This window comes from Salvelinus sp. IW2-2015, linkage group LG4p (genome assembly GCF_002910315.2).
Source record: "Salvelinus sp. IW2-2015 linkage group LG4p, ASM291031v2, whole genome shotgun sequence".
NCBI lineage: Eukaryota > Metazoa > Chordata > Actinopteri > Salmoniformes > Salmonidae > Salvelinus > Salvelinus sp. IW2-2015.
Genome location: NC_036841.1, coordinates 23,340,317 through 23,412,405, shown reverse-complemented (window position 1 = coordinate 23,412,405; position 72,089 = coordinate 23,340,317). Strand labels below are relative to the sequence as shown.

Sequence of the window (72,089 nt, the reverse complement as noted above, 5' to 3'; positions counted from 1 at the left end):
CTCAGTCAGACTGCTCTATCAAATCTTAGAATTAATTAGAATAACACACAGAAATACGAGCTTAAGGTCATTAATATGGTCAAATCCGGAAACGATCATTTCGAAAACAAAATGTTTATTCTTTCAGTGAAATACGGAGCCGTTACGTATTTTATCTAACAGGAGGCATCCCTAAGTCTAAATATTGCTGTTACATTGTACAACCTTCAATGTTATGTCATAATTATGTAAAATACTGGCAAATTATTTACGGTCTTTGTTAGGAAGAAATGGTCTTCACACAGTTCGCAACAAGCCAGGCGGCCAAAACTGTTGCATATACCCTGGCTCTGCTTGCAATGAATGCAAGAGAAGCGGCACAATTTCCCTAGTTAATATTGCCTGCTAACATTAATTTATTTTAACTAAATATGCAGGTTTTTAAAAATACACTTGTGTATTGATTTTAAGAAAGGCAATGATGTTTATGGTTAGGTACATTTGTGCAACGATTGTGCTGTTTTTTGAAAATGCGCTTTTGTTAAATCATCACCCGTTTGGCGAAGTAGGCTGATGACAAATTAACAGGCATAGCATTGATTATATGAAACGCAGGACAAGCTAGTTAACTAGTAATATCATCAACCATGTGTAGTTAACTAGTGATTATGTTAAGATTGATTGTTTTTTATAAGATACGTTTAATGCTAGCTAGCACCTTACCTTGMCTCCTTGCTGCACTCGCGTAACAGGTAGTCAGCCTGCCACGCAGTCTCCTCGTGGATTGAAATGTAATCGCAGTCCAAAAATGCCGATTACCGATTGTTATGAAAACTTGAAATCGGCCCTAATTAAATCAGCCGTGCCGATTACTCGGTCGACCTCTAGTAGGGTTGATGACGTGCAATGTAGTGATCCCCATTACTCATGCTAAAGTCAAATAAACAGCTAAAAGTGTTAAGTTAAAAGCTCCACTTACCATGTTGTTCACATTTTTTAGTATGTTCGTGAGGCCACTGATGACGAGGGAGAACTTGTTCTTAGAGATGTTGATGAGACATTCCTTGTTGTGCTCTGTGCTGACTTTGGTGTGGTTGTTCTGATGTCCTGTTTTAACGGGAAGCTAAGAGAAGGGGGGAAAAATTGTAAAGTCACAAGAGAATCTAGCCACGGGTGAACGCGTTAGACAGTGGACCACACAGTGCTGTCGGAAAGTATTCAGACCCCTACATTTTCCCACATTTTGTTACGTTAGTCTTATTCTAAGATGGATTAAATTGTTTATTTCTAAATCTACAGGTTCTTAGAAATGTTAGCAATTTTATTTTAAAAATTAAGGAATGGAAATTACATTTACATAAGTATTCAGACCCTTTCCTCAGTACTTTGTTGTAGCACCTTTGGCAGCGATTACAGCCTCGAGTCTTCTTGGGTATGATGCTAAAAGCATGGCACACCTGCATTTGGGGAGTTTCTCCCATTATTCTCTGCAGATCCTCTCAAGCTCTGTCAGGTTGGATGGAGCGCGTCGCTGAACAACTATTTTCAGGTCTCTCTAGAGATGTTTGATTTGGTTCAAGTCCGTGCTTTGGCTGGGCCACTCAAGGACATTCAGAGACTTGTCCCGAAGCCACTCCTGCGTTGTCTTGGCTGTGTGCTTAGGGTTGTTGTCCTGTTGGAAGGTGAACCTTCACCCCAGTCTGAGGTCCTGAGCGCCCTGGAGCAAGTTTTCATCAAGGATCTCTCTGTACTTAGCACCATTCATCTTTCTCTCGATCCTGACTAGTTTCCCAGTCCCTGAAAAATATCCCCACAGCAGGATGCTGCCACCACCATGCTTCACCTTAGGGATGGTGCCAGGTTTCTTCCAGATGTGATGCTTGGCATTCAGGCCAAATAGGTCAATCATGGTTTCATCAAACCAGAGAATCTTGTTTCTCATGGTCTGAGGGTCCTTTAGGTGCCTTTTGGCAAACTCCAAGCGGGCTGTCGTGTGCCTTTTAATGAGGAGTGGCTTCTGTCTGGCCATTACCATAAAGGCCTGATTGGTGGAGTGCTGCAGAGATGGGAGAAACATCCAGAAGGACAACCATCTCCACAGAGGAACTCTGGAGCTCTGTCAGAGTGACTATCGGGTTCTTGGTCACCTACCGGTGAGACAATTTCTCAGTTGGCCGGGCAGCCAGATATAGGAAGAGTCTTGGTGGTTCCAAACTTCTTCCATTTAAGAATGATGGAGGCCACTGTCTTCTTGGGGATCTTCAATGCTGAATACATTTTTTGGTACCCTTCCCCAGATCTGTGCTCTACGGACAATTCCTTCGKCCTCARGGCGTGGTTTTTGCTCTGACATGCACTGTCAACTGTGGGACCTTATATAGACAGATGTGTGCCTTTCCAAATCATGTCCAATCAATTGAATTTACAGAGCTGGACTCCAATCAAGTTGTAGAAACATCTCAAAGATGATCAATGGAAACAGGACGCACCGGAGCTCAATTTCGAGGCTCATAGCAAAGAGTCTGAATACTTATGTAAATAAGGTATTTCTAACGGCCTCCCGAGTAGCGCCTGCGGTCTAAGGCACTGTATCGCAGTGCTAGAGGCGTCACTACAGATCCGGGTTTGGTCCCCGGCTGTGTTGCAGCCGGCAGCGACCGGGAGACCTTTGAGGCGGTGCACAATTGGCCCAAAGTCGTCCGGGTTAGGGGAGGGTTTGGCCGGCTGGGATGTCCTTGTCCCATCGCGCTCTAAGACTCCTTGTGGCGGCCGGTGCATGCACGCTGGCTTCGGTCACCAGTTGTAATATGTTTCCTCCGACATCTTGGTGCGGCTGGCTTCTGGGTTAAGCGAGCAGTGTGTCAAGTAGCAATGCAGCTTGGCGAGGGTCGTGTTTCGGAGGATGCATGGCTCTTGACCTTTGCCTCTGCCGAGTCCGCACGGGAGTTGCAACTACGGGGCAAGACTAACTACCAATTGGATGTCACGAAATTGGGGAGAGAAAAGGGGTTAAAAGTGCGTTGTTTTAATACATTTGCAAAAAATCTAAAAACCTGTTTTCACGTCGTCATTATGGGGTATTGTGTGTAGATTGCTGAAGTCAAGGGATCTGAATACTTTCCAAATGCACTATATGCAGCAGGTTTGAGCAAGCCTAATAGAATTACATGAAGCCATGGTTTCACCTTCTTATCCTGTGTTTACACATGTCTACACATCCACACTAAACCTATCCACACTAGACATATCTACATTAAACATTTCACACAAGAAGTGTTATGCCACACCTCTCGTGCTATGAGGACGCCTACGACACCTGACGAAGGGCAAGGAACAGACGTCCTGCAGTCAGAACAATGAAGCCCTGTGCTATCAAGAACCTCGCCCTGCCACAACTCTGGTGTACACCCACAGCTGTACACATGCAGGCTACATCTGTGTGAACACAGACATCACATCCACAGCTGGGCCAGACCTTGTGGGCAGGAGGAGCCCCTTTAAGCTTGCCTAGAGGTGTGGCTGGCTAGTGCGTATGCAGAGCACATCAGGCCTGGAGTGTTAATGAGCCTTAAGCAACAGACCTATGACTGCTTACTATCGGGATCCACTCTACAACTGGGGCCACTCAGGGAGAAACCTGGGCCTGGAAATTAAAGTCCCAAGACAGGGGGTAAGAAAATAAATCAGGAGTCTGAACTGGAGTGCACACTGTCCACACAGGACCATCCCTGCTTCATATCTTTCACATCCAGTTCAGCTCCGGTCCGTCCGGGACCACAGACAGTAAGCACTTTGTTTCACAGGCCCGGATTGGAATTTCTAAAAGGTCATGGAGCCATCTCTTCCCTTATGTGCACTTTGGCAGAGCTGATTAACATTGTATACGTACACACCAATGCACTGTGTGCGGATTACATGATCGGGGTAAACAGGGGAAAGGAGAGGAACATTGGATGAGAGGACAGGGCCACGAGAAGAAATGTAATTAAAGTGAGGCCTATTTTTCATGAAAAGAGAACGGTTATTGTCCCTCGATGGGAAGTTTAGAACATTCACATTAAGATGAATTATGTATAATTTGTGTAACATAAAACATTTGACTCAATGATCTTCATGCGAATACAAGGGCCTTTCTCTTAGAACACCATACATTCATTCATGGAAGGGACACCATATAATAAGACAATGTTTGTCTGTCTTACCAATTGTTATCCACAACACAAAATGTATGATACCATTACACAACAATATTACAATGTACGTGTGTAGAGTGTGTGCTAGCGTGCGTGTCTGTACCTGTATGTGTCTCTTCACATTCCCCGCTGTTCCATGAGGTGCATTTATAGCTGTATTTCTTTTATTCGATTCTACTGCTTGCATCAGTTAACTGATGTGGATTAGAGTTCCATGTTGCCATGGCTCTATTTAGTAATTCAGGTGCGACAAAACTACAGCCTATATGACATGCCTTGTTAACAGTGTTACTATAAATTGAATTAAAGGCATTACCTAAGTGAGTTTCAGAGATTGTCATCTGTTATTAGCAAATTATTGATTTCATGAACCTTGTTTCTGAAGCTACATATGTTAACGTTGGCTATTTTTTGCACTTTTCTGGGATGCTTGATTGTTTTCATTGCTTTACCGGCTAGCTTTGCAGAAGTAAACATACTCATGTTATTTATATTAGTGCAGGGTGAGCTGCACACAGTGGACTTCCTACTAGGGTACACCGCCTCAGTGCTAACAGTATAACTGGTTCATAGACACATGATTACTGCATACAATAGATGTGGGATCAGCAGAGGCATTCAGGGCAGTAAGAGGGAAATCAATTAGGTTACTTACATTGGGTCTTCCAACACCCCTGGGATAATGTACATTTGCTGAACCATTATGACATCTCAATGTTAGGGATTAACTGAGCTGTGCTTGGGTCAATGATAAGTAATTGTCTCAATGCTGCCTTATAATGCTCTGAAAGGATCCAGGAATCCAAATGATTTGGGTGGATCCCATCCTCCTTATAAAATTAGCTTTGCTTCCAGAAGGTAATCAAAATTGTTCAAAACATTTTACACCCAGAGCTGCAAGTCTCGTAGTCAGTTATGGAGGGCTAAAAGTCTCCTGAAACGTTCAAAGCCACGATTTAGGGAGGGCCAGATATTAAAGGGTGCTTGCTGACCCAATCAGTTCTTTAAAAGCTGTTCTGAGCTGCCCTTTACAATGTCATTGAATCCCACATTAACTATGAGACTCAATTTCCTGATGCTGGTTTAAATTGTTTGGGAGCAGCTTATTGATGTCCAGTACTCATGCTCCTGGATAGCAAAGTTTTTGCTCCAAGGACTGAGACATTTCTCACCATTGAAGTTCCCAATACAACGGCCGGAGAAGGGAATGGAGAAATCCGCCCATTCCTACCCCTTACACAATTCGTTGAACCTTTCAAGGGCCCACGAGAAGCAGGATAACGTATGCCTTTGGTTACCGGAGATGGGGCACTGCCTGCTGTGGGATGTCTGGACCTGTCAGATCAAGGAACCAGTGCAGTAAAGCCATTCCTTATGTCAATCTGCTCAGAACATCTCACAGTCCCTCCCTTGATTTGCTTGCTAAGAATAGCAACTTCATTCCTGTAATCCTCGCTAGCAAACAATTGCCGCAATGGAACTCCAGATTGTCAACATTGTCCCGGACAAGAGCGTAATACACTCAGCTTCTAAAGCACTGGAAATGTTTGTTCGCTATTCCAAGCGAAGCGGGCTACATTGCAACTGAGCTAGCTAGCTAGCAGAAGGTGTTGACACAAACACCTATGAACAAAATACAAATAAAAAAATAAACAGGCCAAAGCAACAGGTCGAGGCGCAGGAGGTATCAGAGGTCGTGACAGGAAATATGGCAATTCTGGGCTGTGAGGACAAATACTACTAGGTTGAGGTACTTCTTTCTCATGAATCTACTAGTACATCACATTGGCATCCACCAACCTCTCTGGGGGAGTTTTTTGACATGTATAACAACCAAGACAACTTAGGAATCTGAAGTTGCATACAACTGTGATTTAGACGTACTGTTCAATGTTCACAACCCTTTCAATGTTTCCGGACAAAATAAGCAAGGTTCACACAGAAAATCTGATTCTGAGCATGAACTTCCCCTCATAAAGCCAACACATACAATCCTATGACTTACAGCCCCCATCATCAACTGGCGGACCGGGTACGGACCCAGAACGGGGTCAAAATATATATAGTGTGTATTCAGACCCCTTGACTTCCTCCACATTTTGTTACATCAATTTTAGAAAAAGGCTGTAATTGTTTTTCCCCCCTCAATCTACACACAATACCACATAATAAAAAAGTTTTACCTTTTGCTAATTTATATATTTATTTTTAAACGGAAATATCACATTGACATAAGTATTCAGACCCTTTCCTCAGTACTTTGTTGAAGCACCTTTGGCAGCAACTACAGCCTCGAGTGTTTTGGGTATGACGCTACAAGCATGGCACACCTGTATTTGGGGAGTTTCTCCCATTCTTCTCTGCAGATCCTCTCAAGCTCTGTCAGGTTGGATGGGGAGCTTTGCTTCACAGCTATTTTCAGGTCACTCCAGAGATGTTTGATTTGGTTCAAGTCCGGGCTCTGGCTGGGCCACTCAAGGACATTCAGAGACTTGTCCCGAAGCCACTCCTGCATTGTCTTGGCTGTGTGCTTAGGGTCATTGTCCTGTTGGAAAGTGAACCGTTGCCCCGGTCGGAGGTCCTGAGCGCTCTGGAGCAGGTTTTCATCAAGGATCTCTCTGTACTTTGCTCCATTCATCTTTCTCTCGATCCTGAGTAGTCTCCCAGTCCCTGCCACTGAAAAACATCCCCACAGAATGATGCTGCCACCACGCTTCACCGTAGGGATGGTGCCAGGTTTCCTCCAGACGTGACTCTTTGCATTCAGGCCAAAGAGTTCAATCTTGGTTTCATCAGACCAGAGTATCTTGTTTCTCACAGTCAGAGTCTTTAGGTGCCTTTTGCAAACTCCAAGCGGGTTGTCATGTACCTTTTACTGAGGAGTGGCTTCCGTCTGGCCACTCCACCATAAAGGCCTGATTGGTGGAGTGCTGCAGAGACGGTTATCCTTCTGGAAAGTTCTCCCATCTCCACAGAGGAACTCTGGAGCTCTGTCAGAGTGACTATCGGGTTCTTGGTCACCTACCGGACCAAGGCCCTTCTCAGACAATTTCTCAGTTGGCCGGGCAGCCAGATATAGGAAGAGTCTTGGTGGTTCCAAACTTCTTCCATTTAAGAATGATGGAGGCCACTGTGTTCTTGGGGACCTTCAATGCTGCAGATATTTTTTGTACCCTTCCCCCAGATCTGTGTCTTGACACAATCCTGTCTCGGAGCTCTACGGACAATTCCTTCAACCTCAAGGCTTGGTTTTTGCTCTGACATGCACTGTCAACTGTGGGAATTTATATACACAGATGTGTGCTTTTCCAAATCATGCTCAATCAATTGAATGTACCACAGATGGACTCCAATCAAGTTGTAGAAACAACAAGGATACTCAATGAAAACAGGATGCACCTGAGCTCAATTTCGAGTCTCATAGCAAAGTGCCTGAATACTTAAGTAAATACGGTATCCGTTTTTTTTATTTTTATAAATTTGCTTTAAAAAAAATGTTTTAACTGTTTTCGCTTTGTCATTATGGAATAGTTTGTGTAGATTGCCAAGGAAAATGTTTTATTTAATCAATTTTATGATAAGGCTGCACTGTATATTTATTGTATTTTTTTACTTGGTCAGGCTTCAACCCCTGGTATCATATAAACACGCAAGACATGGAAGAATGCATAGAATTCCAGGAAATTAGCTTTAAAAACAGGAGCAAAAATCTCTGCCACATGCAAAATGTGTAGAATTGTGGGCAATTGACTTCGAAACTGAAACATTCTCTCAATGCCAACAAGAGGGGTGTGAACAGTTTGGGGTTGCGAGGTGGGGGTTTGTTACTACGCCAATAAATTATATTATCCATCCAGACCTTTGACACCTTGGAAATGTGTGTGACCGGACCTTCTCAAATAGTACTCGAGTACCCCTGACTTAGAGGCCTCTAAATGGTCTTAACACAAGGTGGTTTTAATCCCTTATTATATTTTCATCAAACTGTAATAAGCCGAGCAGAGCCGCTAAGTCTGGGTACAATACCCCTCTGTGCTACAGTCCCTCTGTAGCCTCTGAAACCAGAGGCCCAGAACCTACCCAAACTGAACACAAAGTGCTGATATTCCCTTTCAAAAAGGCAAATAAAGGGAGGTATGAGACAGAGTCTTATACCTGAAGTTGTACTGGAGTTGAGAGCAGTTGACAGTGCGCGATGGGACTTAAAGCAAGTTTAGGCTAAATCCAAACCATTGCATAGTGCAAACTCCGGTAGCCCTAAACTAGGCCTAACCCTTTAAGTTTATTTGTATTAGAGCTTTCACTCAAATGAGTCTTAAGTGAAGAATTTCTGGCAGCATTGCTTGCACTGCAGCATGCTTGCAAGGACCATCCCAACAGAACCATCTCTTTCAGTCCCTTTGGCAGGGGTCTTTGATGACCAAAAGAGACAAAGCCCAGTTTCCAATGGATGAAATTGAAACCCAGAGCTGCTCTACAGACATACCAGCTCTCAAGCAACATAAAATACTCCAGCTGACTTGTTGGAAAGTTTACAACCTTACAATATGATACATGGTGACTGATAATGACTCCTGATGAGAAACAGTTAGGGACAACAGACAGTGTAAAAATGATTGATGGACTGGCTAGACTACCTGACCCAATGATTCACACAGCTTAAATCTCAAGTTCATTAGAGGAATCTTTGGCACCCTTAAAGGGATACTGTAGCAGTTCTGTACATTAGCATATGCTGTATATTGAAAGTTACATACACTACATGACCAAATGTATGTAGACACCTGCTTCCCGTTCTCTGAGCTTGTGTGGCCTACCACTTCGCGGCTGAGCCATTGTTGTTCCTAGACATCTCCACTAAACAATAGCAGCACTTACAGTTGACCGGGGCAGCTTTAGCAGGGCAGAAATTTGACAAACTGACTTGTTGTAAAGATGGCATCCTATGACGGTGCCACGTTGAACGTCACTGAGCTCTTCAGTAAGGACATTCTACTGCCAATGTTTGTCTATGGAGATTGCATGGCTGTGTGCTCGATTCTATACACCTGTCAGCAACGGGTATGGCTAATTTGAAAGGGTTGGCCACATACTTTTGTATATATAGTCTAGCTTGAGAACTTGATTGCTGACAAGCAAAACATTTTGGGACTATGTCAACAATGGACTAATGAAACAAATACCAAAAGGTAGTTTTAGGAATGTTCCTTTATTTGCCAGAATCTAGCAATATCTACTTAAAACAATCACAGTTGCTTGACTTGTCAATGTCACCAACAATCTGTGGTTTTTGGGCGAGCCTTGTAGACTGCTGCTGTGGTGACCACAAGCACATAAGCACACTCAAATCTGTGTTTGATTATGAAACTCGCAGTACTAATATATTACTTTAAGGATGTAGTAATTATAGAAGTAGGTATTATACAAAAARGTATGTCTGCCAATTAGTAGATCCATAACGCTTTTTTATCTTAGTATTGAGGCCTTTACCTCAGAGCAGAAACATGGCCAGGTTGCAAACACACATTCGGTAACATGACTGTTGGCTGACAGCATGCAAGGAGCGTGTGTTCTTCGTTTTTTTTCGCTGCATGTGACATAACAGGGAGGGAGGCATATGTCCATTCAGTTGACTCAAACCAAATAAAACTAGTAAACAAGGTGCCACTGCTAGAGTACTGAATTTTAATAATTTTATTTTAAATCAGTGAATGTCACACCTCATTTGTTTACAGTTAGCTAACTTTATGAGTAGTTAGCTGGTAGTGACATCTTTTCCCCAAATTGTCTGGCAGAATTAGTCAATATTAGCCGTTGTGTGCAACCTCTATTAACAGTCCTAGCTATACCGACACCAAAAATCTATGTAACATGAAAATGCATGTTTAGTTGGCTAGCTAGCTAGTTACATGGGTAGCTAACTAGTTAGCTTGCTAAATAAAAGTAACTTGCACCTTTGTTACACAATCTAAACCACAGATAAAAATGTGTCGTAACGTTTATTAACGTTACTTTGTCTATATACTAGTACCAACCTACCTACTGTACACAACAAGAAAGCAGGATAGCATGCACTTTGCGATTGCAGAAATAAGTTAGCTACAGACACAAGCCATCTACAAAAGATTAACTGGTTGCAGCTATCTAACATTACTCCCACTTCCAACTCATAAACACTTTATTACCTGCTCGTCGAATCTATTTATCACGGCCTGAACCCATTCCACTGGTTTATGTGCCGCCATGGCCGAGCGGATGGAGACCGCTAATGAGTCCTTGCAGTTCCCAATACGAATGTGGACGTTCGTGGCGATGTTAAGCCCAAAATAAATCCCCAAACCGTTGTCTAAAAAAGACAGTACGGGTTGGTTATTTTTCCCTTTGAGCAAGCTTTACCATGCCGCCATGACACACAACCGGAAGTCTTCCCAGTGAAACCGATAGGGACAGGAGATAGCTGAGCAAAGATGCGCGTGCGTCGCTTGTTGATGTGGAAGGTAGGCGAGAATATGATTCACACAAACATTGGCAAGGCAATATAATGTAACGTTGTAACATATAACTAGCAAGCTTGATTTGCTACCATGTGGAACGTGTATGCTACCATATTGTAATGAAACAGCAGGGAGCAGGTCTCGAACCCTCGATCTTCTAGCCCGAAGTCCGGCGAGCTATCGACTGTGCCGCAAAAGCATGCTCGTGCGGCAGAGTCGATTTCCGCGCTTATAAACCCAGGGTCGTTACACTACTCCCTCCTTTCAAAGAGCGCGTCCTCGCGCTAGCTTGCGACTCTATGCAAGGTCCGATCCCACTTCTGACACCAATATAATGAAACAGCAGGGAGCAGGTCTCGAACCTTCGACCTTATAGCACGAAGTTCGGCGCGCTATCGACTGTGCCGCAAAAGCATGCTCCTCCGGCACAGTCGATTTCCGCGCTTATAAACCCAGGCAGGGTCGTTACAATATGTTACTTAAAAGATCTAACAATATTATAAAATTAAATCTCGGAGTTTTTGTTTGAATTCTGGTTCTCTTCTCACGACACGAGTCACTCAGATAAGCCTAGCCAGTAACATGCTGCAGGTGCATTTGGCATTTGAAAAAACTATAGCTGTGCAGTGCTACAGAATGAGGAATGAATCTGTATCATAAAAGTGTAATGCAATATTCAGTGTTTTTTTGCCTCAAATACACACACACATGCTAGGGACAAATGTGAAGGCTACTTGTCCAGAAAGGTTTGTGCTGTAGAAGTGTATCTGCAGCAAAAGTATACCTTTACTACCATCTACAGGTCAAAGGTCACACTAGCATACAGAAAATGTAAATGCAGGGTATCCACAACAAATTGAAATTTGAGTGTTTCTCTTGAGAAGTTTAACCAGTTCATTCCCTTCTCACTGAGTTTCCGGCATCATTTATTATTTTATTTGTTGTAAATTAAGTGTGGTTTATTTTACAGGACATTTATTTTACAGTGAATCATTGATATATGGTTGAATGTTGGTTGTGGGACATATCTGAAGTGATATGTGTTTGTGTTCCATTAATCACACTAATGCCAGGGTGTGTGTGTGTGTATGTGTGTGTGTGTTGGCATGTTCTACACTGTATTCAGGACAACATTACTCTGTTTTGCATACAATGTGATTATTACTGCATAATAGACTACCATGTATTTTCTAATCAAATGTGTTTACTGGGGAACACAAATGAAGACAAAGGCCATCAATTCCTTGCAAATATTACTGTATTAGGGGAAATCGCTGTATTAAGCCTGCTTTGAAGACCGTTTGAATGGCTTGGATAGGCCTATAGACATTGGCGACCCGTCATTCAGGGCAGGTGTTCCTTGGTGTCCACATCACCAACYAACTATCATGGTCCAAACACACCAAGACTGTTGTGAAGAGGGCACAACAACACCTTTTCCCCCTCAGGAGACTGAAAAGATTTGGCATGGGTCCCCAGATCCCCCCCAGAAGTGAACATGGTGATTAGCTCACTAAAGAGCTCTAAAGCCAAATATGTGTTTGGGCTGGACTCTACCTTTTTTTTAAACTGCAAAGAGTCACTCATTGGCCCCATTACTAAGGTCACCAACATATCTATTGGTCAGGGGGTGTTTCCAAGGGTCTGGAAGTCGGCAATAATAACCACATCTTTAAATCGGGTGACCCTGCTGACATGAGTAACTACAGGCCCATTAGTATACTACCTGTGGTATCGAAGGTTGTTGAAAAGTGTGTAACAGAGCAACTGATTGCCCACCTCAACAACAGCCCCTTCACATTACACTCCATGCAGTTTGGCTTCAGAGCAAAACACTCCACAGAAACGGCCAACTGCTTTCTTCTGGAAAATGTGAAATCCAAGATGGACAAAGGGAGCTTTGTTGGAGCTGTGTTTCTGGACCAAAGGAAGGCTTTTGATACTGTTAACCATGAGGTTCTCATCACAAAATTGTCCAAGTTCAACTTTTCCCCCGGTGCCTTGGGATGGATGAAATCATACCTTGAAGGCAGAACTCAGCGTGTCAGAGTGAGCAATGAGTTGTCGCCCACTCTCAGCTATGATGTGGGTGTGCCCCAAGGGTCAGTGCTGGGGCCCCTCCTGTTCAGCCTGTACATTAATGATCTGCCTTCTGTCTGTAGTGGGTCTGAAGTTCAAATGTATGCAGATGATACATTGATATATGTGCATGCAAAGAGCAAACAACAAGCTGCACAAGAACTCACTACTGTATTGGTACAGGTTGCAAAGTGGCTCAGTGACTCATGTTCGCATCTCAATGTGAAAAAAACTGTCTGCATGTTCTTCACAAAGAGGGCAACTGATGCTGCTGAGCCAGATGTCTATGTGTCAGGGGAGAAGCTCCAGGTGGTATCTGATTTTAAGTACCTTGGCATCATTCTTGATTCCAACCTCTCTTTTAAAAAGCAGGTATAAAAGGTAACTCAAATAACCAAATTCAACCTCGCTCATTTCCGATTTATACAAAATTGTTTGAATACAGAGGTAGCAAAACTGTACTTCAAATCTATGATACTCCCCCACTTAACATACTGCTTGACTAGTTGAGCCCAAGCTTGCTGTACAACATTAAAACCCATTCAGTCTGTCTACAAACAGGCTCTCAAAGTGCTTGATAGGAAGCCCAATAGCCATCATCACTGTTACATCCTCAGAAAGCATGAGCCCCTGAGTTGGAAAATTATTGTGCAATACACTGATGCATGTCTTGTATTCAAGATCCTAAATGGCCTGGCTCCCCCTCCACTCAGTACTTTTGTTCAACAGAAAACCCAAACATATGGCAGCAGATCTACAAGGTCTGCCATGATAGGTGACTGTATAGTTCACTTAAAGAAAAGCACCTTTAGTCAATCTGTTTCTCTGTGAGAGCTTCCCATGTTTGGAATATACTGCCATCAGACACACACAACTACACCACCTATCACACTTTCGCACAAAAAACATGGCTAAAGGCCAGTCAGACTTGTGAACATAATCCCTAGTTGTGTATTGCCGCTTTCCATGTTGTCTGTTGTCTGTAGCTTGTGAGGTGTGGAAACACTTTCTTGCTTTTATGGATTTCGTCTTGTTGCTTTTTGTGCTATGTTGTTCTGTGTGCATGCTATGTCTTGCTTGTCCTATGTTGCTATGCGTGTGCTCACTGCTCATTGATTGTCTGTATTGTTATTGTAATTGTTTTTAATAACCTGCCCAGGAACTGCGGTTGAAAATTAGCCGGCTGGCTAAAACCGGCACTTTTACTGAAACGTTGATTAATGTTTACTGTCCCTGTAAAAATAGAAATAAACTCAAACTCAAACTTTTGTTTTTACACTGCTGCTACCTGTTTATTATCTATGCATAGTCACTTTACAAATTACCTCGATTAACCTGTACCCCCGCACATTGACTTGGTACCGGTACCCCCTGTAAATAGCCTCGTTATTGTTATGTACATTTCTTGTGTTACCTTGTGATTGATTCGATTTTTTAAAACTTTAGTTTATTTAGTAAATATTTTATTAACTCTATTTCTTGAACTGCATTGTTGGTTACGGGCTTGTAAGTAAGCATTTCACAGTAAGGTCTACACCTGTTGTATTCAGCGCATGTGACAAATAAAATTTGATTTGATTTGTGGGGCAGAGCCCATCTGTTTTGAGCCCCACATTTTTAACATTTTGGGGGCTTGCTTGTTTTGCCTGTTKTTTTGGCATTAATACGTGTCACATATCCATTTGCAAACAATGTCAAAAAATGTATTTCATTGAGTTAATAAAGCTGCATACAAACATGGTCTCTTTTTTGTTTTCTTGAGTAAAGCATCTCCTAAATGCAGGTGTTTCAGCCTAGCTCAGGGCTTTCTGTGGTGGTGGCGCAGCCAGCAGAAAATATGGAGCGTTGTGCCGTGATTGGCTCAGTGTTCTGTCACTGATGGGGACACTACTTCACCTCCAAGTCTAAGGGTAGAGCTAGAAAATTCTATCCCCTTGGGTGCTGCCATAGAGTTATATTACAAGTGCCCATCCAAGAAGGCTCAAGGTCATTGGCCACAGATAAAATGACGTCAAATCACATTATATGTACAGTAGCTTTGATTGGACTGATCATATCAACATCATATTTTCAAAATCTTAGCTAGCGGTCATCATCATGAATCAAGTCGACAATCTACTGGCAAATCCTTTTTAATCCTTGTCATATGAAGATAAATTAAAGATAAAACATATCGGTGCTCATCGGCCATTGGACATGAACATTACACAACAAGTTGGAAATCGCAAATTCAACAATGAGTGTTTTGGAAGGAATCAGTGACAGTGGCTAACTGTAAGCATTGCAAGGCAATCACTAGCTTTCTATTCAGTGGAGTGGCTGTCTGGTCCCAAATCTGGGATTAAGAGGCCCTTTTCCAAATAAAAAAATTCAACATTGGCCATGCTGTCAATGAAGCATGATTTGTGCCATGCTCAAAACAACTGTGAACTCGGAACTGCGAAAACTTGACTTCAGTGAGTTGAAGACAACTGGGAAGTTGTGAATAAACAAGCTCCGACTGGGAAAATATGTTTTGAACGGTCATCCAACTCGGAATTGTAAATCCGGCCTCTTTCTAGAGCTACGACCTGAAGATCAATGACGTCATCATGATTCAATCGTGTTTTTTTCTGAGTTCCCAGTTGTTTTGAAACTACCATAAATAAATCCAGAGAATGCCAGACTTTGATGACAAAATTTGCTCACGAAGTACCACCCTTTCCTGTTCAAGCTCGCTCATTGTCTTAATCYAAATTACTGATTGCCTCTTATCCGCTTGTCGTCCCCTTTTGCCATAGTTTGTACATCTGAATTTTCATTAGAAACCACATTTAATTAAGCAAGTCAGCCATATCAACTATGTTTTTTTTAAAGGCAGTAAATGAGGCTGAATGATCTGTTTCGCTGCCAGACAAGGCTCCACTGATAGCCAGGTGTAGCAGTGGTAAGATGTTGGGACAGCTTTATGTAGGCCCTAACAGTTTGTGAGCACCGTTTGTCACCATTATAGTGCAATTAATGTATTGTTTAGTGTTGTGTAGTGGCTTTGCTGGCATGCATCCCACTTTTTTTTTTTGCCCAACCAAGATTTACATGCTAAAATCGCCACTGCCTATGGCGATTGCGGAAAACATCCTGATTAGAAGGGGATGTTTGCGAGGCTTCTCCTGTTGAGAGGTGGAGGGAAGATCCTCTGGGAGTCCAGACGTGGTAGCATGTGCCACTATGCTGGGCACTACAGAAGAGAGAGAGTTAACATGCATTTTAATTTGGAAATTATGTTATATTGTATTCTCAGTTTCAACTCAACATAACTTACACAAATAAATGAGAACCAGCATCTTGAGGCTTGGAAACAAATTCATTTTACATAAATCTCTTAATATATATGTATATCTCGATAATATATCATGTATATAGGGTATAATATTTATTACACCAATTTCTCAAACATGGACTTACACATGCTATCTTCAGCAGTAGTCTGGTCTTTGTATTCAGGGTGGTGGGAATTCTTCTTGGAATCCTTCTTGTTCCCCATCTTAAATGTCTAAGAAAGAGTTGAAAGACAAAAACATGTCAAAACAACAGTCACAGCGGAACACCGTCATGGTAATAACAATCACATATTACACACCAGCACAACAATATTTATAAATGGTTTTGGAATTAATGGATGGTTTTACATTTTCTCGAAATAGCATTGTTTACTCACATTGACACAATTGTTCATTTAAATAGTTTGCTGTACCTTTCAGTCGAATTTCAGCCTGGCAAGCCTTTGTAGGAAAGACAGCTTCCCTTTGGTAGCCTTCACATCCATGGGAAAAGCCTCAGGCCGGGTGGCTTCGAAAGATGTTCTTGAGACTGCCCTTGATGCCTCGTCACAACTGTGGAGAATCTCCTAGCTCAATGACTTCACAAGAATCCTATTGAATGTAGTCGTGAGTCGACACGGCCAGTTGGAGGATCTTCTCTGAGCCAAACACCTTCAACAGATGTTTGTAGACTTTATGAATCCTCAGGTTCTCGGGATAAGCTTGGTTCTCAAAGCAGCCTGACCACCAGCCTGAAGGCTATAACTTTTGGAATCAGGTTTTGTGATGTGCATGTGATGTCAACTGGGTACAGATCAGTTTGGTTTGGATTTTTGACAGAAGTCTCACCACTGACATGCTGATGAGGCCAGTGAAGTCATCATCACCGCCTAAGTTATCAGAGGATGGGGCTGAAAGCGAGTGTAACGGGCTTCCTCCTTCTCTTCATCCGAAGAGGAGTAACAAGGATTAGACCAACGTGCAGCGGGTTGTGAATACATAATGATTTATTATAAAGACTAAGACAAACACGAAAAAACACTTGATACTTTTACAAAACAACAAACGAAGTAGACAGACCTGGTGCGACGAACTTACATGTAACACGAAGAACGCAATAACAGGAAAACTGACTACATAAAACGAATGAACAAACAAAACCGAAAACAGTCCCGWGTGGCGTAACATACAGACACTGACACAGGAGACAATCACCCACAAACAAACAGTGAGAACAACCTACCTTAATATGACTCTCAATCAGAGGAAACGTCAAACACCTGCCTCTAATTGAGAGCCATACCAGGCAACCCAAAACCAACATAGAAACAGAAAACATAGACTGCCCACCCAAAACTCACGCCCTGACCATCAAACACATACAAAACAACAGAAAACAGGTCAGGAACGTGACAGCGAGACATCTTTGACAACGTCTGGGCTGGTTGACATCTGATCACAAGCAATGCTCTGAGCTACGCTGGAACAACTGGTGGCATCCCTTTCCTCATCTATGTTGGCGTCATGCAGCATTGGAGGTCTCACTTGTTGCCATGCTGATGGCAGAGAAAGATGGCAGAGGGTAGGGCTTACCACTCAGTAGACTACCTATATCAGTTATCAGTTATATCAGGTCGGAGATGACCCTCTGCTTTGTGCATCAGAAACCACAAGTCCATGACTTGGCTTACCATTACTTTGGTAAACAGACTGACTGTGTCACAAAATGCTGATGTAGAAAAATAGCATGAAATCCTGTCTTCAGATACGCTGGCCGTCACACTGACTCCCTGAGCCCAACTCATTGATGCTAAAGAGGGCACGAGGCTAGGAAGCAGGAGGCGCTTCACATACCCAGCTCGTAAGCTGTGGGCTTCCCCACCTTCTTGTCATTCCTCTTCAGCTTTGTAAGGACTGAATCGGATGCCCTCTTTCCAGCCACCACTGTCAGAACCAAAGGGTTGCTCTCAGAAATTATGTGGTTGACTTGGTGAGTAAGATCACGGGAGAGAGCACCAATCCTACCCTGAGATATGAGCTCCTCCAGTCTTGCTATTGCAGCTGTTTGATCAGGGTGGGATGCAACTTTCCCTTCTTCCTCTGGATATACCTCATTTATGATGGTATTCAATATTGCAGACATGCTTTCCCTGGCATCACACAACAATGTTTTTAGCTCCGTAGATTTGCCCATGTCGATGACTGAGCATCTAAAAATGGGCTGAGTAGTACTTTCTGGAAATTCAGAAGGGCAAATTCCCACTCAAATTCCCACTCTGACTTTTGTGATCTGGCAGATGAGGATAATAACGAGGAGGAAGATCGCTCTGGCGCTTGGTAGACCAGTTCCTCACCACATTCGCTACTTCCTTCTCAACGTCCTCCAACATAATTCCAACCATATTCTCTATTTGTGAAAGCTCTCCTGCAGTCACCGTTTGGTCAGATTGTGACAGCTCATTCTGAATTGAAACCAGAAATGGCTGAGGGTCTTTTTGGCTTGAGTCTTTGTTGCTTTTGCCATGTGAAATAATTCCTCATGTATGTCTTCACATTGTGGTAAATAGTCTTCACAGAAGTCCAGATCTTCTTCTCAGATACTTCCACACAAGACTGGGCGCCTTCAGGTGTGGCCTAGTGTACTCTAAGCTTTTATCATTGCTCTGAAGCATAGAGTCTGCCTCCCATAGAGTAGTAGAAGACTCTGTGGGTGGGAAAAGGCTCTTCGTGTAGTTTGTAATTGATCCAATGATTTCAAAAGCAGTTGAATTTGTATGCCTCGAGGAAATTATATTTATTATATTATTATATTATTATTTGACCATGCTGGTCATTTATGAACATTTGAACATCTTGGCCATGTTCTGTTATAATCTCCACCCGGCACAGCCAGAAGAGGACTGGCCACCCCTCATAGCATGGTTCCTCTCTAGGTTTCTTCCTAGGTTTTGGCCTTTCTAGGGAGTTTTTCCTAGCCACCGTGCTTCTACACCTGCATTGCTTGCTGTTTGGGGTTTTAGGCTGGGTTTCTGTACAGCACTTTGAGATATCAGCTGATGTAAGAAGGGCTATATAAATACATTTGATTTGATTTGATTTGATTTTTGTACAAAGCAATGATGACGGCACGTGTTTCCTTGCAGGTAACCATGTTTGACAGAGGAAGAACAAAAAGTTCTGTACAGCACTTTGAGATATCAGCTGATGTAAGAAGGGCTATATAAATACATTTGATTTGATTTGATTTGATTTTTGTACAAAGCAATGATGACGGCACGTGTTTCCTTGCAGGTAACCATGTTTGACAGAGGAAGAACAATGATTCCAATCACCACCCTCCTTTTGAAGCAGTCTGTCCAGTCTGTTATTCGAACTCAATCAGCATGACTGAGTGATCTCCAGCCTTGTCCTCGTCAAAGAGGGACATTGCAATTAATTGCAATTCATCTGATCACTCTTCATAACATTCTGGAGTATATGCCATTTGACATCATGCAAACTGAGGCAGCAGCCTTTGAAAATTTATATTTGTGTCATTCTCAAAACCTTTGGCCATGACTGTAATATCATGGCTCCCCCTTCTCTCACTCCACAGGTTTTACAATGGTCATAAATTCCTGGTAGAAACTCTCAGTTTTGAGGGAGAGCGTAAGTATTCTTAAAAAATATATATATATATATTACCCCCTGTTCTCCCCAATTTCATGGTATCCAATTGTTAGTAATTACTATCTTGTCTCATCGCTATAACTCCCGTACGGGCTCGGGAGAGACGAAGGTCGAAAGCCATGCGTCCTCCGAAACAGAACCCAACCGCACTGCTTCTTAACACAGCGCGCCTCCAACCAGGAAGCAAGCCGCACCAATGTGTCGGAGGAAACACAGTGCACCTGGCTCCCTTGGTTAGCGCACACTGCGCCCGGTCCACCACAGGAGTCGCTGGTGCGATGAGACAAGGATATCCCTACCGGCCAAACCCTCCCTAACCCGGACGACGCTAGGCCAATTGTGCGTCGCCCCACGGACCTCCTGCGACAGAGCCTGGGCGTGAACCCAGAGTCTCTGATGGAGCAGCTAGCGCTGCTATGCAGTGCCCTAGACCACTGCGCCATCCGGGAGGAGCGTAAGTATTCTTGTTGCAAAAACTCATAATCCCCAAAATTGGAGAATTAAAGAATATTTCTGTTTTTGAGAATGTGGGAATGGTCAAAGACACTTAAGGGGCAGTCATGTCGAGTTTGTTTCATTTGGTGACCTCATGAAGGACAGGAGACACACATTAATGTTTCTTTGTTTGTATACACTTCTCAATTATGGGGTTTGCATCTCAATCTTGGATAAAATAAATGATTGAGTATAGGAATACTTTTGAAAATATAAACTGTGATGTTAGCCCTCGAAATGAGAGTATGGGTTTTCATATAATGTTTTAACTAGTCAGTGACCACACCCCATGAGTACATACATTTACATTGGCGTCATGGAACACCCCCTTTTCTACTGTAATATAAAAGCCACTTCCAACTAAATTTACATAAGACCAGAAAATATGGAGCTGTCGTTACATGTTGAAATGGTTGGCAACTCTACCAAAAGMCAAGATAACACCGGGACAAGGTGACCATGTTGAAATGGCTAAGAAATCAACAAACGAAAGAACAATTATTCAGGCTGCAGCTGTTTAAATACTTTAATCTGGTAAACGCATCCGATCTTAGAACATTTCCGAACGGGACTCTGAAGTATCCATTATAACAACCTACAACTCCGACGGACTCTGATCTCTGGTCACAAACCAGAGGCTTTCTGTTGACTGACTATCCAGCAGACAGACCGGCGATCGCGGAGTGGGACAGCCAAAACATACACTCATAAATATGTAAATTGACATTTATTTTCGAATGAGCGGTTGTTCGTGTGCAAAGTATTAGCAATTTATATGAGTGTAGTTATCCTCTCTGAGTTTCCCGCTCTTGAACTGTCCCCACCCCTTTCCTCTGTCTACCAATCCATCATATCGGCTTAGCCCACCATGGACTTTTCTATCATGTCAGTAACCAATGTCTAACCTATTTGTGTGTGTGTTTATGTAATTCTGTGATTGATGAGTTAGTTAATAAATAATTAAGCCAATTTGTATATCGCTGATTTATGTTAGGGTTTGTGCAGATATCCAAGGATTTGCAACGTTCAGTAATGAGACTGATGAGGTAATAATATATTAATAAGTGACTGCAATCGACAAGATCCGAAAATATCGGAATAGTTAATTCGGGAAATAAATACTCTTTAAACATTTTCCTGTGGTGCCCCAACTTCCTAGTTAGAGTTACATGATTAGTTTAATCAAGTAATTAAATTACACATAGGGTATTGATTTGATAACATACATTCTTCACATTTAATGGTAGTCATTGCTACGACAACGTCCATCAGATAAAGAAGATGAACTGCGTTCTGATATACACTACCGGTCAAAAGTCTTAGAACACCTACTCATTCAAGGGTTTTTCTTTATTTTTACTATTTTCCACAATGTAGAATAATAGTGAAGACATTAAAACTATGAAATAACACATATGGAATCATGTACTAACCAAAAAAGTGTTGAACAAATTAAAATATATTTTATCTTTGAGATTCTTCAAATATCCACCCTTTGCCTTGATGACAGCTTTGCACACTCTTGGCATTCTCTCAACCAGCTTCACCTGGAATGCTTTTCCAACAGTCTTGAAGGAGTTCCTACATATGCTGAGCCCTTGTTGGCTGCTTTTCCTTCACTCTGTGGTCTGACTCATTCAATTTTGTTGAGGTTGGGTGTGTCAGGACACGGTGTGAGAAACAGTCACTAATAGTCGGCAGAACCCAGAAGATGAGGCAGACACAGCAGTACTAGAGACGGTGGTTTAATCAAGGTAAAAGATCTTCAGGCAAAAATATAAATCCACAACTTCAAAAGTAAAGCCAAGAGAAAAAATGGATATCCTCCAAAATACAAAGAAAATCCACAAAGTGGTAAGAACAGCAGGGAAAAAATAAACCTCAAATGACTAATCAAAAATAAACAAGAACAAAACCAGAGTACCTCTGGAAAATCCAACAAGAGAAATATGTTCACAGCATGGCTGGGGCTGGGTGCTAACATACAAACACAGAGCAAAGAACTGAGGGACACTAATGGTTTAAATACCTACAAGGAAATGAGGCACAGGTGAAAACAATAACTAGAAGGGAAAAAAACAAAAGGTTCAAAAAGGCGCAATGGGGACATCTAGTGACCAAAACCTGAATAGTCCTGGCCAAAACGTGACAGGGTGATTGTGGAGGCCAGGTCATCTGATGCAGCACTCCATCACTCTCCATCTTGGTCAAATAGCCCTTACACAGCTTGGAGGTGTGTTCGGCCATTGTGCTGTTGAAAAACAAATGATAGTCCCACTAAGCCCAAACCAGATGAGATGGCGTATTGCTGCAGAATGCTGTGGTAGCCATGCTGGTTATGTGTGCCTTGAATTTTAAATAAATCACAAACAGTGTCACCAGCAAAGCACCCCCACACCATAACACCTCCTCCTCCGCGCTTTACGGTGGGAAATACACATGCGGAGATCATCCTTTCACCCACACATCGTCTCACAAAGACATGTGGTTGGATCCAAAAATCTCCAATTTGGACTCCAGACCAAAGGACAAATTTCTACCATTCTGATGTCCATTGCTTGTGTTTCTTGGTCCAAGCAAGTCTCTTATTGTTATTAGTGTCCTTTAGTAGTGGTTTCTTTCAGCAATTCGATCATGAAGGCCTGATTCACACAGTCTCCTCTGAACAGTTGATGTTGAGATGTGTCTGTTACTTGAACTCTGTGATGCATTTTTTTGGGCTGCAATTTCTGAGGCTGGAAACTCTAATGAATGTATCCTCTGTAGCAGTGGTAACTGTGTCACCCCTGCTCCCGCTCTCCCTCCCTGGTGCACTCCTGCCACCATCATTATGCACACCTGCCTTTCCCCCATCATGCGCATCAACGATTATTGGACTCACTTGGACTCAATCACCACTGTCATTACCTCCCCTATATCTGTCTGGTTCCCCACTCTGTTCCCTGCTTCAGCAATGATTTTCCTATGTCCTTGTATACCCGTGTGCTGACGCTGTGCCTGTCTTGTTTTATGTCTGTTCCTTATTAAATGTTGACTCCCCGTACCTGCTTTTCATCTCCGGCGTCGGTCCTTACACTCTGGGACTTCCATTCCTGTGGCAGTCCTCATAATAGCTAGTTTCATCATAGCGCTTGATGGTTTTTGCGACTGCACTTGAAGAAACTTTCAGAGTTCTTGAAATTTTCCGTATTGACTGACCTTCATGTCTTAAAGTAATGATGAACTGTCTTTTTTCTTTGCTTATTTGAGCTGTACTTGCCATAATATGGACTTGGTCTTTTACCAAATAGGGCTATCTTCTGTATACCCCCCAATCTTGTCAGAACACAACTGATTGGCTCAAATGCATTAAGGAGGAAAGAAATTCAACAAATTAACTTTTAAGAAGGCATACCTGTTAATTGAAATGCATTCCAGGTGACTACCTCATGAAGCTGGTTGAGAGAATTCCAAGAGTGTGCAAAGCTGTCATCAAGGCAAAGGGTGGCTATTTGAATAATTTTAAAGATAAAATATATTTTGATTTGACTTGTTTGGTTGCTACACGATTCCATATGTGTTATTTAAAWGTTTTTATGTCTTCACTATTATTGTACAATGTAGAAAATAGTAAAAATAAAGAATAACCCTTGAATGAGTAGGTGTTCTAAAACTTTTGACCGCTAGTGTAGGTGACTCACTCCTACATGGTGAAGGCAAGCTCAGTTTTGAAACAGGCAGATCACTGGAGTCAGTGTGCTCCACGAACACAGCACTGGAGTCAGCTTTCACCATAAGTTCTTCCCCTTGGACTGGAGCTCCACCCATTCTGAGGAACAATGTCTCCAGCTTTGCCTGAAGCCTGTTGCAGAGTCTACGAGCTGCATGGAAGGGTTTCCCTTTTGTCGTACAGTGTCCCACTTGGGGGATCTCTCTGGGTGCTTGTTGGCTGATGTAATTCAGCATGCTGCACAATGTCATTGACATCTTCAACAAAGTTATCAATTATTTTTGATGCCTCAGAATCTACTTTATTCTGTATAAGCCCAGTGGCTGCAGAATCAAGGATCCTGTCAGATGGGCCAGATGTATTCATCAAGCTTGGAGTGGTACTAAACGAATGAGAAGTTTGAACCATACCAGAGATACCGCTCCTAAACCTTCTCACAAGAATTTCCCTCACAGCCTTTGAGGGTTTGGTCTTTCACTTCGCACTCAATAGAGGGCCAAGATTTTGAGTCATTGCTTTGCAAGATGTTTATATTATGTTCAGCTCCTCTGGAACAGAAGGTGCTCCACTGCAAGGTCACTGCCAGATGCCAACATTTTAACTTTCACAGCCACTGCTTGAAGCAGCTTAGCCGATTCTGGATTTTCTTTTTCCAATTCATCCACCATGTCTGCGATAACAGTCATCCCCTCTTCCATTGCAGGTGGAATGCACGACTCAACATGTAATTCAGAGGTGGAGCTCTGGTCCTCTGGAGTGGCGTGATCATKAAAAAACTTCTGGACCATGTTGACCATCTGTTCAGCGGCCTGGGTACCAGAAGCAATAGGGGAGGACCGCCCTGAAATGGTTCTGCTGATGGTCACAGAGAGGGTTGAGTTAAGCTGTTCGACCACGTCCTTGATAAGACCAATGGTCAGCTCAGGTGGGCAAGAGGACAGGATCTTATGGTCAGACAGTTGCTCCTGGACACTTTTGAAGATTCTGTCCACTGGCATTCCCAGGTGGACTTTCACTGACGRCTGGGAACTTTAAAACGAACAAGCAAAGCATGTGTTTTGTCTCTTAATACTCTGATTTAATTTTATTGGGCTTTTACAATAGGCCTATTTGAATAAAGTTATCTATGTAACCTTTCTTACTGATTACAGTAGACTACAGTTTCATTGAAAATGGATAACACAACCTGCACATCACAGACAGAACAGAGAACCAATGTAATACTACAGAGCTAAATCTCTGACCTGCATCGTTGTCGGTGCCCTGCTTCCCTGACTTCTTGCCACTACTCTTTCTTTTTGCCTAGAATAGAACAGAACAGATTCCAGATCTCTAATGATGGCAGACATGGTACAACAGGGCCTGTATATGATCTAAAATGCTAAACTGATCCAAGATCAGCACGTTTTGAAAACAGTGTGTTATTATCATAGAGATATATACTGTAGATCTCTATGGTAGGCCTGCTATCAGGTGCAGAGAGCAGCCCAGTAGACCTATGTGCTCTGTCACTCCTGCCATCTTCCCTTCCTTCACTTCTTGACCTCCTTCTTGGGCAGGGCTACCAGTTCTTCCTCAATACCCTCCTTTCCTTCCCTCTGAGGATCATCATCCTCCCTCTGTACTACCTGAAGGACAGACATTCCAATAGGTAATAATAGGTCAATGTCAGAGCAGATCCTTGCAGAGGACATCATAAATAGAGCTACAGCCATATCAGTGATTGACTATAGAGAATGGTCCATTTGTTTTGCAATATGTTCTAGCTTTTTACAATAAATACTGTATCAGCTTAGATTACTTTTATTTATTTTTTACTTTCCCCCAATTTATTTAGCATTTAGCCTACCCTTCATCCAGTCAAGCTATTTTATATCTCGAAAAGCATGTCCTTGTTTGTGTTGGTTACATTCAAGTTGAGTTCAAGTCAAAAGTGAGGACAATATTGCAGGCCGGGACTGTAATTTGGGGCTACATGCTACGTCATGGAATGTTATAACTTTATGACATCACAAATCGTATTTTGGGGAGGAGCGCGGGAAAGGTTACTTGTCCACTCAGTAGGAATAATATTGAGAGAAATCTCCCTGTCAAACGTTTTCGATACCCCTACTCCTTCAATCGAACAATTACACTGGACACTGCCAATAATTTCATCACTCTCGGCTGGTCAAAACCAATCATTGGTCAAAACACAGTAACATGTGTTCCTGCCTTTGCTATATTGTCTCTCTTGTGGGTTTATTTAGGTACGACATGTAGACCTTTAATAAGCCAAGTAGCCTTAGGTGGAACCCTAAAGCTCAGACGTTAGTCAAGGTCTTCTGGGAAATGGTCACGACTTCCACCGAAGGTGGCTCCTCTCCCTGTTCGGGCGGCGCTAGCTGCCACCGATCCCTTTTCTTTTTCGTTTGGTTTTGTCTGTCTTGTGTTCACCTGTGTCTAGTTTAGGCTAATCAGTGGGGTATTTAATCTCGCCCTACCCGCTAGGTTTTGTGCGGGATTGTTTGTGTTACTGTCATTGGCTTGGGTTGCGTTTTTCCCTGTTAAAACTTCTCTAGGGTAGGGGGCAGCATTCGGAATTTTGGATGAAAAGCATGCCCAAATTAAACTGCCAGCTACTCATCCCCAGAAGATAAGATATGCATATTATTAGTATATTATTAGATTTGGATAGAAAACACTCTGAAGTTTCTAAAACTGTTTGAATCATGTCTGTGAGTATAACAGAACGTATTTAGCAGGCGAAACCCCGAGGACAAACCATTCAGATTTTTTTCTTTTGAGGTCACTCTCTTTTCAATGGTTTTTCATTGGGAAACCAGATTTCTAAGGGACCTGCTTGCAGTTCCTACCYCTTCCACTGGATGTCAACAGTCTTGAGAAATTTGTTGAGGTTATTTCTTTGTGTAATGAAGAAGTACGGACATCTTGAACGAGAGTCACTCGAGGTGTCCTGTTAGATAGAAGCGCGTGACCAGAAAGTGAGCTATAGTTGGTTTTAATCCTGAATTGAACACAGATCATCCCTTCTTCAATTCCATCGATTATTAACGTTAAAAAATACCTAAAGTTGTATTACAAAAGTAGTTTGACATTTTTTGGCAAAGTTTACAGGTAACCTTTGAGATATTTTGTAGTCACGTTTGAACCGGTGTTTTTCTGGATCAAACGCGCCAAATAAATGGACATTTTGGATATATATCGACGGAATTAATCGAACAAAAGGACCATTTGTGATGTTTATGGGACATATTGGAGTGCCAACAACAGAAGCTCGTCAAAGGTAAGGCATGAATTATATTTTTATTTCTGCGTTTTGTGTCACGCCTGCAGGGTTGAAATATGCTTATCTCTCTTTGTTTACAATGGTGCTATCCTCAGATAATAGCATCGTTTGCTTTCGCCGAAAAGCCTATTTGAATTCTGACATGTTTTGGCTGGATTCAGAATACGTGTGGGATGATGTTGTGTATACTTTGTTGTTTGTGCGGTCGTTGTTTGTAGGGAGAATTACCCGCCTTGATTTCCCTAAAACCTTTGATTAAGAATTGTCCACTTTACCAGTGTAGCTTTAATTTGGTATCTTTCATGTGTGACTTAATGAAAGTTTGATTTTATAGTAATTTTTATAGTAATTAATTTGAATTGGCGCTCTGCATTTCTCTGGCTTTTTGCCAAGTGAGACAGTAGCGTCCGCCTAAACTCAGATTTTTTATATAAATATGAACTTTACCGAACAAAAAATACATGTACTGTGTAATCATTGTAAGTCCTATGAGTGTCATCTGATGAAGATCATCAAAGGTTAGTGATTAATTCTATCTCTATTTCTGCTTTTTTTTACTCCTCTTTGGCTGGAAAAATGGCTGTCTTTTTCTGTAACTTGGCTCATACCTAACATAATCGTTTGGTGTGCTTTCGGCGTAAATCCTTTTTGAAATCAGACACTTTGGCTGGATTTACAACAAGTGTATCTTTAAAATGGTGTAAAATACTTGTATGTTTGAGGAATTTAAATTATGGGATTTCTGTTGTTTTGAATTTGTCGCCCTGCAGTTTCACTGGCTGTTTATGAGGTGGGACGCTACCGTCCCACATACCCTAGAGAAGTTTTAAGCAGGTTTATTTTCACGGGACTGTTTTTCCCGCACGTTAGGTTAGTAGAGGAATGTGTTCCTCCGTTTTCGACTAGACTGCGTTCCTGTTTTCTAGTGGCTGCTTTTGTGGTCCTGTACCTGTTTTGTTAAATAAAACGCCCTTCTTGAAATTCTTGCTCTCCTGCGCCTGACTCCACACCCACCTCTCCTAGGGAGATACTGACAGAAATATTTGTTCATAATATTAATTTCAATATCGTTCTTATTCTTTCATTTAGTCTCAATCCAAACCAACTTTCAATAAAATCCTATTATTGGCCGCCAAACCCCACCAAATAGGTTATTGTAGGCCATACAGTAGCAGGAGAAAATGAGAGCTGCAACGGAGACTCTTCCCTTGGCTCCTTCAGTGCAGAGGCGAGCGCCTGTATTGACCTGTGCCCCTGCCACTAAAGCCCAGGCCAATGGGTGGAGGCAGTAACCTACAAGGCTGACAGGCTACACCGTGTCATTTAATTAACTCACTAGAATTACCTTGTCTTTTTCATCCATTTCGATCACCTGCACATCCTTTTCACGTGAAATTAGTTTTGATTACTTTCAACTTTAATCCACTGATTTTAAGTGTTTCTGTTGCCTACGTCATCATGTGATGCTGTGAGCTAACAACAACAAAAAATATGCAGCAGGCTAGATAGACCTGGGCTGCATAACACAAAGTTATGTATTTGTTTACAGTGTAAAAAATAGCCTTGGCCTACTAGTTTACTAATCAAGTCCACACTAAAGACACACCTCTTCACACAGGCTTACTCAGATTCTCTATTGTCCTAGCTTTAATCTCTGTTTAGTTAATTTTCCTGGTTAGTCTGCAATCATGTTTAGTGTTCTCAATGGTTAGTCTGTCCTTATGTTTACTGTCCATTAATATAGCCTACTTACTTATTTTAATGTTTGATTTTATATATTTTCATCCTGCAGATGAAACGTGTATGTAAAGTGACTTTGGATGTCTTGAAAAACTATTGTTAGATCGCGTGTATTCCAATCTTCACTGTCCATGGTGCTGAATCTGACTGCCGCTAAATTAGTTTGAACACTGAAAACTTGTTTCCCCACCTTTAAAGYKCCAGTGCAGTCAAAATGATTTTATATCATACTGTACAACAGCTGATGAAACTAACACTGTAAAAGTGTTAGCTACTTCCTGATAGTTCTCGTTGAAAATACAGAGCACATTTCTCTGCCCAGAAGTGGCTGACTCATTCCGGATTTTACAACACCTGCATAGGTATTTTGCATGTCAGTTAAAGGTCCAATGCAGCCATTTTTATTTCAATATCAAATAAATTCTGGGTAACAATTAACAATTAAGTACCTTACTGTAATAGATTTCCACAAAAATTGCTTTTAGCAAAAAATATTTCTCAAGCCAAAATTTTGCTAGGACTGTCTGTGAGTGGTCTGAGTGTGGAGAGGAAAACGGAAAACTAGCTGTTATTGGCAGAAAGGTTTGGTACTCTCTTAGAAGGTGCTGTGTAGATATGGGAAACACTCTTTTCACGGCACTTCAATATCTAAGTTACTTTTTCGTAGCAGGTTAGGAGAATTAACGTTACAGGTTAGGAGACTGAGGTTAAGGTTAAGAAAAGGGTTAAAACCTCCACGGGATTGGTGTCCCCCCCGCGGGACGGTTGAGCTAATATAGGCTAATATGATTAGCATGAGGTTGTAAGTAACAAAAAAAATCCCAGGACATAGACGTGTCTTATATGGGAAGAAAGCTTAAATTCTTGTTAATCTAACTGCACTGTCCAATTTACAGTAGCTATTACAGTGAAAGAATACCATGCTATTGTTTGAGGAAAGTGCACATTTATGAACTTGAAAATGTATTAATCAACGAATTAGGCACATTTGGGTCTTGATACAACATTTTGAACATATATGCAATGGTTCATTGGATCAGTCTAAAACTTTGCACATACACTGCTGCAATTTAGTGGCCAAAATCTAAATTGCGCCTGGGCTGGAATAATACATTATGGCCTTTCTCTTGCATTTCAAAGATGATGATAGAACAACAAAAAAACTCATTTTTTTTATTGTATTATCTTTTACCAGATCTAATGTGTTATATTCTCCAACATTAATTTCGCATTTCCACAAACTTCAAAAGTGTTTCCTTTCAAATGGAATCAAGAATATGCATATCCTTGCTTCAGGTCTTGAGCTACAGGCAGTTAGATTTGTCATTTTAGGCGAAAATTTAAAAAAAGGGTCTGATCCTCACAGATATGTGCACTACATACTCAGAAAAACAGATATTTACATTTTAGAATGTATTTTATCAAGAAAGTACATTATACAAGTCTTTTTTAATCTTACTCTTAATTACAAATGATTTATTTGGCTGTGGTTCATTTGATTTTCAGCACAACCCTGTTTGATAACTTAAAGTATTATAGTGACCTCTTGTGGTCAGATTTCAAACTCACAACTAAACTCATTCAAATGCAGGTTTTCCATACACTGTCTTATCAAACAGTGCAACATTTGACTGTTGAAATTACATTCTTCTAAAATTCTTACACTTCTGGATGAGAAATACAAGTTACTGTTCCAATACTGTTTGATTCTGCCGTTTTTGAAATACTATGGGCGCATTTGAGATCGGGACACCAACTATAAACATTTCAGTTAATAAAAACCCTTGGATAATTTCAACATTAATTACTAAAGATCTATACACATACATACCATGCAAATATCAATAAAAAGAGGCACACATGCTACAAATAGTTAGTGACTACCCACCAGTCAATCAGATTAGATTATTCTGAAAAAGAATAATGTTATAAGAGACAAAGTCCCTTTAGACAACATAAATGACTGTCTGCACACAGGTCAAAACTACTCTGCCAGCTATATATTTCAACAATTAAAAGGAATTATTGAAAAGTATCCTTCAAACATTGTTAGAATGTGAAAACGTGTCATGTTTTATGAAACAGGTGTGTTTGTATTGAAGAACCCTGAGATTGTGTACAGTAGGACGTATGTGTGAACAGACTGAAGATAATGACTGTAAACTGAATGAAAACAATTTCCCAGCAAAATGTTTTACTTTTCTCTTTCTTTTGAAACTCAGGAACAGTTTGAATGTTCTTTATGTAATTTTAGGCTATGGTATGGATGATAACGCTGAATCTTTCTTTCTGAATCAGGAGTATACTCTCATTCTCCAAATGCCCAATCTGAGCAACCTATGCTATAAACTCTGTCTTTCCCATTGTTGTTTCAAAAGTGGAAAATGCTACATCTGAGAATCACACAGAATGGGCCTTTCACAGCCAAGACTTCTTAGTCCGTTCCATCTTGGCCATGTTGGCCAGTTTAACCTTAACCCGGTCCCTCTCTTCTGGAGTCCTCTTGGAGGTGCACTCCACAGTAGAATCGGTCTCAAAGGAGATGGCTGGGGCATGAGTGAGCAGGTGGCCCCCAGCCTTCTCCTGGGCCATGGGAGTGGGAGTCTCCAGGACCACCCTGCCCCTCAGAGAGTGTTTGAGCTGCAGCAGCAGAGGGTTGTGGTGGTCGTACAGCCCCACAGGGTTCCTCTCAGGGCGGAAGCAGGTGGAGCAAGCGGAGCACAGTACGCGGAAGATGTAGACCCAGCCCAGAAAGTGCAGCTCTGCGATGTTGAGCACAAAGCAGCCCACGCTAATGCTGAACATGAAGTTGAGAAAGATGGTCTTCTCAGTGGCACGTGACACGAAGCAGTCTGTGCGGGTGGGGCAGGGGTAGGTCTCGCAGCGGTACAGTTGAGGCACCTCGAAGCCAAACAGGTAGTACTGCCCCACCAGGAAGGTGATCTCCATGACGGAGCGRAGCAGCACYTGCAGGATGTAMATMAGCAGCACCTGGCTGGASAGCTGAGTMGGYTCCTCCCCRAKCTCRCCATAGTCCTCCTCRAGCAGGCTCTGCTCCACCCCCTCCSCTTCCTMACCAKCCCACTCCTCRCTGTARCCAGGGCAGTAGGTGGYCATACCAGTCTCCATGTTCTCCAGCCCTTRCCTRKCCAGCTGRCCAAASAKCTTRTTGGAGGTCCGCTCAGCCATCACCTGCCCCTTCTGGARCTCCAGCTTCTRYTCCTTGGCGATCTTGTGCAGGACGTAAACGATGTAGAAGATGGACGGCGTGGAGACCAAGACGATCTGGAAGACCCAGAAGCGCAGGTGTGAGACGGGGGCGAAGGTGTCGTAGCAGACGTTGTTGCAGCCGGGCTGCAGGGTGTTGCAGGTGAACTTGGACTGCTCATCGCTGTACACCGCGTCCCCCACCAGGGTCACCAGCAGGATGCGGAAGATCAGCAGCATGGTCAGCCAGATCTTGCCGATCACTGTGGAGTGGTTCTGCACCTCGGACAGGAAGCGTCCGAGAATGGACCAGTCTCCCATGGTTTAACCTGGGGGAAGGGGTGTGGAGGTTTTTGAAGGGACAAGTGTTTGAATCAGAACCTCTCAGTGCACTGCTACCTAAAACAGTAGAGTCCGAATGATTTTGACACCCACATGCTTTTCTTTCAAAAACAAGGACATTTCTAAGTGACCCCAAACTTTTGAACGGTAGTGTATGCAAAGGAACATTTTCTACTGTTTTGCAAACAGTGAGAGAAAATGACTTCTTATCTGGTCTAAGATGGTTGAATAAATAATTTTACAAAGAATGTCACTCATTATCTCATAACTTCTCAAACAGCTGTTGATACACAATAATGCTAGAGTATGCCCATATCAGTGAGGGGGATACAATGCAAAGGAAATTGTGACAGCAGAAAAGGTTTTTACTCCTTGCCCTTTATCATAACAATTGAAAACACAAACAGAGAAGAACAATCCAAACAAAATAGTTAAAAATCACTCACCTCTGGATAGTTTGTCTCTTTCCAATGCAAATCTGTAAAAAATGCTTTGCCATGCAGTCCGCATTGACTATAATTAATATGAGTTCTGTTTAATGGATGATATGAACGGTGTTGAGCCTGGTATGGGAAAATAGGCTGACCAGACATATTCAGCCACTCTATCTGAAACTCTCATTGTACTGTGGGGATACAAAGGCAGCCAATGTACAGTTTAACAAAGATTTTAAAATACAATGGGAGGCACCTTTTCTGAACAGCCGGGAATAGTCAAACAGTAACAGCAGGGAACAAACTGGAAAAGGAAAACAATGCCAGTTTATGCAAAGGTTCTGCTCTTCGCCAGTTTAAAAAATACAATTTAGAGAAATGGAAGATTGAACATTTCTCACTTTTCCAGATTATGCTCAGTCAATCTTTGAATGAAATGTGATGACAAATTAGAGGAATCATCCAGCAGTTTTAGGCTTATATTCACCAGTTATGACCACAGCATTTCTCTTTCTGTAGACCTCTTGTCTTAGTGCTTTGCCCCATCCACTTATAGACCTAACACAGAGATAAAATCTCACAATACATAATGTTCACCAAAAGTGTCTTCCAGGAACTGTAGGTACCAAACAGGACTGTGGTATCATTTCTAATGGTATACTGAAAACACTATAAGTAGCTTGCATCAATGACGTATGGATCCAATCAAAGTCTACAGACGAAACACACAGAACAGGTTGTATCTCCATTAAAATAAGTATTTTAAGAGTCTATCCATCCACTTGAATGTCCATCATGGGATCCAATGTAAAGACCAAGCCTCAGTATCCTCTGCAGCATCTGTGTCTCTGCTTCATCATGATGTAGTCCATCCACTGTGGCTCTGTAACGGAGGACATGAGGACCATTCCCCTGCAGTTGACGAGGGCAGGAATTCAATTGTTACTTTGTGTAGTTGGGCTGAAAGGCTGGATTAGGTCTTGTCCGTGTGTCATACAGTGCATTCGGAAAGTATTCAGACCCCTTGACTTTTTCCACATTTTGTTACGTTACAGCCTTATTCTAAAATGAATTAAATTATTTATTTTCTCATCAATCTACACACAATACCCATAATGACAAAGCCAGAACAGGTTTTTAGAATTTTTTACAAATGTATTAAAAATTTAAAACAGAAATAGTATTCAGACCCTTTGCTATGAGAATCGAAATTGATCTCAGGTGCATCCTGTTTCCATTGATCATCCTGAGATGTTTCTACAACTTGATTGGAGTCCACCTGTGGTAAATTCAATTGATTGGACATTATTTGGAAAGGCACGCACTTGTCTATATAAGGTCCAACTGTTGACAGTGCATGTCAGAGCAAAAGCCAAGCCATGAGGTCGAAGGAATTGTCCGTAGAGCTCCAAGACAGGATTGTGTTCAGGCACAGACCTGGGGAAGGGTACCAAAACATTTCTGCAGCATTGAAGGTCCCCAAGAACACAGTGGCCATCATTCTCAAATGGAAGAAGTTTGGAACCACCAAGACTCTTCCTAGAGTTGGCCACCCGGCCAAACTGAGCAAATGGGGAAGAAGGGCCTTGGTCAGGGAGGTGACAAAGAACCCGATGGTCACTTCGACAGAGCTCCAGAGTTCCCCTGTGGAGATAGGAGAACCTTCCAGAAGGACAACCATCTCTGCAGCACTCCACCAATCAGGCCTTTATGGTAATGGCCAGACAGAAGCCACTCCTCATTAAAAGGCACATGAAAGCCCGCTTGGAGTTTGCCAAAAGGCACCTAAAGACTCTCAGACCATGGGAAACAAGATTCTCCGGTCTGACGAAACCAAGATTGAACTCTTTGGCCTGAATGCCTAGCGTCACGTCTGGAGGAACCCTGGCACCATCCCCACGGTGAAGCATGGTGGTGGCAGCATCATAGTGTGGAGATGTTTTTATTTATTTTTACCTTTATTTAACCAGTTAAAACCAATTGAGGTTAAAAACCTCTTTTGCGAAGGCGACCTGGCAAGAAGGCAAAACAACAGAGAAATAGCAGTGTGTCCATAAAATATTACAGAAAAATACAAATTACACACAAAAGACAAAGTGTCACAAGTTACAGGTACAATTGAAGATTAGAAACAATTGCGGTTATCACAAACAGTGTTGTCAATCAGAGTCTTAAAAACAGGCAAGGACACTAACTCCCCTAACTTTAAAATCTTTTGAAGCATGTTCGAGGATGAAGGGGCATTATGGGAAAAAGATTGTTTCCCCATCTCAGTTCTATCCTTAGGAACAGACAAGGACATCAGCGACTGTGAACGAAGACTGAATTGACTGACTGATCTGGTCAGTAAAGAACAGAGATACAAAGGGAGGGACTGGGAGACTAGTCAGGATCGAGAGAATGATGATTGGAGAGATCAGAGAGATCCTTGATGAAAACCTGCTCCAGAATGCTCAGGACCTCAGACTGGGGCGAAGGTTCACCTTCCAACAGTACAACCACCCTTAGCACACAGCCAAGACAACGCAGGAGTGACTTTGGGACAAGTCCCTGAATGTCCTTGAATGGGCCAGCCAGAGCCCGGACTTGAATCCGATCGAACATCTCTGGAGAGACCTAAAAACAGCTGTGCAGCAACGCTCCCCTTTCAACCTGACAGAGCTTGAGAGGATCTGCAGAGAAGAATGGGAGAAACTCCCCAAATACAGGTGTACCAAGCTTGTAGCGTCATACCCAAGAAGACTTATTAAGGCTGTAATTGCTGCCAAAGGTGCTTCAACAAAGTACTGAGTAAAAGGTCTGAATACTTATGTAAATGTGATATTTTAAATTTYCTAACATTTCTTAAAACCTGATTTTGCTTTGTCATTTTGGGGTATTGTGTATAGATTGAAAATAACAATTTAATCAATTGTAGAATAAGGCTGTAACGTAACAAAATGTGAAAAAAGTCATTGGGCCTGAATTCTTTCCGAATGCACTGTATGTAAACACACTACAGGGCAGCCAGTGCTAGTGGGCCAAATATGATCAATAATTGTTGATCTAAATGAGAATATTGAGGAAGCATTTGGCTTTCTGAAAAACACCAATCTAAGCATTGTCATGCCTAGAGGTGTAGATCATTGATAATTAATAAACCCTTTATAGGACCTATATACTGTAGATGCTTCAGAAATAATTTATAAGCAAATGTCACGCAAGATAAAGTGTTGCACTATTGACTAGACAGCACATGTGCCGACTGTAATGTTATGATCATGTACCACTTCAGTTTAAGTATGTATAGATCAGTTTAAGTATGTATAGTATACTATGGGTGATGGATTTCTTTGAAGGGCCAATACAGCTGTTTTTATCTCAATATCAAACCCTTTCTGGGTAAGAAATAAGTACCTTACTGTGATTGTTTTAAATGAAAATGGTCAATAAGAAATTAAAATAGCTTCTTAGCAAAAAGCAAATGCTCAAGCAAAGATTTTGCTAGGACTGTCTGGGAGTAGTCTGAGTGGGGAGGGGTAAATTAGCTGTTGTTGGCAGAGGTTTGGAACTATCTTTGTTATTGGTCTATTAACTAATTAAGTGCCGGGTGATGTCACCATGCAGGCCAAAACTCTATCCCAACAAAACAGGCTGAAATTTCAGACGGTCTTTTCAGCCAGCTCTTACACTAAAAGGGCATTATCATAATTTCACAACCACATTTATTTGTACCTTTATTTAACTAGGTAAGTCAGTTTAAGAACAAATTATTATTTTCAATGATGGCCTAGGAACAGTGGATTAACTGTTTTTTTCCTTGACAGCTTGGGGATTTGATGTTGCAACCTTTCGGTTACTAGTCCAATAGTCTAACCACTAGGCTACCTGCCTCCCCAGACATAGTCTGGACATGTATATATAAAACATAGGCAAATCATGTTTTTGACTGCACTGGGCCTTTAATCATTTAAACTTCTCAATTGTATGTGCACAAATTTGATTGTGTCTGACTTGCAATATTTGAGTTGGATGGCCAAGCCCTGGGCTGCATAACCAAATAATTGATTTGAATGGGTGTCAATCACTGTGTGTGGAAATCTGTTTGGGTTTTCTGTGAACTATTGAGTGTGTGCATTGATTTCTAATCGTATATTCAGTGGGAAGTGATACATTTACCTTTTACGACATTCCTGTTTAGGGTTGGAATCTTCCCAATTCTCTTTTTTTCCCGAGAGCAACATATGGCAGTAACCAAATGCAATCTGGGAAAGAAATCTAAGTTTTATTGTTTCACTGATTTAATTTGAAGTGACTGCTGTGGTTAAGTGATTATTATATACGTCTATGTAAGTGATTCATCATTACAATATTACAGTTCATAGAGCAAGGCCATGGTGGTTATCAGATAATGGACGATGAAGGTAGGTTCTGAGCATTAATTAATGTTATGCATATGTTGCATCCTAATTGTGTTATGCAAGCATTTGTGTCTGGAGGTCAATATTTTGCAATCCAAGCAAATCTTGAAAGGATTTCTTAAAATTTTATTTGAAGGGGTTGACAAATAGTAGCTAAACTGTATAGAATCAACATGTTGCTTTTCCCCTAGTGTTTGTGTTGTAACATAATGTAATGATAAATACAGGCACAATCAGTAACCATATTTGACGATGGCATATTGAAAATGTACTTTTATGCCATCTCTGGAAGGCGCTCTAATGGACTAGTTAAGCACGACAAATGGGGGAACACGTTCCATGTCGAACATATTTTATTGTTGATTGACGCGCCACATCATATACCATTCAATCGTTTCCCAATACATACGTATTAGAAACACATTTGACAGCCACAATATTTTTAATACAAGCCAATTTACAATATGTTAATTTCTGAGAAATCTCTAACGTCCCATAAACGTCCACTAGAAATGGTTCAGCCCGGAGGGTTACAGGAAGTTGTAGCAGCTGCCATGTTTAGCTGCTTTGTTGTAGATTCCGTCTAGGTTTCCTGCAGATTTTAAGTGTTGCAATGGAACCGAGCTGGAGTACATTTTTATTCCAGGTAAGTGTCATCAGAGTGGTAAATTTGATTAACTACATCTAAATGTTACTAGATGTCTAATGCACCGTTGCTAATGGTGATTTTAAACGTGGATTTCTAGTAAAACTATTCAAGCAAAACAATGGTAGCGTTAGCTAGTTAGCTAATATTGGCTAGCCTATGAGCAATCCGCTGAAAGAGCTAACGTTAGCTCGCTAGCTCACTACATCAATCCCAGACTTCCAGCTGTGAGGTATATGGATGACGCTCGAGAGAGAGAGAGAGCGAGAGAGAGAGAGAGGGGAGGGGGGCGATCTGGGTGCCCCCCCAGTTTTTGTAGATTGTTGGTGTTAATACATACTTTAATCAAAATCCGCTAATGCATGTTTATTATAAATACCGGATAAATTGGAATGGGCCCCATTTAGCTAAATAGAAAAACTAAGCAAGCTAGCAAGTGATCATGGCCGCGCGTTGGTTAGTTAGGATGCTAGCCAGCTAGTTGTAGTTAGCCTCAAAGAACGAGAACAATCCACCTCCAGCGGCGAGCCAAGCTAGCTAGCGAGTAAATGTGGCATGAAAACATTTTTTTTTTTTTTTTTGCAGTCAGTGATTTTGTTTACACATTTTGATAGGATTTGAATGATGTTCTGCTTTCAGCAAATCGCACTCGTATACATGCTGGGCACGAGGAGGGAATACCCCGCACTTCCGATTCTAAAATTTCCCCCCTTTTCCTCGTCCCAAAATATGTAACCGCGGGTTGGAGAAAGAATTCAAACTATGCAGTAATCTGCAGCCAAGATGCTAGCTAATTCTTGCACTACTGATCATTTGTAACCCCTCTGCCCTATGTCTGAGATTTCTATTAGGCAGCTTGCGGAGGATATTCGTGTCCTTAGTTGTCTGCCTTTGGTGCGATTTAAATTGCAAATCCAGGAATAGGGATGGTATTTGCCATTTACCATTTTATTAAGTACCTATATCCATCCAATCTATACATATTCAGAATTCCTGGACATGGTTACAGCATTTTTAGCAATGCACAACTTGCACCTTAATCAGTTGCAAAAATGCTTTTCCTACCCTCTGGCACTAGGTGAAAAGTTGTCCATGTAAAAACCTATCCTCTTGTTGCACTATGTTCATGCAGAGGAGTTGTAGTATTTACTAATGTGTGCTTGTAACAAGACATTAAACATCTGATTTAAAAACTTGTACACATATTTTGCCGATGTTATTGCAGGTGCAGCGAAATGCTTGTGTTTCTAGCTCCAACAGTACCTAACAATATACACAAATACCCCTGAATTAAGAAATATCAGGAGGAGTTATGTCAGTGTGGAATATATGTATATGATGGACAGTATATGAGTAGAAAATGTGTACAGCAATAGTTATATAGGAGGAGCRCTGACTAGAATACAGTAGATTATTTTTATTTAACTAGGCAAGTCAGTTAAGAACAAATTCTTATTTACAGTGATGGCCTATTCAGGGGCAGAAGGACAGATCGTTACCTTGTAGATTCGATCCAGCAACCTTTTGGTTACTGGCCCAACGCTCTAACCACTAGGCTACCTGCCGCTAATATACATATGAAGTGGGTAAAACAGCATGTAAACATTTATTAAAGTCACCCGTGTTCAATGACTATACATAGGGTAGCAGTCCCCACAAAAATAAAGTGCCTTTGGAGGAAGAAAACATGAAAGCAGTCAACTTGCCAGATACACTAAATTCATTGATTTTATACATTACATAACCATTGGGAATTAAACCACCAACAGTCACGTGTGTTAGCTAGATCTTGAAAATGGTTCTCTTTCCATCACACCTGGGGGGAATTGCATTTTAAGAATCCAGAATATGTATGCCTAGACATTTGAAACATCCTCTTTTATGTTTATTTTCCTGGAATGTGGATCATTAGCTTAAGGGGAACATGCTATTTCTCCTAGTGGACATGTATGTAACTTTTACTGTCCAATATATCTGGCAACCTAAGATGCATTACAAAATGCAGTGTCAGTTAAATTATTAGATGAATTGGACCTTTTTGAAGACCCTTATTCACAACATCTCAAAAGGCCTACTGCGTAGTGTCCCAATCCCAGGTCAAATGTGAACACCAGTGTTGAAAATGTATGTCCTCAAACCACTTGCCAGTTGTTTTTTTTCTTCCCTACTCCGCCTAATCATATTGTAGCCGTAGTGGTAGGCCTAGTTCTGTTCCCTCAGCGCTGGAGAGGTGCAGCTGCTGCCAGTTAATTGGCGTGAGCCGAGGACCCTTGATAATGGTTTTATTTTGTTGCTAACAAGGTACAAATACCTGAAGCTGGTGTGATGGAGCAGTGGAGGAAAATGGAAACTAAGTAGTTGTTATTTGGAGGCTCCATTTGATTCGCTGGATTGGATAAAGCATCTAATGAGGCTGTGCGTCACTTGTTACTGTTCTGTAAGCGTCGGAAGTTATGCTCGGGGGGGGGGGGGTTGTCAAGCTATGCAGTTCTCAATAATAGTGTTCTCGTAATCCTCCTGAATCAGATGAAGATGACTCATTTCTTTTCTCACTATTTTAGGACAAACCTACATTTTAGGATTCCCCTAAGACAATACGTAATAGGGTTTTGTTTTACTGTTAATGTTAACATTTTATTAACAAGCCCAGTATTTTCCTTTTCTTTTGTATTAGTCTTCTGTAGGTCCCATGGTTCCAGGGAATCCACGTAGGGACTACTACACAGGGATCAGAGTAAGTTCATGTCCTCCACAGTAAAATCCCTGTAACCTGTGAACATTTTTTTTTCTGCACATGACACGACCCCAACCAAGCCCTCAAAACATAGGTAGAACAAAGTATGTAGTCAAGGTCTTAGTCCTGGTTTCAGGGTTAACACTCAGATCTTGTTGCTTCCCTCATGCAGGTTGGTGCCTGAGTATGTTTATCAAGTTTTGTGAGAACACAAGCATTACCAATATATTTGAACTGTTTCTGGGATCATAAAATAAATTAGGCACTTCTTGTCTGAGCAAATGGCAAGCTGTGTTCTTGGGGGCCTTGTCTGATATCTAAACAGATTAGCATTGTGGTCAATGAGATACTTCTCCATCATTGTAAAGCCCCGCCCCACATCTCTGACTGAATTAACAGAACAGGCTGCTTTTATGTTTTTTTGTTTTGTTTTCCACGCCCCCACTCCGTTTCAACACTATTTATCTGGGAATGACCTCAGCCTTCAGAGCGGATTTGTATCAAAATCATCAGAGCAGCGTGAAGGCACAGCGGGCTTCAGCTCCCTATGCGTCTGAGTCTGAGAGCCTTGCTGTCTCAGACACACACACACAGCTAGAAGAAATGCTAATGGTGGTAAGAATTCCAGTCTGGATCCAACTACAGTGCAGACGGAGGATAAAAAGGGGACTCGACACCCTGTGACTTCACCCTCTTTTTCCCCCATTCCCCAAAGCACGCCAGCTGAACAGAATCCCCAAATCAGGCAGGACTGGTGTCACAAAGGCCCCCCTGAGGGTCGTAAGTGCATCACTGCTTGGATTTGTGTCCTCTACGGCTCCACAAAAGAGCATAAAGAAAAAGGAACACAATTTGGGATTTTTCCCGACTCCCCCAGCTCAGACCCCATCCCTTGCCTGCCTGGCTGACCGTATTGGGATGCTTGGCTGAACCTGAAAGCCCAGGGGTCAGCTCTTTAACCCTGCCCTATGGTGATTACGGAAAATAACAAGGTCGTTTCAATCGTGGTGTCTTTGGTTTGCCCGTTGTAAGGTTGCTGGGTACAATGTAAAACTCTATTCACGCACCAACCAAAAATATTCATAAACCCCCCGCCCCCCCACCCATTCTTTGGGGGCTGCCGTGACCAATTGGACAATGCCAGCAGCTGCAGATGTCCTCTGTACACTGCTCTATTAGCTACCAGTGTTGGGTAATTGTTTTGCTATCTTGTCAGTTTTCATTACACTGCTACATGTTTTTCAACCACTGCAAAACAAGACAATCAGCAACATTTTGGGTAGTGTATGATTATTAGTTGGTGATTATTGAAACATTTCCTGATTTAGTGTTTAAAGGAAATATTTAAATGTTGTAATGTTTTATTTACGTATGGTTGATGGTTGTAGTAGGTTATATAAGCCAGTGGGATGAATGTGATTCGGGGGTGTGTAATTAGTTTGAGAGTTTGACGCCTCAACCAGCCTGCACCCACAGCACCACATAAAGGTGGTGTGAAATTGCTCCAAAAGGGATATTTATAGCAGATGTAACATGCTGCTTATACAACACGTACTGAGACACAACACAAGTTTCATTTCAAATAATTAGCATTAGTAGGTTCTGTTATCGCCATTCAAAGTGGCACTGAATAGTAAAGGGTCTGCTCGTCATTGCAGATGGATACCGTGTTCAGGGGGCATGACATTGGAGGAAATGTTGAAGTAGATGAGAAACTACCTGAACTTGTCCAATTGGTCAAAGCAACCATTCTGGACAGTATTTACACCCCCCAAATCAAATAAATGATGGCGCCAGAGGGGAGTTCTGCTSTTTTATGGGCTCTTAACCAACCATGCTATTTATAAAAATAAAAAAAAGGTAACTTATTTTGTACATAATGTTGCTGCTACTCTGTCTTAAGACCAAAAAGAGCTTTTGGAAATCAGAACAGCTATTACTCACCTTAAACTTGACTAAGAATTTCTCTTCAATGAGTCGGACAAGAGGGATTTACTCCAGACACCCGAACAGGCCCTCGTCCCCATCATTCGCAGGAGAAAGACTGATAAGGTATTGCGGAAAGAGATCAGGCTGCCTTGTAAGAATCCGCCGACGAGTGGCTAGTCTGCCCTTGCTATCCGTACTGTTGGCCAACGTACAATCGCTGGATAATAAATTGGATGAACTAAAAGCATGTATATCCCACCAACGGGACATTAACTGTAATATCTTATGTTTCACTTAGTCGTGGCTGAACGACATGAATACAACAGCTGATGCACGATATCTAAGGAAGTCTCGAGCATTTGCTCGCCTGAGGTAGAGTATCTCATAATAAACTGTAGACCACACTATCTACCGAGAGAGTTTTCATCTATATTCTTCGTAGCTGTCTACAAACCACCACAGACCGATGCTGGCACTAAGACCACATTCAATGAGCTGTATTCCGCCATAAGCAAACAGGAAAACCCTCATCCATTGGTGGTGCTCCTAGTGGCTGGGGACTTTAATGCAGGGGAACTTAAATCAGTTTTATCTCATTTCAGCACGTTAAATGTGCAACCAGAGGGAAAGAACTCTAGACCACCTTTACTCCACACACAGAGATGAGTACAAAGCTTTCCCTCGCCCTCCATTTGGCAAATCTGACCATAATTATATCCTCCTGACTCCTGCTTACAAGCAAAAATTAAAGCAGAAAGCACCAGTGACTTGGTCAATAAAAAAGTGGTCAGATGAAGCAGATGCTAAGCTACAGGACTGTTTTGCTAGCACAGACTGCAATATGTTCCAGGATTCTTCTGATGGTATTGAGGAGTACACCACATCAGTCACTGGCTTCATCAGTAAGTGCATCGATGACGTCGTCCCCACAGTGACTGTACGTACATACCCCAACCAGAAGCCATGGATGACAGGCGACATCCACACTGAGCTAAAAGGTAGATCTGCCGCTTTCAAGGAGCAGGACTCTAACCCAGAAGCTTATAAAGAATCCCGCTATGCCCTCCGACGAACCATTAAACGGGCAAAGCATCAATACAGGACTAAGATCTAATCGTACTACACCGGCTCCGACGTTCGTCGGATGTGGCAGGGATTGCAAACTATTACAGACTACAAAGTGAAGCACAGCTGAGAGCTGCCCAGTGACACGAGCCTACCAGATGACCTAAACTACTTCTATGTTTGCTTCAAGGCAAGTAACACTGAAACATGCATGAGAGCATCAGCTGTTCCGGACAACTGTGTGATCACGCTCTCCGTAGCCGATGTGAGCAAGACCTTTAAACAGGTCAACATTCACAAGGCCGCAGGGCCAGACGGATTACCAGGACGTGTACTCCGAGCATGCGCTGACCAACTGGCAAATGTCTTCACTGACATTTTCAACCTCTCCCTGTCTGAGTCTGTAATACCAACATGTTTAAAGCAGACCACCATAGTGTTCTTGGGCACAGGGACTAAGGTAACCTGCCTGAATTACCCGTAGCACTCGGGTCTGTAGCCATGAAGTGCTTTGAAAGGCTGGTCATGGCTCACATCAACACCATTATCCCAGAAACCCTAGACCCACTCCAATTTGCATACCGCCCCAACAGATCCACAGATGATGCAATCTTCATTGCACTCCACACTGCCTTTCCCACCTGGACAAAAGGAATACCAATGTGAGAATACTATTCATTGACTACAGCTCAGCGTTCAATACCATAGTGACCTCCAAGCTCATTACTAAGCTAAATATCTCCCTCAGCAACTGGATCCTGGACTTCCTGATAGGCCTCCCCCAGGTGGTAAGGGTAGGTAACAACACCTCAGCCACTCAGGTCCTGAACACGGGGYCCCCTCAGGGGTGCGTGCTCTGTCCCCTCCTGTACTCCCTGTTCACTCATGACTGCACGGCCCGGCACGACTCCAACACCATCATTAAGTTTTCTGATGACACAAGTGGTAGGCCTGATCACCAACAACGACGAGACGGCTTATAGGGAAGAGGTCAGATGCCAGGACAACAACCTCTCTCAACATGGTCAAGACTAAGGATATCATTGTGGACTACAGGAAAAGGAGGACTGAGCACGCCCCATTCTCATCGACAGGGCTGTAGTGGAGCAGGTTGAGAGCTTCAAGGTCCTTGGTYTCCACATCACCAACAGCCAACATGGTCCAAGCACACCAAGACAGTCGAAGAGGGCATGACAAAACCAAATCCAGCGATTGTAAATTTGCCAATTTTTTTTGCATGGGTCCCCAGATCCTCAAAAGGTTCTACAGCTGCACCATCGAGAGCATTCAGACTGGTGGCATTACTGCCTGGTATGGCAACTGAGGTTGAAGGCCGAACAAGGCCCTACAGAGGGTAGTGCGTACGGCCCAGTACATCACTGGGGCCAAGCTTCCTGCCATCCAGGACCTCTGTACCAGTCGGTGTCAGGAAGGGCCTAAACATTGTCAAAGACTCCAGCCACCCTAGTCCATAGACTGTTCTCTCTGCTACCGCACGGCAAAGGGTACTTGTCTAGGTGTCCAAGCACCTTGTCTAGGTCCAAGAGGCTTCTTAACCGCTTCTACCCCCAAGCCATAAGACTACTGAACAGCTACTCAAATGACCCACAGTGATGCCGAAACATTGGTATTTTACCCAATAAATTCCTGGGAGTGTGTGTGTGTGCGCAACCATTTTTTTGTTAGTCAGCACTACATTATTTAATGTTCTCTGTTAGTCAGCACTACATTATTTAATGTTCTCTGTTAGTCAGCACTACATTATTTAATGTTCTACTGTTCAGTCAGCACTACATTATTTAATGTTCTCTGTTAGTCAGCACTACATTATTTAATGTTCTCTGGGGTGCTCCAGCTAATGCTTTTTATTAGGTATAGTTAGCTAACACACAGGTTGTACCGTGCTAGATGCTGTACCAGTAGAGGAGGAAAAAAGATCAGCTTACATGCAACAGATTTAGATTATTGAGTGGCAGGGAGCTGTGTGTGTGTGTCTAGACAGCCTGTTATGTGTATCTTTGATGGATTCGTTTGAGCAGATCTCGAGTTGAATATTTTGGGTGTGCAATGCTAGATTTAGTCTTCATAGTTTAAAAAAATAAAACTTGATGTGGTGAAAAGGTCAAGAGCGTAAATACAAAGTGAAACAAACCTGTCTTCTATGTATGTAGTTGGTCAGGTGTACTGTATATTGTTCATGTCATTCTGGCACGACATAACTGACTACATCACCCACTGAGCTCATCTCAAGAGTTAAAATCCTCTCCTGTGTCTTATTAGTTATTATGGCACCTTGAACAGCTGCCTCATAACCCTCTTCTCCCCTCCTAACCCTCTTCTCCCCTCCAACCTCTTCTTCCCTCCTAACCCCCTTCTCTCCTCCTAACCCCCTTCTCTCCTCCTAACCCCCTTCTCTCCTCCTAACCCTCTTCTCCCCTCCTAACCCTCTTCTCCCCTCCTAACCCTCTTCTCTCCTCCTAACCCTCTTCTCTCCTCCTAACCCTCTTCTCCCCTCCTAACCCTCTTCTCACACCACATTCATCAGGGCTGCACTTGTGTTTTTTCTGAGAGGCTCAGATGCCCTGGCTGGAAATGGCTCCCTTTCTATTTCTGGTAAATTAATGGATGTCCCTCTTTTTAAAGCCTGTCCTTCCTCTTAGAACGCAGCATTCATGCTGACAGGGCTGGGGTTGTAGGGGGGCTCCCGAGTGGCGCAGCTGTCTAAGGCACTGCATCTCAGTGCTAGAGGCGTCACTACAGACACCCTGGTTCGATTCCAGGCTGTATCATACCTGGCCGTGATTGGGAGTCCCATAGGGCGGTGCACAATTGGCCCAGCGTTGTCGGGGGTTTGGCCGGTGTAGGAAGTCAATTGTAAATAAGAATTTGTTTTTAACTGACTTGCCTAGTTAAATGAATAATGGCATAAATTGAGCAACCTCTTTTTGAGCCTCAAACCTCAACGTCACCCACAAGGCTACCCTTAGATATCACCAGAAAAGCTTTTGAGTAGTATAGCTTCGTTCATGAAATTCATCAACAACATCTGTAAATGGAAGCTGACAACCAAATTGACTCTTCAAATAAGAAAAGTGAATCAAATTGTCATACTCTGCTCAATTCTTTGAAAAATGAGAAGTTTTGTTTTACTGTCATCCTTATCTTGGAAACAGCGGTAGTTCTGCTGACAAGGCAGTCCGTTTCAACTCTCTGGAGCAGTCAGAAACAGGTCTCTCTCACTTTCTCTCTTTGCTACATGCAGCTGTAGTAGCTTTGAGGGTGTGACTGACTGACACTGTAGACGGTGTACTGATGTGCTTCTGCATGGCTGTCTTTGTGTTGTCCTTCCAGCAGGCCAATGAAGCCCTGCATCACCAGCACCAGGTGGCCCAGAACAGCTTGCTGCCTCTCCTCCAGTCAGGAGGACCAGAACCTGTGGACCAGAAACCTGTGATGCCCATCCTCTTGGACCAGAAGCCCCCGGTCAGCGTCGCAGAGCTCCTCAAGGACAATGTGGCCAGTGGGACGGGGGGAGGCGGAGGAGGAGGCGGTGGTCCCGTTGTTGTGGTGAAGAAAGAGCCCAAGTCCAAAACACCTTTCATCTGCGGCTACTGCAACAAGGCCTTCCGGGACAGTTACCATCTCAGACGGCACGAGTCCTGCCATACGGGCGTCAAGATGGTGTCTCGTCCCAAGAAGACACAGACGGCGCCCACCATGGTGCCCATGATCTCCACAGTGCCGCAGCGCGAGAACAGCGGCGGGCAGCCCTCTTACATATCCACCATCGCTGGCATCCTCACCACGGCCACAACCTCAGCCTCCACGGGCTCCAGCATCATGTCTCCCACCATGGTGCCCCAGCAGCACCAGCATCAACAGCAGCACCACCATCATCATCAGCAGCAGAGCCAGCCCAAGAAGCCTGCCAAGCCAGTGAAGAAGAACCACGGCTGTGAGATGTGTGGCAAGGCKTTCCGTGACGTCTACCACCTGAACCGTCACAAGCTGTCCCACTCAGACGAGAAGCCCTTTGAGTGCCCCATCTGCCAGCAGCGCTTCAAGAGAAAGGACCGCATGACCTACCACGTGCGCTCACACGACGGGGGCGTTCACAAACCTTACATCTGCTCTGTCTGTGGGAAGGGCTTCTCCAGGTGCGTGGCGCAGTTCAACTTACTCAAGTTTCCCTTTAGTCCACTTAAAAAATGTTTATTGTCCATAGTACATGTTGAACTGTAATTGTTAATAATGCATTCTGAGAAAGAGTTTGTGTAAGGTTCTTTGGAATTTCACATATTTCTTACCGTTATCTTTTTTTCACTGCTTCCATTTTAATGGGCCCCAAATATATTTTCTGATTGTGGGGAAAAAGCAAGAGGGCCATATTAGAACTTTTCAAATGTCGTCTTAATTCAGAATCGGATACTTTTATGTAGAAGAAGCCTAACTGACAGGCATAAAGAACTACAAGAGGGCAGATAGTATCCAACAGGTGCAGCCTCATAAAACAATGTCAAATGTAGCCCTAGATTAATATGAGGATGATACAAGTCCATGGCGGGCTTGGTTGGGTAAAAACATTCCACTTGAAATTGATATTCAGTGGTCAGTAGCCTCATAATTTAAAGGTGTGATGAATTTTGGAAATCCTCATGTGTTGGAATGTAATCGAATTGGACTGGTTAATCAGTCTCAATCGATAGGAATTTAGGAACATTGCTTTGCATACTAGTATGTTTCCACAATGATGCTTTAATGCACATAGCCAAAAGGTGTTATGTACAATTTCCACTTTGAATGAAATTCCTCAATCAAAGAACAAGGTGGAGTATAATTTGAATGCCTAAAATCACATACCAGAATGCCTATTTATATGGTAACCCTATGAGACAATGTCCTTAATTGTTGTTCTGGACCACATCTTGTTTGTGTGTAGCTTTTATGAAGCTTGGCCATGATTACCGATGCCCCACGCAGCTTCTGTTCAGACCATAGTACTGGCTCATGACATGCAAGCAGTGCCCCACCATGTATATAAACAGTATCTGGACCTTTGCGTGCGTCACATAGTAGTCCCTCGTGTCCCCCCTCTCAGGGATATCGGCAGGGGACAGGGAGAATGCTGCAGGGGCCAGACAGCACCAGAAGAGATGGGTCTCCAGTGTCACTCCTGCAGCTCCCAAGGCCAATGGTAGTGTTCTGACTCACTGACTGGTCTGATTTCTAATCATTGATTTAGCTCCTCCCCTTTTGTTCTTTCCAATATTGGAGAGTATTTTGTTATTTCCCCCCCAACCTAACCCTTTCAGACATCATTAAGTTGTCAGTGAACGGTGAAGTTCTTGAGCTAAATTATTAGCAACTAGCGAAGTGAAGGATATTGTATCATAACCATAGTGACTTGGCGCAAAGTAACACATTTTACTCTTATGCGGCTAGAGGTGCATGTTCATTTTCATGCTTGGCAGTCCTGAAAGAGGCTATTCCCCTCTTCTTTAACGAAGGAGTGTTGTGTGGGAGGGGAGATATGAGCTTTTCAGCTCCACTGCACTCCCGAGGAGATGGGATTGGACTCCTGTTCGCCATCACGAAAAGCCTGCTAGTGTGAACCACCTCCTTAGAGACATTTTCAAGCCACACTCTCCTCCTTTGTTGGAGGGGAATTCTCTGGCTGCGTTTGTCCAATAGCTACATTTCACTAGTGCGGCTTAGTGAGGGCAGAGGAGGGGAACTGAGCGACAGATGGACGGCTGTGGTTGCCAGATAATTGTCTTCTCCAGGGTATACTGTAGAACAGATGATTTTTTGTTGTTGTTGTGATGTTGTAGAATAGAGTTCTAGTTCGATTTTGAAAAGTTCTAGTTGGATTTTGGTGTGGCTCAACCGAATAACTCTGGTCTTGTTGTTGCAAGAACATAAATGATTACTTTGGGGGAAGGAATGCATTTTGGAGGGGTGTAGTAGTGGATTGATGCTCTAATAGCTTGTGTCCCATGGGTCAGATATGGATGCCATGAGACTAACATTAATTTAATAAATAAAACATCTACAGTAAATTTAACATAATTGAACTATTATGGTATAACTGTGGGTTCACAGAGAATTTGTAATTTGCCTGCAATCTTTGTTGGCCCATTTTGTTAATTGAATCACGTGTCAACACAGTAGCCCCAGCTACTGTCAGTGTATGGCGTTATTGATTAAACTGTACCGGTGTTTTAGCTATTATACCAGGTTTTAAAATGCATGTGTTCTTCTGTGTCCTCTCCTCCTGCAGGCCTGACCATCTAAGCTGTCATGTGAAGCATGTTCATTCCTCAGAGAGACCCTTCAAATGCCAAGTAACGGTAAGGAGCCAGGCATCCTCCTCCGGGATGCCACCTTCCCTGTTTATGGTCACTTTCCTGTTCCGCACATTCACTCCTGGTTTGTTGGATTAAGGATGAGATTATTACGCTAACTCCCAATTGTAAAATATGTCATCTCTCCTGAGTCTTCAAGTTGCAGACATGTCTGCAGTGTACACACACACAAACTAATTGAGTGAATTTTAACATTTTTGTTTATTTATTTAACTAGGTAAGTCAGTTAAGAACAAATTCTTATTTACAATGACCGCCAAACCCGGACCATGCTGGGCCAATTGTGCGCCACCTTGTGGGACTCCCAATCACGGCCGGTTGTGATACAATCTGTATCAGGCTGTATCTCATCTGATATCCCCGTCATTGTCCCTGTATACCACCCCAGGCCTGCACCTCTGCTTTCGCCACCAAAGACCGCCTGCGCTCCCACATGATCCGACATGAGGGCAAGGTGACCTGCAACATCTGTGGCAAGATGCTGAGCGCTGCCTACATTACCAGCCACCTCAAGACCCACGGCCAGGCCAGCTTCAACAACCCCTGTAATAAAGGTACGCCAGGCAGCCTCCCACTCTCCTCCTCCACTCCCTCCATCCTTCCCACTCTCCCCTCAGCCACACCTAGCCTGGGGTGCTCCAGACCTAGGTATTGAATCTTATATTTGTTTTCTTAAAAAATACTTCAGGTACTTATTCTGTCCCTATCTTTATGCTGAAAGCACCCCATGCATTGTCCTTCTGTGGTGTCCTGTACATCATAGGCAGGCACAAAGCACGTTGTCAGGGGTGTATTCATTCTGCCGATTCTGTTGCTAAACATTTCTTAAATGGAAGCAAATGGAATGAAACGAAGGGGGACCTACCTGAATTTGTCCAGTAGATACTCTTGTTTTGATACGAGAGTTTCTTCAGAATCATGAAATGGAGTGGAGAGTGACCCATGTCTGTATGTATTTTATTCCAATATATTTGGGTCAGGATAAAGAATGATTAGGAATAGGCCAACTTTATATTAGCCATTTTCATGGACATTCATATCCTTCAGTGCAGCACCACAACAAATTGACTTTGAGATTCAAATGTACTGCACAACAGTCCACAACTGACAAGGACTGTGTTACCACTCATTCAGGGATTCATATCATAATGTCAGTTTGCTGGGGCCAACCCACAGCCCTGTCTGGTTTACCAGTTGTTTACATGTGTGGTGGGGATGACAAGTATCTCTGCTGAAAGAAATGGATAGCATGTAGCAAGAAATCTGGTAGGAGACGGTCTAAATTTAAAGGGCTTTGGACGTTCAATTCATTTGACGCTCATAGCAAACTAGTGCAGCAATACAAGTCATTCAAATGCGATATGCGAGTCGACCAAAGAAAACACTTAATATCCTCTTAAGTGTTGATGGGTCTGTATGCTGTTTTCAGACTCTGTGGGTATCTTGTTTGTCAGCTGTTGAAATGGAGGTTTATGACATCTGCTCTCTTGTTGGTTTGTCAAACCTGCACTGACTTATGGGTGTTGAAGTCCAGTTTGGAAGAATAAGATCACTCTGATTAATTTTTCATAGGATTGATCACTTTAAAATGGCACGGGCAAAATCTATTGTTCAGCAGACCCTAATCATTTTACCCAATAAAATGGATATGCATACATTATACAACTATCTATTTCTGTCCTCACCAGCTACGACGTGCATTAAACATTTTAGTACTTGGTAGAAGGCCAAATGATTGGCCCTTCGTGTATCTAACCCAATGACCTGTGTCCCCCTATGCCCTTCTGGCACGCAGAACCAAGTGATGCCCTGTCCCAATCAGTCCTGTCAATCAATGTAACCCCTATCTGTCTGTATCTCTGAATAGGGCTAAGTGACTGGCAGTGGAACCACCACTCAGGGCTACGAAAAGGTAATCTAGTAGCTAAAGCCGAAACCCATCCCGATCCCAACCCCTCCAAATTTGTAGCTGTATACTTACTTATGCATTGAAGTGGCCCATTTTCCACTACAGATCTGTCTTCTAGCCTAGCGTGTGTAGTTCTAGTTGTTTTACAACCAAGTCGTTGCAGATGCTTGTGTGTTATGGTATCAGGGTTTTATTTCATTAAGCAGGATCAATAAGTTAGCTAGCCAAATTACTTTGATCAACCTTAAATTACAACTCGGAAGGTTTAAGTGGAATATGGGTTGTTTACAGCATTGAGTTAATTATACCATACCATTTCAAGTTGACTATAGTATGAAAAAAAGTGTTTCTGAATATTAGCTGAAAGTTAGCTGGCTAGCACATTGATCCTGCTTTTTGAATTGCCCCCTCAGGTGAGTTGACGGTAGGAGAGATCTTAAATAACTCGTTCCAAGTCCTTATGGACATCTCTCGTTTTCAAGGTAGGTTCATAAGAATCCTACCATTTGTTTTATCATGTCTAATCATTTTAATGTGTGTGTTGACCGTTGCAGTGACTCAAACCTCGGCCCCTCTAACCCTGTGGAGCTTGGGGCTATCCTAAATGGTTTGTAATGAACGATCACCCAGCTCATTCTGTCTTTCTTTCGCTCCTTCCCTCCCTCGTCTTTCCTCAGACTCTAACAACGTGCACAACTCCGGCTCGGTGACGCCCGTCACCAACTCTGCCGCCATCACCTCGGCCATGAACCGTGGCAACGCCAGCAACCCGGTAACCATCGCCGCCCAGATGAACATCACCACCAGCACGGTCAACATCACCTCTCCAATCAACCTGCAGCACCCAGTGACCATCACTGGGCCCATGAATATAGCCCACCCTGTGGCCATCACCTCTGGGATGCCCATGAATATAACCGGGCCGCTTAACATCGCCATGCGGCCCATGGATAGCATGCCTTTTCTCTCCCAGGTCCTGCCTTCCTCCCCTCCCTGGTAGTAACCCCTTCCCTGGCCCCTGGTTAGCATCTCTTTATCAACCCCTCCCACCTCTCTCCTTCTACCCCCAAACCACCACCTCCTCCCTTACTTTAGCAGACCTTCCTCCTTACCAGGAGTACTATAGATGATATTGTAGTAGAGCAGAGGTGTAGTATGGTGGGCTAGCTGGACGCTGTACCCGTCTGTCTGTCTGTCCGTCTGGCTGCAGTGGGAGCAGCTGTGAATGCAGCATGATGAGAGGTGGACTGGCCAGCCCCTGTAGATGCTGGTGCATTTTATTACCTTTTAGCTGCCGGTAGGAGAACAGTCCTGGAAATCATGTGAAGTCTCGGAAGGAGGAATGGAGCTTTGGAATGATGCTCCAAGTGGATGCCTGACGTAAACAAACAACGAGTTATGCCTCGCCTCTTGCGTCAGAASATACCTGCACATTTGGCATTGGAATGAAACTGTAACAAATGTATTGCTGGTATTAATGTTTTTAAATGCTCTCTTACAGAGCAGATAGTTTTTATATTAGTTTTCCTTTTGTTATTATTATTATAGCCTGCTAATCAGTATTTAATAGTTGTATGCTTTGTAAGGAGTTAAGTACAGCAAAGGGGACAAAGGCTACCATTTTGCAGGATGGTGATTTTTCTGGAGAGAAAAATATCAAAGGCTCAACAGTTCAATCTTAGGTCAATGCCTTTGACTGTATAAGGTGAGCTCTCCCAGGTCCTGATGCCATCAATGGAAAATGGTCACATTCTCACTGCTGGTTACTGTAAACCTATACATGGTGTTTGTTAGTTTTGTTTTTGGAATAGTTGTCAGGTGTATTTTTAGATGACTTGATAAAGTAGCCGGAGGACATTACAGTGGTAATGTTACAGGAACACAAGGAGGAAATGTCTCGCACTGAAAGCATATCCCCGAGTTATTGTCCTGAAAACAGCAGTATTATTAAGAATCAAAATGAGTAGTGTTGGCTGTGAGCCTCGTTAATGTAGAGGCTATCAGAGCCACCTAGTGGCGCAGTAGACACTATGCTGAAAAAACAGTCCCAAAGTTCACCTTTTAAAACTTTTTGTGAAAATAGTTATGTTGGGAGAGGTTTTGGTAGGGCCATTTAATCCCCCTCTCTTTTTTAGTTTTTTATTGCAGGTTTAGGATCTTATAAGTATGAACTTCTACTCAGGAACTGTGCTGAGAGTAGCCCAGTCTTTTGATGAGAGTAAAAGGATCAATTTAAGGTCAACACGCAACCTTTGTTGACCTTATACCCATTCTTTGTAAATATTACAACAATTATTTTATTTTGTCTTTGCCTTTCAAAAAATTTAATAAAAGTAGATATCCTTCAACACAGGTCAGGGCTGTAATTACTTTATCAATGTCAATATGACTGTCCATTGGACTACTTTTCCATAGTTTACTTCCCAGGTTAGTTTGAGGTTTTTCTGTCTCCTGAGGTCCTTTTATTATATTACTGTAGAACCAAAACTGCCATCTGGGGCCCACGGTGCCCGGAAAGAGAATGGAAGCAGAGATGAGAGGCTGTGTCAACTACATGTGTTCTAGAATGGTCAAAGATTATGGGTCAGGGGTCACAGGGCTGCTGCCTTCCCCAGCCCAGTGCCTACTGGCGTTGCCTAGGCCTACGTTCAGTACACAGGCCTCTCAACTGYCAGGAACTCTTTGAAACACGTGTAGCCGGCACGGCACCGATGTGAGCCATTGCCCCAAAATCAGGCTGTATGTCAAACTCGTGGACGTTCTTCAGAGACTTCTGCCCTCGTCAGTGGCATCGCCTTCCCTGTGTCTCTGTCTTGGGAAAGMCAAGATGTATGAGGCCTTTGCTAGTATTGCATGCATGCCAACACAGTGCCCCAAGAGAATTACTCTAATCTGGTATGGAGTTGTGGTCTTGTTGGCATTGGATTCCCTTTCCATCGATCTCGCATCGATGTTGCATGTGGACGTCTGAGCTCGTCCAAGTTTGGGTTGAGTAAAAAAAATAGTCATTAGACTTGACAACTTTTTAAAAGAAAACACTAAAAACAGAATAGTTTTGAAGTACGTGTATGTTTGTCATTTGGCCTTCCGCAGTGGCCYTAACTAGTGTGTCTGAACTGCTTTACAACAAGACTATTTCACACCTCTGCTTCCTCTTCTAGATGTGATGGACATAGACTTCGACAACACTAGTGCCCAAAAGCCTGTTTTAGCATGGGCAGCGCCATTGATGACTTTTTGAAGAAGTCAACTGGGTGGGACTTCCTATAGGGTTAAGGAAGGATCAAATTCTATCCAGGTCATCAGGTGGGATCAACCAATGAATTATACTCATGAGGAAACATTCCATAACTGCAGGAGGCAGTAAATCGCCTACCTTGGCTTAATACATGTTCTAACAACACACTCCAGGTGGCAGTATGCACCCTTTTAGTTTGTTTGCCAACTCATAGAAGTAGAAGAAGGTGTACTATTTCAGAATTCAATGGCGCTGCCTCTGCTCTCACAGATGCCATAATGTCTATGGTGATGGACTTGTTTTGTGAAGGAAGCCTTAACTGTTCAGATGGCTAAGAGCTAGACAGCCCCCTCAACCAAATTGATATGTTGTCATTTTTGGGGGCGGGGAGTATGGTTTACATTGAATTATGTGTTTTGTAAGCAACATTCTAAACCGTTATAAACATTTTGAAAACATGTTCTGTAATAATGTTTTTAATAAAGGGCCATTACTCTTATGCACCATCAGTTTCTTTTTAACCAAATGCTTTTAATTTGTTTACGATGACACTACATTTTTTAAGCGCAATGATGGTTTTGGGCTTAACTTTGATTTTTGGAAGAGTTAAGTTGGTCTGATCTTTCTCAATTTTCTTTATGATTTGGAAGTTCTTGGAGCCCTGTGAAGGCTGATGAATGTATATCTTTGTACAAAACCATTTAGTTCAGAGGACATGTTAGTTATGATAGACACATGCAAGGAAAAAAAACAACCTTTTTATAAATCTTTTTGTATTAGAACATTAACAACAGTAATTTTGTATATACGAAGACTAGGCTTTCTAATTAGCATAAAGGTAAACATTCCTACTTTTTTTTATTTTTTTTTATACATATGTGTGTCAAGAATAATTGTAAACATATGCGCAATGTTTTTATGTGCCTTTTATTTGGGTTGTCTAAATAAAAGAACTATAAAACATGATTGTGGACCGTCCATGCTGAGTCTGTGTAGGGAGGACAGAGTTAACATTTGGCTCACCCAACACCTCCTAAAAGGTATCCTTTCTTTCTCTCATCCCCCCCATTCCCACCCCTCAGGTGTCTACACTGCCAGGCTCACAGTTGGCGTGCTATTGGAGTATGGTGTAATGATAAGTGCCTCTGTGACTCTGCGTATTGAGAGGATTTGGGGTGTATTGTGCCAAACCATGCTGTGTGTGGGTGTTTTTTTTTCTTTTCACTCATTTAAATTTTTATCAATTAAACTTGGAAATTTGGATGGGGTGTCTCAGTTTGTTTTGTTTGTGTGAACTGCACACAGTATTCTATTCTAATTTTTTTTCTCACATCTTCATCTTTTTGCGGCCCAGACTTTAGCTCCTACTGTTAGTGTCAATGTAATCTGGTTCAGTGCACATTAGCCTGGGGATGAGGTTCGTGTCAGTGTGGATCCAAGTAATTTAAAAGGCAAAGATGCATGACTGAATAGGATGGAGTGGGGACTTTACACACACACACACACTGGACAGTTTATTAGATATACCTGTTCACGAAAATGGTTCGCTCCGATAGTGAGTTCATGGTCACTGCAGGCAGGCATTGAGACATTCAGTTTCGATTGAACGTTAGGTCACTTGTTTTAACCATTCTAAACGACTGAGTGTGGTATGATCGTCGGTGCCAGGCAAAGCGGATCCAGCATCTCAGAAATTGCCGCCCTCCTGGGCTTTCCAAGCTCGACAGGTTCTAGGGTTTACTCAAAGTGTGCGAAAAACATTCAGTCAGCAGCAGTCCTGTGGGCGAAAACAGCTCATTGATGAGGTGGAAGGAGAATGGCAAGAATTGTGCAAGCCAACAGTCAAGCCACAAACAGACCTATAACGGCACAGTGGTGTGCAGACAGCATCTTGGAACGCACAACTCATTGATCTTTGTCACGGATGGGCTATTGAAGCAGAAGACACACCGGGTTCCACTCCTATCAGCTAAAAACAAGAAGTTTCTCCAGTGGGCACGCSATCACCAACATTGGACAATTGAGTCGAAAAATATTGCCTGGTCAGACGAATCCCGGTTCCTGTTGCAGCATGCTGATGGCAGAGGCAGGATTTGGTGTAAGCAGCATGAGTCCATGGACCCATCCTGCCTGGTGTCAAAGGTGTAGCGCTGTCCAAACTGCAGCAACTGCATGATTGCCATCGTGTCAGCATGGACCAACATGCAGCACGCCTGTGGAATGTTTACCGACTTGTAGAGTCAATGCCCTGAATAATTCAGGGTGTTCTGGAGGCAAAGGGGGTCCYACCAGGTACTAGATGGGTGTAACTAATAAACTGTCCGGTGAGTGTACATTTGCAGTCTCACTTCACTCCGCCACCAGCACCACCACACATACATTGTGTTGTGGCCTTGGCATGTGGCAGCATAATGGATCCATTCATTACCATTCAAGTCACAAGAAATGCATTACATCATTTGTCACTTCTCATTCAGAAACACATTTACACTTGACAGTTAACCCCAAATATTGCCAGGAGAACGCTACCTGCCTGAATGCCTAGTGGCAACTGTAAAGTTTGGTGGAGGAAGAATATTCTGTTTCCAACATTGTGGCAACAGTTTGGGGAAGGCCCTTTCCTGTTTCAGCATGACAATGCCCAGTGTTCAGAGCGAGGTCCATACAGGAATGGTTTGTCGATACCAGTGTGGAAGAACTTGACTGGCCTGCACAGAGCCCTGACCTCAACCCCATCGAACACCTTTGGGATGAATTAGAATGCCGACTGCGAGCCAGGCCTAATCGCCCAACATCAGTGCCCGACCTCACTAATGCTCTTGTGGCTGAATGGAAGCAAGTCCCAGCAGCGATGTTCCAACATCTAGTGGGAAAGCCTTCCCAGAAGTATGGAGGCTGTTATATCAGCAAAGGTAGGACCAACTCCATATTAATGCCCATGATTTTTGAATGAGATGTTCAACGAGACTTTTGGTAATGTGTTCTATGTTTGAGTTGCTTTTGAAAGCAAAATTCGAATTGAAAATATTGTCATTTTTCAATTCGATTTTCATAATAGCAAGCTAGGACTGATGGTTTGGGTTGCTAAACTAGCAAGTATGTGTGTTTGGTTACCAAGGGAACCACTGTCGCTATCTTGTAAATTTGCTAGCTACATTATTGGTATCACCAAAGGGATTAATTGGGTCAGTCTCATATGTTGCTTACCTAAAAAAGGACAATATAGGGTATCTGAAGGAAAAGGTAGTCCTATGTGTTTTTTCTCTACAAAAAGTGCAGTACATTTCTGTCATTACGTCTTCAAACATACATGCTTTCAACTGGAGGCTAAGCACAAGTGTACATTCTGCTCGTGCGCCTCTATAACATAAATAAACTACCCTCTCTCTCCTCACTACTGTATTTCTCCCATTTGTCCGCTAGGAAGCTGTGTTGCTCTTTGTTTCTGGGACAACATGATGCAGGCTCTGTGCCTCRGACCGGCAGACATTGTTTTCATAGCTCTGGTTTACTACTATCAGCCAACACAGGCACAGTTTTGTGGAGATCCCTCTGTTGCAATAATTCGGACTTTCAAAACACGGTCACTGAAGAGAGTCATCCACAATCTGTTTGGCAATAAAAATAACATTGACAGAAGAAATCACCGTCGTAGTTCCCCTTCGGAAACCATTTGTCTGCTTTTCAATGAGTAAGTAACATTAGCTACATTTGACTGTTTTCTAGCTAGCAAGTAAACGCTAACCAAATGGGCATTTTTTTTTACTAGCTAACTGATTTAAAACACAACGAAGTAACGTTTTAAGTGTTCACAATTTACTAAGATTATGGATAGCTAAAGGACACTGGGTAAAGTGAACCTTGATCGATTGTCTGTTTTCTATGGTGGAATTGGGAGTCAGCGAGGCCCTTCTGAACAGCAGCGTCCCAGGATTGCACAGTTGTCACATATAGAACAAGTTGACGTTAGTTGTAAAAATATATTGTGTCCCAAGTAGTTAATGTTACCGTTAGCTAGCTAACTAGTGAATAGATGTGTTTGCTTGCCTTAAATACTATCGCATTTGCTTATACTATAGTTTATCTAAAAAGTATTTCCGCTAGCTAATTCCCTTAACGCAATCCACAAAACTAACATTAGTTAGCTAAATCAGTTAATGCAAGCTAACGTTAGCTGTCTTCGTAAGCAGTAAATGTCAAATAATGTTTTAATATCGTAAACTCAAATCCTAAACAAACAGCATATAAAGGTAACACTTGAGTAAATTGGGGATAAAACGCATAATGAAAGCAGGTGCTTCGACACAGGTGTGATTCCTGAGTTAATTAAGCAATTAACATCCCATCATGCTTAGGGTCATGTATGAAAATTCCCAGTTGCCCATTATTTTGTCTACCATGGCTAGAAGAAGAGATCAAATTGTATTGGTCACGTATACATATTTAGCAAATGTTATTGTGGGTGTAGATCTGTGACTTTGAAAGAGGGGTCTCAAAGGAGCATAAGGGGTTTACGGTCACCAGATCTTAACTTACTTACTGGAGATTCTGGCGCTGCATCTGAGAGAGTTTTCCACCACCATCAACAAAATACAAAATTATGGAATTTCTTGTGGAAGAATGGCGTTGAATCCAGACACTTGTAGAATCTATGCCAAGGCTCACTGAAGCTGTTCTGATGGCTCGTGGTGGCCCAACGCCCTATCAATACACTTTATGTTGATGTTTCTTTTATTTTGACAGTTACCTGTAGTTGACAGGAATTTGTTCATAAAGCGATCAAGAAACACATGCCTGATTTTTAGTCAGCGACACGAACAAAGACAGCTGCCAGAGCAATGGTGTGATGGTTCACCGTTAATAAAGCCACACTGTAAATATTTATTTACCATCAATAAGATGCAGATCCTTACATTATCTCGCACAGTATATTATTAAAGTTCACATGTGCCAACAAAGCTTTCACAATAAAATGGCAAGTAAGGCTAGTATACCTATTATTATGAAAGAATAGTGGATATTTATCATGTGTGTCCAAAATGTGTTCTGTCTGTCTTTCCTAAACTGTGCCAGCTACTTCTAAACAATGCAACATTATTGATCGTGTTCATAAGATGTTCAAGCATGTCTGTGTCAAGGATGATAACATTTTCATGTAACACAGACTGCTCTGATATGTCCAAAGTATCACGGCTGCTTTGATGCCACTCTGTCTATAGTCTGAACTGATGTTGAATCCATAAATATTCCTCTTCGTGCTCTAGAAATTCTTTACAGTTCCAAGGATTTCAAGGTTTCAAAATATTCCGGGTCAAGAGTTTGTTCTCACCTTGGGCTCCTGGTCTTTGGTTGACTCCTTTCCATAGAACAGCTTCAGACGACAGCCCATGAATTGCCCGGTGAGGCTGAACAGAACTCACCACCATGTTTCCAGATGAGTGTCAGAAGCGCTAAACGTTCATTAGAAATGTTTTGGACTGCTGCCCATGGTTTGAGAGATCACAGAGATGGTATTCTGAAGGTTTGCACTGCAGTTGGCCTCTCTCTCTCTCCTCTCATTATGACTCAGAGCGTGCCAAAGTAACTTCTTGTTTTGGTTATCATTTTCCCACATCTTTTGAAAAAGTGCAAGTTAGCAATACATTGAAGCCAATCGCGTGGTTGGTCGATGGAGCCACAATGTCAAATTAGACTATGTTCTGTAATAGGCCTACTTTATGTAAAGTGTTACCTGTGTAGCAGTGTTTCTGTTAGCCAGCAATTGCAGGCTTTTGCCCCCCCATAAATAAAACTGTTTCTGGCCAGAATGACCAGGAGAAGGAAAATCCAGCACAAAATAATGCTTTTTATTCATTGATGCTTTTTATTCATTATGTATATACATTTGACCGTCATGCTTATCAGTCTATAGGTTAATTTGCATCATTTAGTGGAATTAAATTGGCCTGACTATTTTTGTTATTCATCATGTATCTTATTTATACAACACAACTATTACACACGCACAGCATACAGAGCCTATTTTGAGCAGGATTTCTCCTGCAGCTGGTTGCTGCTGTACTAAAACATGCTTTTATAAGCCCATTCTCTGCACAACAATTCTAAATGCAATCAAGTGTTAAAAGTTTTGGTGCAGAATTAAAAATAGCAATTATTTTTATTTCTCAACTGGTAATTGAAGCGCGCCTCCCATTCATTCTATTGCAGGCAACAGGCTATCAGCGCGTCACCCACCACTTTACAATGTGAGCTGGAGGCAGTATGCATTTTGAAAACATTTAATTATTTGAAACCTGAATGTTTTATTTCATATGATGAGGCATATCTTACCTTGCTTCAAAGGAGCCTATAGGCAAAATCTCACCATGGAAACGTGGAGGCAATTATTTTAGAAAGACTTCATAGGCGGCACGTGAGTTGGAAGATTACTATTTCTACCATTCTGCATGCCAGTTATGATTTTCATATGCGCAATTTCGTGGAACAGTTCAATTTCAGTAACATTTTTGTTTCTCAAAATTGTTGTCATGTGGTTAATCATAAAAATCTGAATTAAAATGATAAAAATCGAAAAGTTATAAGTCAACTAATGCGAGATCAAAAATAGAAAGAATGGCGCCGGAGGAGATGGCTGCCGTTTACGGACTCCTAAACAATTGTGCTATTGTGTTGTTTTTTTTGCGTTAATGTTAACTTTTGTTTTTATTTTGTACATAATGTTGCTGCCACTGTCTCTTATGACCAAAAATAGCTTCTGGATATCAGGACACCTCGCACTGGACAAATATTTTTTCTTTAACGAGTCGGARGCTAAGAATTTACTTCAGACATCCGACAAGGCCCGATGCAACGTAACCCACCCCCCCCCACTGTCATTTGCATCAGAAAGAGACAGAGATATCAGGGACGTAGGTACGGGGTGCCTTGTAAGGATCCGGCGGTGAGTGGGTAATCTGCCTCTACCATCAGTCTGATTAGCCAACATACAATCATTGGATAACAAAATAGACGAGCTACAATCACGAATATCCTACCAACGGGACATTAAAAACTGGAATATCATATGTTTCTCCGAGTCGTGGCTGAACGACGACACGGATAACATACGGCTGGTTGGGTTTACGCTGCATTGGCAAGATAGAACAGCTGCCTCCGGTAAGACAAGGGGTGGCGGTCTGTGTATATTTGTAAACAAAAGCTGGTGCACGAAATCTAAGGACATCTCAAGGTTTTGCTCGCCTGAGGTAGAGTATCTCATAAGCTGTAGACCACACTATTTATCAAGAAAGTTTATCTGTATTTTTCGTAGCCGTCTACATTAAAGGTCGACCGATTAATCGGAATGGCCGATTTTAATTAGGGCTGATTTCAAGTTTTCATAACAATCGGTAATCTGCATTTTTGGACACCGATTGTGGACGATTACATTGCAATCCACGAGGAGACTGCGTGGCAGGCTGACTACCTGTTATGCGAGTGCAGCAAGGAGACAAGGTAAGGTGCTAGCTAGCATTAAACGTATCTTATAAAAAACAATCAATCTTAACATAATCATTAGTTAACTACACATGGTTGATGATATTACTAGTTCATCTAGCTTGTCCTGCGTTGCATATAATCGATGCGGTGCCTGTTAATTTATCATTGAATCACAGCCTACTTTGCGAAACGGGTGATTTAACAAGCGCATTTGCGAAAAAAGCACAGTCGTTGTACCTAACCATAAACATCAATGCCTTTCTTAAATCAATACACAAGTATATATTTTTTAACCTGCATATATAGTTAATATTGCCTGCTAACATGAATTTATTTTAACTAGGGAAATTGTGTCACTTCTCTTGCGTTCTGTGCAAGCAGAGTCAGGGTATATGCAGCAGTTTGGGCCGCCTGGCTCGTTGCAAACTGTGTGAAGACCATTTCTTCCTAACAAAGACCGTATTTAATTTGCCAGAATTGTACATAATTATGACATACATTGCACAACCTTCAATGTTAACAGCAATATTTAGACTTAGGGATGCCACCCGTTAGATAAAATACGGAACAGTTCTGTATTTCACTGAAAAAATAAATGTTTTGTTTGCGAAATGATAGTTTCTGGATTTGACCATATTAATGAACCTAAGGCTCGTATTTCTGTGTTTATTATAATTAAGTCTATGATTTGATAGAGCAGTCTGACTGAGCGGTGGTAGGCAGCAGCAGGCTCGTAAGCATTCATTCAAACAGCACTTTCCTGCATTTGCCAGCAGCTCTTCGCTGTGCTTCAAGCATTGCACTGTTTATAACTTCAAGCCTATCAACTCCCGAGATTAGGCTGGCAATACTAAAGTACCTATTAGAACATCCAATATTCAAAGGTATATGAAATACAAATGGTATAGAGAGAAATAGTCCTATAATAACTACAACCTAAAACTTCTTACATGGGAATATTGAAGACTCATGTTAAAAGGAACCACCAGCTTTCATATGTTCTCATGTTCTGAGCAAGGAACTTAAACGTTAGCTTTTTTACATGGCACATATTGCACTTTTACTTTCTTCTCCAACACTGTTTTTGCATTATTTAAAACCAATCGTAATTGTTTCATTATTATTTGAGACTTTAAATTGATTTTTTGATTGATTATATTAATTTAAAATAAGTGTTCATTCAGTATTTCATTATTACAAATATATATATATATAAATATAATAATATATATATATAATATATAATATTATATATATAAAAATCGACCGATTTTAATTGGTATCAGCTTTTTTGGTCCTCAATAATCGTATCAGCGTTGAAAAATCATAATCGGTCGACTTCTAGTCTACATACCACCACACAACCGATGCTGGCACTAAGACCGCACTCAATGAGCTGTATACTGCCATAAGCAACAAGCAAGCATCCAGAGGCGGCGCTACTAGTGGCTGGGATTTTAATGCAGGGAAACTTAAATTCGTTTACCTAATTTCTACCAGCATGTTAAATGTGCAACCAGAGGGGAAAAACTCTACACCACCTTTACTCCACACACAGAGACTCATACAAAACGCTCCCTCGCCCTCCATTTGCAAATCTGACCATAATTCTATCCTCCTGATTCCGCTTACAAACAACTAAAGCAGGAAGCACCAGTGACTCTGTCAATAAAAAAGTGGTCAGATGACGCAGATGCTAAGCTACAAGACTGTTTTGCTAGCACAGACTGGAATAATATTCCGGATTCTTCCGATTGGCATTGAGGAGTACACCACATCAGTCACTGGCTTCATCAATAAGTGCATCGATGACGTCGTCCCCACAGTGACCGTACGTACATGCCCCAACCAGAAGCCATGGATTACAGGCAACATCCGCATTGAGCTAAAGGGTAGATCTGCCGCTTTCAAGGAGCAAGACTCTAACCCAGACGCTTATAAAAAAAAATAACACTATTGCCTGAGACAAACCATCAAACAGGCAAAGCGTCAATACAGGACTAAGATTGAATCGTACTACACTGGCTCCGTCACTCGTCGGATGTGGCAGGTCTTGCAAACTATTACAGACTACAAAGGGAAGCACAGCCGCGAGCTGCCCAGTGATATGAGCCAACCAGATGAGCTAAATTACTTCTATGCTTGCTTTGAGGCAAGCAACACTGAAGCATGCATGAGAGCATCAGCTGTTCCGGACGACTGTGTGATCATGCTCTCCGTGAGTAAGACCTTTAAACAGGTCAACATTCACAAGGCCACAGGGCCAGACGGATTACCAAGACGTGTACTCAGAGCATGCGCTGACCTACTGGCAAGTGTCTTCACTGACATTTTCAACCTCTCCCTGTCTGGCGTACAGAGGCACATTATCAGGTCCAAGTGGTCCAATTGCACGTTGTATTGCGCTTTCACATCGATGATTGGTGATTATCGAAGGGGAGACTGTTGGAAAGATTTTTCAAATAGCTTACTCTGAGGAACTAGCCCCTTGCACCTCTCTGGTTCAGAGCGGTTGGGTTAAATGCGAAAGACACATTTCAGTTGAATGCATTCAGTTGTACAACTGACTAGATATCCTCCTTTTCCCTTCATAGTTTTAATATATTATCATTCACAATGATAGCTGGAAGTAGGGGTGCTGAGGGTGCTGCAGCACCACCTGATAAATCGCTACCTCAACATATAGGGGTGCTGAGGGTGCTGCAGCACCTCCTGATAAAGCTCTACCTAAACATGTAGGGGTGCTGAGGGGGCTGCAGCACCTCCTGATAAAGCTCTACCTCAACATGTAGGGATGCTGAGGGGGCTGCAGCACCTCCTGATAAAGCTCTACCTCAACATGTAGGGGTGCTGAGGGTGCTGCAGCACCTCCTGATAAATCGCTACCTCAACATTATCAGGACAGAGAAACCAGACACATGGGGCAGCACCCCTAAACAAAAGACAATGAAAATTGACAAATCTCGTAAATGATGGTTATGAAATAAACTTGTTTTGAACTCTGCAAACAACATTTAAACTGTGAGAATGAAAACGGTAAATAACTAATTTAATAAATGCATTAACCTCTCTGGTACGCTAGCGTCCCACCTCGACAACAGCCAGTGAAATTGCAGGGTACCAAATTCAAAACAACAGAAATCCCATAATTAAAATTCCTCAAACATACAAGTATTATCCACCATTTTAAAGATAAACTTCTTGTAAATCCAACCACAGTGTRCGATTTCAAAAAGGCTTTACTGCGAAAGCACACCATGCGATTATGTTAMGTCAGCACCTAGTCACAGAAAACCATACAGCCATTTTTCCAGCCAAAGAGAGGAGTCACAAAAAGCAGAAATAGAGATAAAATGAATCACTAACCTTTGATGATCTTCATCAGATGGCACTCGTAGGACTTCATGTTACACAATACATGTATGTTTTGTTCGATAAAGTTCATATTTATATCCAAAAATCTCAGTTTCCATTATGGTCAGAAATGCATTGTCTCAAACAATCCGGTGAAAGTGCAGAGAGCCACATCAAATTACAGAAATACTCATCACAAACATTGATAAACGATACAAGTGTTGAACATACGAATAAAGATAAACTTCTCCTTAATGCAACCGCTGTGTCAGATTTCAAAAAGGCTTTACAGAGAAAGCACACTTTGCGATTTATGTTAGGTCTGCACTTAGCCACAGAAACCCATACAGCATTTTTCCAGCCAAGGAGAGTGTTACAAAAGTCAGAAATAGCATTAAAATAAATCACTTACCTTTGATGATCTTCATCTGGTGGCACTCCCAGGTCTCCATGTTAGACAATAAATGTTTGTTTTGTTCGATAATGTCCCTCTTTATGACCAAATACCTCCTTTTTGTTCGCATTTTGTCCAGTAATCCGAATGCTTAAGGCGCGTGCACTAATTCCAGATGAAAAGTTTAAAAAAAGTACAATAAAAGTTAGTAGAAACATGCCAAACGATGTTTAAAATCAATCCTCCGGTTGTTTTTGTCATAAATAATCAATAATATTTCAACCGGACAAAAGCTTCGTCAATAGGAAAGGCTAAACAAGAAAGGCGCGTTCCCGATCAGGCGCATGGCTGATGAATGGAAATTTCCACTGGCCACTGATTGAAAGTGCTGTATCTCCCTAATTTTTCAGAGTAAAAGCCTGAAACAATGCCTAAAGACTGGCTACGTGTAGAGGAAGCCACGGAGCTCGTGAACTGGGTCCTAAGTCTTTGTATCGTGGATAGGCTTTCAATGGAAAAACAGCCTTTGAAAATAATAGTACTTCCTGGTTGGATTTTCCTCTGGTTTTCGCCTGCCATATCAGTTCTGTTATACTCACAGACATTATTTTAACKGTTTTGGGAGCTTTAGAGTGTTTTCTATCCAAATCTACTAATTATATGCATATCCTATCTTCTGGGCCTGAGTAGCAGGCAGTTTAATTTGGGCACGCTTTTCATCCAAAACTTCGAATGCTGCCCCCTACCCTAGTGAAGTTAACAGAAATGTATGTAACCAAATAATGAGTAACGGTACATTTACTACTGATGACATATGTTATGGGGAATTGATACAACAAATGAATCAGAGGGCAAACAATACACACAATGAAACAATGAATTGCCAAAAGTTGGCGGGAGACAGCTGAGCCATTTTGGAGAGAGACTCACCTACGTCTTTGCCACATAACCCTTCTTGTTTTAATTATACTCAAGAAACATTATAGTCACACACATATATATTTTAGATGCTTTTCGCTGACAGCTGCAACTCCGTAATCAGCTAGGCAGGCCTATTGCCACGCGGGCTGCCCAAATTGTGGGCTACCCAAATAGGCATAGGCCTAGGCCTATGAGCTTTTTCAAGTAAGCTAATGATCCTGTCCTCGAGTTCTCTGTGGCTAAGTCATGCTTGCTGGTGAAGTATTTTTTTATTATTTTTATTTATGTATAGACAGGAGTGATTATAATTAATTATAATAAATGGAAATACAAATGTATTTCCATTTACTTCCCTATTGGACCGCCATTTAATTTCTCTCCCGTTCTACTGGATTTCATATCAACTTTCTTTGGTTATCCAGAAGCCAAATGTACAATCCTGGTCGTATTAGCAACCCATCCCAGTTGTTGCATCTTTAGATTCCCCCTCTTTCTAACAGAGATTTTATCGGTTACATATGGAACCACTATCAGTTAAGAATGGTGTTCTCAAATTGTTTTTTGGCAAATGTTTGAAAGTGCTGTTTTATTGGCTGCTTCATGACATGAGTTACATGTTCTGTTAAGATGCATTACCATAATGTAAATGTGATTTGTGTCATTCTGAGCACCGTGGTTGGATGCCCTAATGGGTTACTCACCCAGTGCATATGGGTCTGATAGATTTCTCAAATGGTACATAAAAAATCTTCCCGGTCATGTTGTCTGGCGCCACATTTTACTAACGGAAATCCTTCTGTGTACTAACACTGTTATTACACTGTTACATAGTGCTTTAATAATTGCTCTGTTATTGCATACTAATGAAATTGAGTGGTTTGTGTCAGTTCTCTACAGTTTTATTTCTATCTGCAAGGAAACCACCATAACTTCTGGATCTCTCTCTCTTCCTACAAGGCCAATGGTCTGTCCATCCATGGGATGATAATGTTTTGCCTAGCCATCCACAGATCAGAGATAAAGACTGATGGAGGAGGAGGCATGTTAAAAAACCTGACCTGCATCTTCTCCTTTACGGCTGCATGCCCCAGCTAGGTGCTGCTACTCCCTTCCCCCTTCACAGGGTCCCCTGATTTGCATATGGCTCCTGAGTCCTGACCCTCTGTTTTGGCCCTCCCAGGGGATGCTGGGAAAGGCAGGCAGACAGGCAAGAGTGAGGCCCATCTAGATAACCCCCCCTCTCCCATGTTGTCCCCCCTCCTCTTCTATCACCCGATGGTACTCATCAGTGACCATGTGATGCCACATGGGAACGCTCTCCTCTATCCCAGAGTTCTGTGTGGATAAGAGAATGAAAGATTTGGGCGGGGCCCAACTGACTAGTATGGTCTGTCTAGGGGCTGTTTTCACTACTTGCTGTAGCCCTACATTTATTTAATCTCTGTTTTATCATGAAATCTTTCACTTAGTCTTTGTAACCATGGAATTAACATCCAACGTTTTGACTGGTAAGTTTTGTTCTATCACTCTCCTTTCTGCTTTGCCGGTAAAAAAATAAACAAGCCATTTATTTGCCATTTCATTGAAGGGCATCTCAAGCGCATTCTTCCCTGGGTTGTGTGAAATTAGATCTATGAATCATCTCAGTGAGTCGTTCAACTCTCTCCCTGGGGTAGTAGGAGGTAAAAACTCCCTATTCCCCCGTACAGATGGCCCAGAAAGGGCCTGCTATAACCATGATTGTCATTATTAGTTTTATAACGTGTGTTCTGACAGATGTAGCAGGCACACACATTTTAAGGCTTCCAGGAAGACAGGAAGAGGAGGAGGACAAATGGGAGAGAGGGGGGGGTTGACATTTCCAGTAACGCTTCCACTGACATCGATGTGCCCTCCACTCAGTCACACACACACTCACATTCTATTTCTCCCTCTTGCTCGCTCTCCTCTCTTTCAGACACACTCTTCTTCCTCCTTCCCCAGAACCAGGTCATTGAACAGGAAGGATTATGGGTTGCCACTGTCACGGTAGTCACTAGGCTTTGGTTCAGTGCTCTGTTGTCTCTACTTTCTGTCCCACTCCCACCATGCTTATGGGTCACAAGTGATTACTGTAGTTGGTTCAGGGAGGCAGGCAGCGCTTTTTCCTTTTTTCTTACGCTTAGATTTTTACCTCATAACCTGGAAGTTGGAACAATTCACCAATCCAAAGCTGCTGTACAAATACATTTTTATTGGTCGGGTACACATTTTGCAGATGTTATCGCAGGTGTAGCAAAATGCTTCATGTTTCTAGCTCCAACAGTGCAGTACACCGAGTGTACAAAACCTTAGGAACACTTTCCTAATGTTGAGTTGCACCCTCGTTTGCCCTCAGAACAGCCTTAATTAGACAGGGCATGGACTCTACACGGTGTCAAGTGTTCCACAGGGATGCTGGCCCATGTTGACTCCATTGCTTCCAACAGTTGGGTCATGTTGGCTGGATATCCTTTGGGTGGTGGACCATTCTTGATACACAGGAAACTGTTGAGCATGAAAAACCCGTCAGCGTTGCAGTTCTTGACACACTGAAATCGGTGTGCCTGTCACCTCATACTTTTTTCAATGGCACTTACATCCTTTGTCTTGCCKATTCACCCTCTAAATGCCACACATACACAATCCATGTGTCAATTGACTCAAGACATCCTTCTTTAACCTGTCTCCTCCCCTTCATCTACACTGATTGAAGTGACATCAATGAGGGATCATGGCTTTCCCCTGAATTCACCTGGTCCGTCTGTCATGGAAAGAACACATTCGGTGTACCTGACAATACACATCAAAATGAAGAAATATTACAACGTTATTATTGTACCCTCAATAAGTGGAATAGGTCTACAAACTGGCCTATCAAAATAAATGTTATTGAAACGTGTGTATGTGGTATGTAAGTTATGGAGAAGCAGTGTATTCCACAGACGAGTAGGGGAAAAGAACTGGGGCCTGATGGGGGGGTTAAACTCCACAGGAACTGCACTTCATTCAAAATGAATGTGTGACCAAAGGCATTTGCCGTTCTGGTTTCTCCTTGTCCATTAAAACTCCATATTTCTCAAGGCCCACTGCTGACTATGGCTGCTAAAAGCCTCGGGTGTGGAGGAGGCAGTTGGAGCCAGACATGACCGACTGTGTGATTTATTACACCACACCTCGCTATCACTTGGTCCTGGCTCCTCTTCCCTATCACTTCTGTCATCCCTTCGCCAAGATGTTGTAGTCGGCTGGGGCTGCATGAGCAATGTGCAAATTATGCAGTGTTGTTGAATGCAACATTTCCTTTTTTAATTCTGGAAACCTCTTTTTAGGTCCTCTGAATAATGACAAAACTACCATCTTTAGAATCCTGTTAAATGAGCTATATCATGAGCCTTTCTGTCTGATACTTCTACAGAATTTAGAGTTATGTGTTACAGCCTGCATGCGTGAGATTTAGGCCAACAGACGATGTCTAGAAGTCTCTTGTGAATGTCTCGTTCAATAATGTATTGACTGGCAGTTTGTCATACTGTCTATACACACCATTACCTACAGTGCCTTGCAAAAGTATTCATCCCTCTTGGTGTTTTTCCTATTTTGTTGCATTACAACCTGTAATTTAAATAGATTTTTATTTGGATTTCATGTAATGGACATACACAAAATCGTCCAAATTGGTGAAGTGGGAAAAAAATGTACTTGTTTCAAAGAATTCTACAAAATAAAAAACGTGCGTATGTATTCACCCCCTTTGCTATGAAACCCCTAAATAAGATCTGGTGCAACCAATTACCTTCAAAAGTCACATAATTAGTTAGATTGCACACAGGTGGACTTTATTTAAGTGTCACATGATCTGTCACATGATCTCAGTGTATATATACCCCTGTTCTGAAAGGCTCCAGAATCTGCAATACCGCAAAGCAAGCGGCACCATGATGACCAAGGAGCTCTCCAAACAGGTCAGGGAAAGGTTGTGGAGAAGTACAGATCAGGGTTGGGTTATAAACAAAAATCTGAAACTTAATGGAGCACCATTAAATCCATTATTAAAAAATGGAAAGAATATGGCACCACAATAAACCTGCCAAGAGAGGGCRGCCCACCAAAACTCACGAACCAGGCAAGGAGGGTATTAATCAGAGAGGCAATAAAGAGACCCAAGATAAACCTGAAGGAGCTGCAAAGCTCCACAGGACCACTTTAAGCCGTACACTCCGCAGAGCTGGGCTTTACAGAAGAGTGGCCAGGAAAAAAAGCCATTGTTTAAAGAAAATAAGCAAACACGTTTGGTGTTCGCCAAAAGGCATGTGGGAGACTCCCCAAACATATGGACGAAGGTACTCTGGTCAGAAGAGACAAAAATTTGACCATCAAGGAAAAAACTATGTCTGGCGCAAACCCAACACCTCATCACCCCGGGAACACCATCCCCACAGTAAAGCATGGTGGTCGTGGCAGCATCATGCTGTGGGGATGTTTTTCATCATCAGGGACTGGGAAACTGGTCAGAATTGAAGGAATGACGGATGATGCAAAATACAGGGAAATTCTTGAGGGAAACCTGTTTCAGTCTTCCAGAGATTTGAGACTGGGACGGAGGTTCACCTTCCAGCAGGACAATGACCCTAACATACTGCTAAAGCAAGACTCGAGTGGTTTAAGGGGAAACATTTAAATGTCTTGGAATGGCCTAGTCAAAGCC

At 42.3% G+C, this 72,089-nt stretch overlaps 4 protein-coding genes across 19 annotated transcripts in view; 2 read left to right on the top strand and 2 right to left on the bottom strand.

Annotated features, from left to right (window-relative positions):
* The window catches only part of LOC111960720 (neurofibromin), a 104,949-nt gene extending 94,005 nt beyond the window's left edge, over positions 1-10,944 (bottom strand). For 2 of the 5 annotated variants that reach the window (XM_023982906.3, XM_023982907.2), the window contains exons 1-2: positions 10,358-10,941; positions 959-1,102 (exon numbers count right to left, since the gene is read on the bottom strand). In XM_023982906.3, the coding sequence (XP_023838674.1) occupies positions 959-1,102; positions 10,358-10,417 (204 nt within the window). In that variant the 5' untranslated portion in view covers positions 10,418-10,941. Of the gene's footprint in view, positions 1-958; positions 1,103-10,357 lie in introns of all 5 variants that reach the window. The other 3 variants (XM_023982909.2, XM_023982910.2, XM_023982908.2) reach the window with 2 other exon arrangements.
* An 18,443-nt stretch (positions 10,945-29,387) lies between these two features.
* Positions 29,388-33,844, bottom strand: LOC111957946 (gap junction delta-2 protein-like). The gene is made up of 2 exons (XM_023979063.2): positions 32,942-33,844; positions 29,388-32,482 (listed from the first exon to the last, which is right to left on the bottom strand). Exon 2 carries the CDS (start codon positions 32,472-32,474, stop codon positions 31,365-31,367), a length of 1,110 nt encoding a protein of 369 aa, XP_023834831.1. The 5' UTR covers positions 32,475-32,482; positions 32,942-33,844; the 3' UTR covers positions 29,388-31,364.
* A 4,021-nt stretch (positions 33,845-37,865) lies between these two features.
* Positions 37,866-56,476, top strand: LOC111960719 (vascular endothelial zinc finger 1). Of its 8 annotated transcripts, XM_070439005.1 has the most exons (9): positions 37,866-37,975; positions 40,650-40,709; positions 47,055-47,860; positions 48,802-48,897; positions 49,984-50,053; positions 50,457-50,622; positions 51,936-51,980; positions 52,391-52,459; positions 52,655-56,476. In XM_070439005.1, the coding sequence occupies exons 1-9, from the start codon at positions 37,943-37,945 to the stop codon at positions 52,975-52,977; spliced, it is 1,668 nt and encodes a 555-aa protein (XP_070295106.1). In that variant the 5' UTR covers positions 37,866-37,942; the 3' UTR covers positions 52,978-56,476. The 8 variants fall into 8 exon arrangements, with proteins under 8 accessions (XP_070295106.1, XP_023838668.1, XP_070295112.1 ...); XM_023982900.2 differs by lacking the exon at positions 48,802-48,897; XM_070439011.1 differs by lacking the exon at positions 52,391-52,459.
* Positions 56,477-58,636: 2,160 nt separating this feature from the next.
* The window catches only part of LOC111960718 (CUE domain-containing protein 1), a 60,703-nt gene continuing 47,250 nt past the window's right edge, over positions 58,637-72,089 (top strand). For 4 of the 5 annotated variants that reach the window (XM_023982898.2, XM_023982897.2, XM_070438998.1 and 1 more), the window contains exon 1: positions 58,637-58,906. The gene's annotated coding sequence lies outside the window, so the exon portion shown is untranslated. The remainder of the gene's footprint in view (positions 58,907-72,089) is intronic. The other variant, XM_070439000.1, reaches the window with a different exon arrangement.